The 60,948-nt window shown below is 34.4% G+C and overlaps 2 protein-coding genes and 1 long non-coding RNA gene across 8 annotated transcripts; 1 reads left to right on the forward strand and 2 right to left on the reverse strand.

Annotated features, from left to right (window-relative positions):
- The first annotated feature begins 348 nt into the window (after positions 1-348).
- On the forward strand, positions 349-5,231 carry LOC147499722 (cysteine synthase). Of its 2 annotated transcripts, none has more exons than XM_086561509.1 (11): positions 349-474; positions 777-833; positions 927-1,036; positions 1,105-1,162; positions 1,892-2,155; positions 2,239-2,376; positions 2,500-2,551; positions 3,527-3,606; positions 4,129-4,188; positions 4,524-4,604; positions 4,920-5,231. In XM_086561509.1, the coding sequence occupies exons 1-11, from the start codon at positions 349-351 to the stop codon at positions 5,010-5,012; spliced, it is 1,119 nt and encodes a 372-aa protein (XP_086417635.1). In that variant the 3' UTR covers positions 5,013-5,231. The 2 variants fall into 2 exon arrangements, with proteins under 2 accessions (XP_086417635.1, XP_086417636.1); XM_086561510.1 differs by lacking the exon at positions 349-474 and adding an exon at positions 495-675.
- Positions 5,232-14,603: 9,372 nt separating this feature from the next.
- LOC147499723 (uncharacterized) lies at positions 14,604-15,335 on the reverse strand. The gene is made up of 2 exons (XR_015194527.1): positions 15,105-15,335; positions 14,604-14,947 (listed from the first exon to the last, which is right to left on the reverse strand). It is a non-coding gene; the product is annotated as an uncharacterized LOC147499723 (long non-coding RNA).
- Positions 15,336-28,088: 12,753 nt separating this feature from the next.
- LOC147499724 (uncharacterized) lies at positions 28,089-59,619 on the reverse strand. Of its 5 annotated transcripts, XR_015196026.1 has the most exons (7): positions 59,252-59,619; positions 58,170-58,296; positions 57,856-57,912; positions 57,727-57,768; positions 33,012-33,124; positions 29,046-29,877; positions 28,089-28,400 (listed from the first exon to the last, which is right to left on the reverse strand). XR_015196026.1 is itself a non-coding variant. In XM_086561516.1 (6 exons), the coding sequence occupies exons 2-5, from the start codon at positions 58,179-58,181 to the stop codon at positions 57,143-57,145; spliced, it is 258 nt and encodes an 85-aa protein (XP_086417642.1). In that variant the 5' UTR covers positions 58,182-58,296; positions 59,252-59,619; the 3' UTR covers positions 52,311-53,087; position 57,142. The 5 variants fall into 5 exon arrangements, 3 of the variants coding, with proteins under 3 accessions (XP_086417642.1, XP_086417640.1, XP_086417641.1); XM_086561516.1 differs by lacking the exons at positions 28,089-28,400; positions 29,046-29,877; positions 33,012-33,124 and adding exons at positions 52,311-53,087; positions 57,142-57,289; XM_086561514.1 differs by lacking the exons at positions 28,089-28,400; positions 29,046-29,877; positions 33,012-33,124 and adding exons at positions 54,252-54,565; positions 57,142-57,289 and having other exon boundaries at positions 57,610-57,768.
- Between the last annotated feature and the right edge of the window lie 1,329 nt (positions 59,620-60,948).

Here is a 60,948-nt window from a genome sequence, read left to right on the forward strand (position 1 = left end):
AAAATCTTGGGGCATAGCTTAAATAAAGCAGAAGGATTCCTCGGCCACAAATTTCCAGATTTTCGTGACGTTAATGTGGTAAGAAAATATTCATAACACACCTCTTCCAGATCACAGATATGAAACGCAGTAGATACTCCTCAATTTAATTCTCTATGCCTGCTAGTGTCTATACTGGCATACTCTGACAATATTTCATCAGTCCCTTTCTAAGCAACAAGTTTAGTAAATGACAAGTAACGTGACTTGAAAGTAATTGACAATTTTTAAGTACAACAATAGAAAAATATGCATTTTTCAACTCTATATTGTGAATTGTCACCACCTTATCTCTCTACACCTTGTTCGATGATTCTCAAGAGTCATTTGACTTCAAACAAATATAAATGTCATCGAGTGTGGTCAATAATAACAAGGAATAATTTTGCAAAAGCATCAAACAAATGCTTATATGATAGTTGTGTAACAAAAAAAGTAAGCCATACCATTTCCTATTTCTGCCGATTTAATAATACTATCCATACACAAAAGATAAGGACTAAATATAAAAAGCCAAATTTGATTTTTCAACATAATTGATTGGCCGATATATATTTAAGACGGCACTTGTATTATTTCTATATTCTATATAAATAAATCGTTTTTTTCTTTCCTTCAACTTTCTCTCTGTCAAAGGTGAAGAAGAAAAAAGAAACCATTTTTTTCCCATACATTCATCTTATCATTCACATACTTGTTGTTTTATTGTTTTTCTTTTGTGTTCTCATTGGTTTCAGTTATTTAAGAACAAGATGGTGGAAGAGAAGTCATTTATTGCTAAAGATGTTACTGAAGTAAGTTTTTTTTTTTTTATATATATCATCATTTTGTTCTTTGATAGATTGTTTTGTTTGAGATTGATTGATTGTATGTTTGTGTTTGAACAGTTGATTGGTAACACCCCTTTGGTTTATTTGAACAATGTAACTGAAGGATGTGTTGGCCGAGTTGCGGCAAAGTTGGAGATGATGGAACCTTGCTCTAGTGTTAAGGATAGGTATTGGATTTACTTGTTTATTTGGGAATTGGAAATGATATTTTATCTTTACTTTGTTTTCATTGCAGGATTGGTTATAGTATGATTAAGGATGCAGAGGAGAAGGGGCTTATTACTCCTGGGGAGGTTAGTTAGCTTTTCATGTTAAGAATATTGGTATAGTGAATACGAAAATATGTTGTTTTTCTTCCTCTCCTCTCCTCTGTATGGGGTGTTAATATTAATGTTTCTTGAAACGTTTTTTCAGTTATGAATGACCCTTTTCGTAGTCGCTGGGGACCAGTTATTATGTCAAGCAGAAATAGTTGGGGTGTTATTTACTGCCCAAGGAAGACAAGTAGCAGTAAACACTGTTCACTGGAATTAGTTGTTCCGATTGAGTCTTATCCTTTTCAAACAAATGTGGTGTTTAAAGTTCCATATGTATAACTAGCAGATCACAGATTTGGCTGACTGGGCATTGACTTCATAAATTTTGGTTTGGTTGGATATGTTCAGAGATTGCAGGATTAGGTTTTCGAAAGTGGAATATAAGCAGATAATTTGGCAATATAGGCTCTAGTAAACCTCAAGTAACTGTAAATAATCTGTGTGGATGGAAATCGAATGATAAAATTGGTAATTCAAGAAGAATTTCAAGCTTGTATTATGTTTCAAAGAAAATAAGTGTTTACGCTGATCAATTTATAACTGATTGCAATATTGAGGCAGAGTATCTAGGCTTAACTAGTTTTTAAAACTCACAAATTATAATTTTGGGTACATTATGTTATTATATATGAAACATCACCTATCATTGAGCCAATGAGTGGTAATGCTGGAGGTAAACTGACTTATTTACTTACTTTGTTGTAGAGTGTCCTCATTGAGCCAACAAGTGGTAATACTGGAATAGGGTTGGCATTCATGGCTGCAGCTAAAAACTACAAACTCATCATTACCATGCCAGCTTCAATGAGTCTTGAAAGGAGAATCATTCTGCGAGCTTTTGGAGCTGAGTTGGTTCTCACTGATCCAGCCAGGGGAATGAAAGGAGCTGTTCAGAAAGCAGAGGAGATATTGGCAAAGACACCAAATGCTTACATTCTTCAGCAATTTGAGAATCCTGCAAACCCAAAGGTAAACTTTGAGTTTGATGTTTTATGCATGTGAGCTAGTTGGGTAATAATGTTTGGATATGAGAACTTTCTTTTCTTTTGTAGATTCATTATGAGACCACTGGACCAGAGATCTGGAAGGGCTCCGGTGGGAAAGTTGGTGGGTTTGTTTCGGGGATTGGAACTGGTGGTACAGTAACAGGTGCAGGGAAATACCTGAAAGAGCAAAACCCTGATTTGAAGGTGAGCTTGATATATTTAATGAAGATAGCATTGTATACTATTCTGGATGCACAGCCATGCTTTTCATGATAAGTTATGTTATCTATAGGACGTCTTACTAATTGGATGTTTGTCTTTTTTCAGATCTATGGAGTGGAACCTGTTGAAAGTGCAGTTTTATCTGGTGGAAAGCCTGGTGAGGAATTTTTTTTTACTTTTAGATTCTGTTTCTGTATGCCATTATTTTCGATTTTATATTTTGTAATGCAAGTATGACCATATCATATTTCATATTTGCATTTTTTGGGATGAATGTTGCAATTAAGAAGCATATGCATGTCAATCGGAATGCCTTCTTTCCTACTAGCAAATTGTTTGTTCGGTTAGTTTGAATAGGAGCAAATAAGTATCTTGGTTCTGGATTGATTTTTTTTATGATGTTGTATAGACATCAGGACATGAATTTTGGGAGGATAGAAGACTTGGAATTCTCTGAATCCTGGGACAGGACAATTGCGTACCACTGTTTTCTAAAACCAGAATTTAGGATAAGATCAACTGCCACCGCTCCAACTCCAAACTTTAAAAGTGGTCATTTTTTGGTTAGTTTTGTTGTTTATAGTATCAGTGATTCAAATATTGAAGTATACAAAAGTTGAACCAAGTTCAACCTATTTTAGGATTTGAAATGTGTATATGTATAGGAGTGTCTCCATATAGTCACTCAAGCTCGGGTGATTCGGATAAACTTTACAAATTTCTGGTGTCTTTGCTACTTTCTAGACGTTGTGATATTGTCTGGTGGGATGGACAGCAGATTTTTAATTGTGTATCTTACATATTTAACAGAGTAAACAATATGGTTCCTTTCATTTTTTATGTTGATCATCAAAAATAAAAATAAAAATGAAAATCCTGCTTATAAAGTCAAAGAACTCTTAATACATTTATGTCAATTTATCCAACAAAGAAAAGGGAAAATAAAATATAGGAAAAAGGTATGCACCTACACATCTGTATGCACGCATAAGAATGCAGTAAGTCTCAGTGTGCATGTAAAGTAACTTTGCAAATTTGGACGCACTATTTATTGATTGCAATTCAGTACGAGGTATTCTTTTCTTGTCACATCTGATTGATTTCTGACGCTAGGTATATTTAAATGTTATAGGTCCACACAAGATCCAGGGCATTGGTGCTGGATTTATTCCTGGTGTTCTGGAAGTCAATCTTATTGATGAAGTTATTCAAGTAAGTTTCTGATAGTCTAGATTAATAGAACAAATATAGATAAATGAAATGTATCGTAGTCTGTATGTTTTGTGAATGGACACAGTTACGTGTGTGATTTCAAAGTAGATCTACCAATTTCAGTGTATTCTCTTATGTGCCCAGTGAGTCCTAGCTTAGGTCTTCATTCATGAGCAGTTAGAATAGTTCATAATTTGTAGCAATTAATGACTCCTCCAAGTTACCAATGAAGAGGGTGTTACCGTGTTAGTGCAAGAACCTCCCATCCCCATCTTTTTGTTGAAGAGAACTGCAGTGTCAGTGTTATATTTGAAAGAAATAACAGGAAATGAAGCCAAAAACAGAAAAGAAATAACAAGTGGTGAAGCAATTGAAATACGTTGTAGTATAAAACCTTTAGTCTAGGCGGTTCTGTTTTGTGAAGATGTACTCCGTTTTGGGCCTTAATTATCTGTTGATGCTATTAGTTCTGAATCATTCCACTTTTTAATAATATCCTATTTTTGTTGTTATAATTCACAGATATCAAGTGATGAAGCAATTGAAACTGCAAAGCTCCTTGCCTTGAAAGAAGGGTTATTGGTAAGTCAACAAATTTACTGAAATTCCATTAATCAGCATGTCAGAGCACCCATAAATCCATAATTCTCCTTGGTAACCCACTTTTTAGTGGAAGAGCTTTTGGTGAAGAATTCTTCCATAAAGTTTCCCATAAAGATTGTTGTTGACGGTGGGAAAAAAATTCCTTGTTTGCTCGTACTCATGAAATTTTCTACTAAAAAGTGTTTTCCAAGGAAACATTACCTTGCGCAAGACACTGACAGCAATTTGCAGACAAACAGCATGTGTCATTTGTCCTTTTGTTTGTATGTTAATCCTATATCTATCAATTCTGATGGTGAGAATATGGATGACAGGTTGGAATTTCATCTGGGGCTGCCGCTGCTGCCGCAATAAAGGTTGCTAAGAAGCCTGAAAATGCAGGAAAACTCATAGTTGTAAGTTCAATAATCTTGGATTTGTTATGTACATCTTTGCACATTTGGGGCGTACTTCTTGTTATCTTCTAGAGTATCTGAAATTGGAGCATAAAGTTTCTAGGATTCCCGCATTAAAGATTCTCACCCAGTCAAATTTTGTTAAACTTCCAATTGGAAATTTTTGGGACCATTGTGTGGTACCATTGGTAGTGAATTCCACTCCCAAATCTCTTGCACTTTCCCGTGTAACTATTCTATTACATCCAGTTTTCGTCTTCTCGCCATTTGCTCTATTGATCGTCATTTCTCCATCTCTTATGTACGTATCTACAGGTTGTATTCCCTAGCTTTGGAGAGCGTTATCTATCTTCCGTGTTGTTCGAGTCTGTGAGGCGGGAGGCTGAAAACATGGTTTTTGAGCCCTAAGAATTTTCCACAAGTACATTGACCGAAGATTCTCCGTGCTGTTTGATACATTTGCGTAGAAATGGCTTTCTAGCAAAAGGTTTAGGTTGTTGTAGTCATTTTAATGTGCTTGTGTTACTGTGAACGGAATAATGTGCTCGTAAAACCTATCTGTTATTTCACCATAAAATTGCAGATATCTGTTTAGTATATAGTGATACAGGGAAATTTGTTCTAAAAGAGGGTTTACAGAAACCACTTTAATATGTGCCGGTGATCTCATAGGTCTAGGTACTGTATTTATGTTTCCAGAGAAAATAGCGCTCTCTGCGTTTCCTTGGCAGTGTTTACCATGAAGTTAGTTTGCATGGTAAAGAATGATATGCCATTTAGTTTGCAAAGAAAAAGCGTGCCGATTTGAAGGACATTCCCAAGCACAAAACCATGTAAATGTGTAAAACAAAAGATGGAATTTTAAAATAATTGGACAACCATCTTATGGTGCAGTTTGATTGTTTCTGGCAGATAGCAATGCTCGTTAATTTGCACAATTCTCGTGATTATCACTTTTGACACTCAGCACTACATTGCTCGAATTTTAGGAAGCAAGAACATCTGAAGTATGTTCCGAACTGGGGAAATGGTGTAGTGGTAGAAACTAGAAACAGATGGCTAGGACCAACTGTTTTTTTAAAGCTAGTTATGATCATTTAATCGCATGGGTAAACTGTTTTTAAAACTTCTTATTTCTCCTTTTTACCATTTTATTTGTAACTGCCAATTTCTTCTACAAATAAATAATGCATCTACAAATAAATAATGCAAAAATCTAATGTGCGTAGGCTGTACCTCATCAGGCAAGGGTGCGTGTGTATTGCTCCAAGATATACTGCAATCAAATAATACAATTGTCTTATAAAAAAAAACCATTTGTCTTTTCACAATTTCACAATTTGAATTACATCAAGCTTAAACATGTTATTCAAAATTATCAGAAATACATTTTAAATTGTTAAAGCTGTATTGAAATTAGTTGTAATCAACATACATTTTTTCCGTTTTTGAAGTAGATGTTTTCCACATTGTTTTGGTCTCTCCAAAAATTCATCTCACTTTTAATTAGAATTTTGTAGATTTCGGATGAATTTTAGTTATTTTAATTAACCCACTATTCTTTTGGTAACTAATTTAGTACTTATTTTTTTTTTTTGTTGATAGTTGGTTTTTTTAGTTGGGACTAATAAAAGAGATCAAAATTGTAAAAGTCAGTCTGAAATTTGAGACAGATGTCAAATTTTAATTTTTATAGAGGAAAAACCAAAAAAAAAGTTTGTTATTTCCTTTAAACTTAAATTTTTTGCATCTGTGTACCTATACCCAATTTTCTGCATCTAATATTGGAAGGGCGTACCAAATTACCAATTACTAAGGGCTGTTATTTTTCTGGAGACGGTCTTCGGCGTTAGAGAGATCGTCTTGATAGAAAGTCAAGTCAGGCATTTGAAAATGTCAAGCTTTGTAATAAGAAGCATTTCTGAATTTAAGTATGGTCGAAGAACTTGTTGGAATTGTAATAGATCTCCGCATCATCATAATATGAAGTTCAACTTGTCTAACAATTTTATGACACAGTGAAGGGGGTTAGGCATTTGCTGGTTCAGGAAACTCAAACTCCCCACCAACCTATTAGTAGAAATGGATGCAAAGGCTATCATCGATTTTTTGGAGGGAAAGAATGCAAGCTTGTCTTGGAAATCAGAAAACATCCTCAGTGATGTAGCCGCTATTATATCATCTTTCAAGTCTGTAAAGTTACATTTTGTATTAAGAAGTGCAAATACTATAGCACATAGGTTAGCCTCTAATGGTCTGAACTCCTGCAACACAGATTGGTTATCCACTCCTCCACCATGGCTTGCTAAGGCACTCGAGGAAGAAAATCTTTTGTAACCACCCTATGTTATATTAATATATTATATTGATTACCAAAAAAAAAGGGTTAACTAGTATTACCCCCCACTAGATGAGCCAATTAGGATTTTCCCCCCACTAGATGAGAAATTAGGGTCTCCCCCCTAAATACACACAAAAAAAAGTCAAAGTGGGTTGACCAAATTTTTTTTGTATGTATTTAGGGGGGAGACCTTAATTTCCCATCTAAGGGAAAAATCTCATCTAATTGGCTCATCAGGGGGACCCAAAAAAAAAAGGAGGGGGTTAGGCAAACCTTTGGCCTCAATTTGTAGAAATTCAAGTTCTTATATACTAGTATACTGTATGGCAGTGGGGAATGAGCGGAGCTGCGGGGAGAGAGAGAGTTGGGTGAAGGAAAAAGGGTATTGGGGGCAAAGAAAAAATGAGAGAGAAGTTGATGACAGACAGACAGAAACCAACCAACTTGATTTTTGTCCGCATACCCCCCCTTCTGCCAAGATCATTCGCTCCGCTCACTCGATTAACATTGGCATCCTCTTCCATAATAGTACCTATAAAACTTTACGTTAAGAGGGAGTTATGCTCTACAAATTCAGGTTTATTGAATAAGGATTTCGCCAACATATCTACAGCTCGATTTTCTTCTCTAAAGCAATGCATTGTGGAGATCTCTGCACTGTGTTGCCAGAAACAAAAGCCCTCATTGTTAAGTATGGAACCTGATCATCACGTGGTTAGTTTCCAAATTGGAATTGGAAACATGGACCCGCCATCACTTCTTCTCCTAAACGGTGATGAACAAATAAATTGGTTTTGGAAACCAATTACTACTTTGGTTCCTCACGTTCTCTATAAATACCTCACAGAATTTGAGAATTAATATGACACAACTAAGAGAGCTCATAGTGTACGGGGCGCGTAGTGAGTAAACTGAGTACATTATTAGAGCAATAATTAGTGTAAGGCAATAGCCAAATTTGTGAGTGCATTGTGATAGTGTAATAACATAAATTTGTGAGTGCCAAAAGTGTGTGCGTGTGAGAGAGAGATTGGTGTTTGTGTGAGGCTCATGACATTGTAAACAACTCTTTGATTATAGTGGATTTTGGTGCGTTTGTGGACGTAGGCAATTGCCAAACCACGTAGGTTCCTTATGTTCGTTTATTCTTTGTTCTTTCATTATTGCTTTGGTGGTTGTATTGGTGCTCTTGTTTTGTCATTGATTCCAAGATTTTGAGAATAATTGTCATTAGTCGGGATTACTGTGATCTCTAATTCATAACAATTGGTATCAGAGCGTGGTTTGTGAATCGAATTACTGAAGGTGTTTGAAGAAATTCTTAAGTGGTGAACTCCACCGTTGTTTGACACAAAGTGTTTGAAGAAATTTCTTGAGTGATCGAAGATTACTCCACCGTAGTTTGGTTTAAGTGGGAGCAATGACAACCGAGAAGACAACAACCATGGTTGAGAGGTTTGATGGTACAAATTTCGGCTTTTGGCAGATGCAAATAGAGGATTATCTTTATCAGAAAGATCTCTATGAACCGTTGGTAGGAAAGAAGTCTCCAACGATGCAACAAGGAGCATGGGATTTGCTTGATAGAAAAGCATTGGCGACAATCTGATTAAGTTTGTCTAAGTCCATAGCCTTCAACATCAAGAACAAGAATACGACAATGTCTCTCATGAAAGCTCTCTCAAGTATGTATGAACAACCATTTGCGGCGAATAAGGTACATCTTATAACGAAACTCTTTACATTGAGAATGTCTAAGGGAGATTCTTTCAGATAACATCTTAATTTGTTCAATGAGACCAAAGACCAACTTAAGTTAGTTGAGATCACTTTTAGTGATGAGGTGATGGCTTACGCAATTCTTAGGCAGATGCCACCGAGTTGGAAAGCCACAGTTTCTGCAATTAGTGGTTCTTCTGGTAAATCTAAGTTAAAATATGATGAAGTTGTTAGTATGATACTAACCAAGGAGATCCAAAGGCAGTCGGATAGTGCCTCCACTTCAGAGTCTGCATTGATCACAGAGAGTAGATGAATGAGTTCATACAAAGGCCGACATCAGTCAGAACATAGAAAGGGGAGATGGAAATCTTATAGCCTTGATGATGTTGAACAAGAACGTAAAGATACAAGTGATAATTTGTGTTATAATTGTGGCATGCCAGGCCATTACAATTATGAATGTAAAACTTCAAGAAATAATAACAAGAACAAGAATCAAGATGTTAATGTTGTTAAAGTGGATGATGACGCATTGATATGTTCTATGGAGAAGAACAATTGGGAGTCTTAGGTCATAGATTTCGGCGCATCGTTCCATGCTACTTCAAATCGGAAGTTATTTGAGAACTACACCAAAGGTGACCTAGGCAAGGTATTCCTTGGTGATGATCAACCTTGTAACATTGTTGGCAAGGGTGATGTGCAGATCAAGTTGAAAGGGTTTGCATAGAAATTGAGGGATATGAGACATGTCCCTGATTTGAGGAAGAACTTGATTTATGTAGGGCAGTTGGCGGATGAAGGTTATATGACAACCTTTACTAGTAATGCTTGGAAAGTCTCTAAGGGTTCTATGATGGTGGCAAAAGAAAAGAGGAGTGGTACTCTCTATAAGACCATTGATGCATGTGGTTCATTTGCTATTGCGTATAGCAAAGAATATCCGGATGTGTGGCACCGCAGACTTGGTCACGTGAGTGAGAAAAGAATGCAAATCCTTCACTCAATTGGAAAACTACCTATGTTACAGTCGACTAAGTTTGGCTTCTGTGAGAACTGCATTAAAGAACGGAAGCGGGTGAGTTTTCAGAATATAGGTAGAACTCTAAAAACAGAAAAGCTTGAGTTAGTCCATACAGATGTCTAGCGGCCAGCTACAGTCTCCTCCCATGGTAGAAAGTCATATGTTGTGACTTTTATTGATGACCACACGAGAAATGTGTGGGCATATTTCTTGAGACATAAATCTGAGGATTATGGAGTGTTCAGGAAGTGGAATTCCAAGGTTGAAAATGAGACAGACTTGAAAGTAAAAGAGTTGAGATCCGGTAATAGAGGAGAGTACATTGATGGAAGTTTGAGGAATGATTATGCAGATAATGGAATGGAGATGGAATATACTTTGCGAGGGACGCCTCAACTGAACGAGGTGGCAGAGTGTATGAACAGATCACTGACAAAAAGAGCTAAGTAGTGTATGTGTATACTAGCAAGGATGCTCAAGCAGTTCTGGGCAAAGGCCATTAGCATAACAACTTACTTGATCAATAGAGGCCGGACCGGAGTATCATTGCCACGTACTAATAACGGTGTGCCCTAATGCTATGATAAAGCATTAGAGGTTGATGATGCGAGCAAGTGGGAGCTTGCAATGAAGAATGAGATGAAGTCCCTGGTCTCTGATTACACAGTGATATTTTCTCCAGTTGTGAAACTAAATACTACAATGTCACTGTCGAGTATTATTGCAGCAAAATATTTACACCTTGAGCAGTTAGATGTGAAAACTGTCTTCCTCCATGATGTATATGCAGCAATGTGAGTGTTTCATTGAATTGGGTAGAGAGAATATGGTATGCAAGCTAAGAAAGAGCTTCTATAGTTTGACACAAGCCCCCAGGCAGTGGTATATGGTTTGCACGCATCCAGATATTTCTCGATGCGATTGGGAGCCGCGAAGCTTGTGTTGATGGCCAATTGCGGGCAAGCAAAAGATCTTGGGATATGAAGTGGATCTCGCAAGTATCTAAGTGGTACTATTGATGTGAGGGGTAATGTGTACTTGCAAGGTTATGTGGACACAAACTTTGCAGGTGAAGTTGATCGCAGGAAAGACACTACTGATTATGTCTTTATAGTGGGAGCTACTGCAGTGAGTTGGGACTCACAATGGACAAAGACAGTGACTATTGAGAAGCTAAAGTTATGTCTAGCTTCATCAGTTGGTCTTCTAGTTTGAAGATCGTGGATGAAGTGCACCATTATGCATTGGTAATGCATGGAGTTGATTTACTTTGGTTATCAGTCTCCAAGTGGGAGATTGTTAAGTATGGTGCCTAATCACCACGTGGTTAGTTTCCAAATTGGAATTGGAAATATGGACCCGCTAGCACTATTTCTCCTAAACGGTGATGAACAAGTAAATTGGTTTTGGAAACCAATTACTACTTTGGTTCCTCATGTTATCTATAAATACCCCACGGTATTTGAGAATTAATAAGACACAACTAAGAGAGCTCAAGTGTACGGGGTGCATAGTGAGTATGCTGAGTACATTATTGGAGTAATAATTAGTGTAAGGCAATAGCCAAATTTGTGAGTGCATTGTGATAGTGCAATAACATAAATTTGTGAGTGCCAAAAGTGTGCATGTGAGAGAGAGATTGGTGTTTGTGTGAGGCTCGTGACATTGTAAACAACTCTTTGATTATAGTGGATTTTGGTGTGTTTGTGGACATAGGCAATTGCCAAACCACGTAAGTTCCTTGTGTTCATTTATTCTTTGTTTTTTCATTATTGCTTTAGTGGTTGTATTGGTGCTCTTTATTTTGTCATTGATTCCAAGATCTTGAGGATAATTGTTGTTAGTCGGGATTACTGTGATCTCTAATTCCTAACACTCATCTTAACAGTAGACACAATTTTAAGACGGTACCATGGTGGAGGGGCAATAGTATTAAGAATGAGCACTATATTATCAGCGTCTAAGTTCAATAGCAGTTAATTCAAGTATGCTTGCTAGATGTACACATAACATCCTTGAAGCCATGCATAAAATGCCTTTACTTTATTACTCAATATCTGTTATTATTAGGTTTGATAGCGAATTTGTGAACATACGTCCACGGGACAAGTGAATCTGATTCGTCCACGTCAGCAGCCATACATTACATGGACCAGCCACATATGCTTTGATTTTTCCACTTATTCTTTTATCTTAACAAAATGAAAAGGTGAAAAAAAAAATTGAACAGATAAAAATCAAAATCAAAAGTAAATAAAAGCAGAAACAAAAAGAGTTTTCAGTTATGAATTTTCCTACTGTTCATCTTCTAATTAGTTTTGTGTCCGACCGAAACTTGCTCAACACAGACATCAATCTTTCCATGGCATCATAAATAAATCACTATAAGTTGAATTTTGTTCGAAGTGGAATTGATGTTTTTCATCAAAAAAATTCCAATCCCTTTAATTATAGCGTAAATCAAAGTTGTTGTGAGATTGTGGGAACAAATAACCTAATTTTTTTTTCTAGGAAAAATTATTTCTTGAAATTTGATAAAAACTTGAAAATTAGCAAAATTTCAAGATTCAACCTTTCAAAAAGATTTAGTAAATAGCAAGAAATCCCATTTTGAAATTTTGTTAAATGTTAAAAGTTTAAACAAGACGTCCATTTCGCGGCATATTTCGTTGTTCACAGCTTCATCGGGTCTTTTTTGTGTTTTTGGTAAAGCGTGATTAGAATTGGCCAAAGGGATTGTAAAGAAGATGAACAGTAGCTGGTTCAAAAAGTGTATGGCAGATGAGGTGGACGAATTAGGTTCCGTTGTCCCGTGGACAACATTTCCTTGTATGTCCACAAATTCGCTCTAATTAGGTTTTCTATGAAAACATAACGAAACAAAAGTAGGGAAAGGTGGTCGACAATGCGTCATAGAACTTTTCAGATGTAAGGTCGGTACCGGTGAACAAAATTTATTATGTGACCTCTTTTTAAGTCAACCCTAGTCATTATAATGTGTTTTGACTATGGGGACAAAGCTGAAAAGGACAAAATTCCAAAATAACGAACCAAAAAACCCACCCTTATTTCAAAAACACTCTCAAGGACAATAGTTGACGTTTGTCCAAAAAAGACAATAGTACCCTGGTATGCACAGGTGTCGGTGCATACCTTAGGTATGCACAGACTTAAGTGCATACCAAACATCACAAAGAAAATAGTATGCATAAGTGTCAGTGCATACCACCTCTTGGTATGTGAGGTATGCACAGACATCAGTACATACCAAGCATCAAAAAGAAAATGGTATGCACAAGTGTCAGTGCATACCACCTTTTGGTATGCGAGGTATGTACAGACGTTAGTGCATACCAAACATCACAAAGAAAATTGCATGCACAAGTGTCAGTGCATACCACCTCTTGGTATGTAAGGTATGCACAGACGTCAGTGCATACCAAACATCACAAAGAAAATAGTATGCACAAGTGTCAATGCATCCACCTCTTAGTATGCGAAGTATGCACAGATGTCAGTGCATACCAAACATAGAAGGGTAAAATTGGAAAGAGTAAAAAAAAGTCAAGTCTGTCCTTATTAATAATTAAAACGTGAAATCTGGTTTTTCTAGTAATTATAAGCCAAAAAATGTCCTTATCAATGGTTTCAAAACCCAGTTGTCCTAGACTATGATTAAAATTGGAAATTGGACCTTTTGGCTTATTTCCTTACTGCCAGACAATACATTTTCACACTTAATATTAATGAATTTCATATTTAGAGGAGTAGGGTATAATTTTTAGGACAGTCGTATACTGATAATGTATCCGATCCCGAACTCATAAATCGCGTATGCTGAGTAGAAAACAACGTACGTATCCTTAGTGTTGTGCAAGATACTGTTAGAGTGTTAGAGCATCTTTAATGGTGAGACCTCTTGAATACCAAACAAAAAAACACACAAAAAAAAAAACAAAAAAAAACAAAACAAAATTGGAGCCGATTTGGTGTTTAGTTTGGTGTTGTATCAAATGTACATCGCAGTGTTTCGAACACCGTGTGGGCAAAAACACCTTCTCATTTCTGGACAAAATAAAGCTTCTATTGTGGCTTTTTCTGTCGTGGTGTTCCGAAAGCAACGACTATGTTGGGCTTTATTTGGCGTGGTTTTGGAAACACCGCAACGTACATTTGGTGATCACTTTTTGATATTTCCACTGAAGTTGTTTGGTATTTATTTGGTTTGGTAAAAAAAAATTGGTATTTTTCAGGTCTCACTATTAGGATGAGTCCAATGGTTTTGGACTATTTATCCTTATTCTTCAATTTAACAGTGTTTTACAGATATAGATAACGAAAATGGGTCCAATGGTTTTACAGGTGTAGAATGAAAACCTCAACAAACCACTCTACTTCATCTGGCTCAGAATGCAAATAAAGAAAAAATTAATAAAGTAAGTCATACCACTCCACTTTAACTGGCATGGAATAGAAAAGTAAGTCATACCACTCCATTTGAATAGGCGCGGAATAGAAAATAAGTCATACCACTCCACTTGAAATGAGACGGAGTGTTCTCTGTATTTCAATAATATTCCCTATATATAGAGAGTAAATTTCAGATAGAGAGTGAGAACCTCTACTTTGGCTTCCACTTTTAGGGGTATAAAGAACCATTGGACTTAGCATTAAAAGATGCTCTTATTTAGTACTTAATAGCTGGCCTAGCTAGCAAGATTTTCTGATTTCATATACATACTGTATTGTATGGACTGTATAATAGATAGCCCAAGCATTTGTTCGAGATTTAAATCTTTGAAACGTTATTCTTGTGACCAGCTGCTCTGCAACATAATTTTCAACTGACCGGCCATTATATATAACAACAATTTAGTAGGATTTGGAATTTTGTAAAAGGCAGAATAAAAGACACTCCAAAGATATTATATAGCTGTCTAAAGCGGATTTTTAAATCCAACCCAGTTTCCATTGGGATTTTGAATTTTGTGAAAGGCAAATTAAAAATAAAATACAGATTCTGTAAAGATACTATTGCTGCCTAAAACGGATTTTTAATTTACATCCAACCCAGTTTCCCTTGTAAGACATACGCGCCTTCATTTATTCATTCATATGCACGCCTTTAATTCGAAATCACAACGGAAATGGATGGATGCAATCCTTTGTAATAGACTGATCTCCATTCAGTAGACTTGTTGAATATCATATCCTTCGTTAGGTTTTTCCTTTTCCCCGTTTTCTTTTTCTTTTTTCCTGCATATATGCAAAAGAAAGGAACATGAGAACACTTGAAACCAGCAGACATTTGTCACAATTATCAAACTCCTTCATTTTCCAAAAAGAAAAAGAAAAAAGATGGAAAAAAGAGCCATCACAATATCATACATGTACCATGTGCATGTCCACGTACCTTTGGATCACTTTCTGCAATTAGACATATAACAGCCGATTGCGCATTCAGGTATCCTCCACAATACTAGGTGATCACATCTCGAATAGCAATCTCTTTTGCATTTGTTAAAACCTACAGCTGCTGGAGAAGGGAGAAGGTTTGCTCCTTCAAGAGGTTGAAAAAATGTAATTAAAATAATACAGAAGACAAACAGCAGAGCGACTCTCTTCGTCATTATCTTTACCTTTAGTTTTCTCACTCTTTCAACGTAGAGGCTAGGGGAAAAAAGACGCATATATATATATTCAATTTAGTTGGAATAGATGGCTAATATTATCATTTAGATAATGTTTTATATTGGTATAATTAGTTTAATTTGTTGACAAGCGCCAACCTTGTATGTTTCTATGTTTGACACACTATTATTAAGAAAAAATAAAAATAAAAATACTGATAGTTGACAAAGAATGCGACTTGTAGTTGGCTGGTCTGACTTGGCATAAAAACAATATAAATAAGAGATTCAAAAAGAAGAAACCAGTATTATCCAACCAAAAGACTGCTATATATGGAATATGCATGGGTATTATGCTTGAGAAATGTGACTAAAAGAACCAAAAATCAGTGGTGCATTTGTACGAACACTGTAAATGAATCGAAATTTGGTTATGCTTATTGACTTTATTTGGATTGATTTAAGTGGAATGAGTTATCTTCATTTTGATGATTTAAAAAAGAGCATGTCTTCAGTGCGCAGGTCGTATGGTGCGCAGGTAGTTATGGGCCTTTGGATTAGTACTTTTGCCATTAAATACACACGCACCCCTGGTATGAGTGGCCGAGATGTAATGGCGCACCATACATCTCGCGCACCATAGATTTAGCCTTTAAAAAAGGGGATAGTTATATGAACTCTACTTAAAGTTACTTTGTGTCTTTGTGATGATCGATCCTTGAATTGTTTGTCCATCACAACACGTCTTCCGGTCTTCCCCCGAAAGATGACCAATTTAAAAGTAGCACCGCTCACGGCTAATGTCAATTATGGCATTATGGGTACGTGTTTTGGATGCGGAAAGACACTCATTGCCTCATTGGCATGTTTTGGCTAGGCTCCAAAGAACCACAGAACACACTCTTTAATTTATCATGTGAAATTTGATTCTATATTTGATTCACAAACATCTTATGAATCAAAGTCACGAGATTTTTTTTTTAAGAAATCACCCAAGAGGAGGGTGGGGGTTTGGCAAGACCTGCCCCCTACCAGTTTATTAAAATAATACAAACTAGTAATGGATTATAAGAGGAGACATCAACTTTTACCCCTGCTCAAAACTTACATTCGAAGAAGAAAAACAATTAACTACACCTATCTAGTGGCCAAATGCGTAGGTTCCCTAATCCACAATAATTATCCAACTATAACAAAGATCTGGTGTTGTTAGGCACTTCACTTAGTTCACTCAATGCTTAAAAATCACCAGACCCTCGATTCATACTAGCTAATTTTGCTAGAGCATCAGCAAGAACATTGGCTTCTCTATAAACATGAATAACAGTAGTCAGTAAGACATAAAGTCTCTAACAAAAGTCACAATGTTGCAAAAGTACCATGGCACATGTGTTTTACCACCGACCCAATTTGCCAAAAGCTTGGAATCAACTTCAATTTGTATCTTCATAAGCCCCCTTGTACTGCAAATCTTGATATCCTCAACCAAAGTCATACATTCTGCCAAATTATTACTCGCTACACCAAAGTGTTTATAGAAACACATTATAAAGCACCCATTTTCATCTCTAATAACACCACCAACACCTCCAGGTCTGGGATTTGAAATTAGAAATGTAAAACACAACAATCTCTTGCACATAAATTACTCCGTGTAACGCGTAGAGGGTTTTTTTTATGGCTTGTACATAAAAATAAAGCACTACATGCTCGGGCGGAAGTAGCTTGGGATTGGCCGATTGGGAGCTTAGCTCCGTACCCTCATGGCCATACCTGTCCAAGAAAAACTTGGCATAATTCTGCACAAGCAAGGCTCAAACTCAAATGGCGCGCGAACTCAACCTCGAATTGAGGTAGTACATATATATCGACTAGCTAGACAACTAATATAGCAAGTTGGGATATGTATACTGCTTAGACTTATCACACGCACACGAAAGTGCTTTCCTTTCGTAATCCCACATGTGTTGTACCTTTGCTTTGGGAGATTTATCATCATCTTATAGCATCATCAATGCACTGCTATTTCCCATTTCTAAAAACATCGTCAACGCAATTCTAAATTGATTTCGACACATCAACTTTTTTAGAACCCAAAAAGTGCAATTTCTATGTTAAGCTTCAATGCGATTTTGAAAAAAAATAATAATAATCTTTTTGGACGGGAGAAGTAGCGTCATCCTTTTTTTTTTTTTTTTTTTTCCTTTTCTAAAGTGATTTCTAAAATATTTTCTTACATATATACAATAATTTCATTTTTTGTATTATTCCCAAAAAGGAGACGGCTAAACTTGTCTCGTCTAAACCATTTCTATAATTCTCACAAAAATAGTTTCAATTTTAACATCAATTAGAGCATCATCAACCCATTTCTAAATTTGATTTCTAATGTGACAGTTGACAATTTATTTGACAATTTTTGTCCCCAACGCGTTGTTATAACAACGTTTTCATAATAACAATTGTCAAATCCGGAACCAAATTATCTAGAAATATAGAAATGACTTGCACGGGACAACTTGTCTCGTCCAAAAGTGAGACGGGACTACTTTTGCCATCCAGAATTTTTTTCGTTTTTTTTTAATAAAAAATTCCAAATGGCTCGATTTTATACCGTTGGGCTTTTGGAATTTGACATGGGACAACTATTTCCGTCCAAAATTAAAAAGCAAATTTTGCCCAAAATGCACTAGTTCTTCTCTTCGTTTTAGAAATTTTAAAGTACCAAAACTACTGAGGTGTCACAACGAAAAATGAAAATGCATTGATGATGCTCTTACTGCGATAGATATGAGTTTATTTTTATTTTTTGGTAGGTAAGTTGAAATGTATTAAAAAAGTGAAAAAATTACAAAGAATGGTTTGAGTTTGGGCAATCCAAACACAGTTTCTGACAAAAGTGCCAAGTGAACACCAACAAACTGGGTACTAAATCTTACAGTTTTCTAGCTTTACTCCCCCCCCCCCCCCACCACATCCAAATCAACTGTTATCTTTTTTGTCAATGCATGTAAAAAGACTTTATTGCCTTTTGCCCTTTGCTTTTTTAATAGTTTTCTAGCTTTTTAAGACCACAACACATCCAAGTCAACTGAGTTTGACCGTGATGTTTTTGGTCAAGACAAATGAAAAGACTCTAATGCCCTTTTCTAAGTATAATTACATAAATACCCTGTGACTTTGGCAAATACAAAATTGGAATTCAAATCATCTAGGACACGAGTCATGATTTTGTGAACTCTATCCGATGGCTACCACCAATCATTAGCAAATGACATCCACACCCTTAATATTATAAAATTACATAATTAATCTCACGGTTGTTAAAAGTTACACGTATATTAGGAGAAAACCAACCGTGAAAAGGCAATGGAGTCTTTTTATGTGGTAGTGGTGTATGACTTGGAGAAGATAATTCTACAGTGATGGTAGTTGTCACACCCCAAATTTTCAGAAAATCTAAAATAGGAAATTTTCCAGGATATAAATATCTCAATTGTCACTACCCTATTCAATCATCTGAAAACTCAGGATGAAACGAAACCCTAATAACCTATTTTTCCAAAATTAACTCACGGTATAAAAATCACTTACATTCCACTCATTAAATACACATATGATAACTTATTTAAATATGAGTTTTATACACTTTACCTTTAAGCCAGCACGTCCCTGTATACAAGATTAACGAATCCTACCCCTCTGCAAAAACAGAGTTAGACATCACAATAAAAGGATTTAGCTAAACCAGTCAAATTTTCATTCATAATCAAAACCTCATTTAAGACATTGAAGTCTAATTGATACCACATAGTTATCACTAAACTAATATATAATATGTAATATGGTGGCTGCACTTTTGCTCAAAACTGCCCACGTATCCAAATCTTTCAAGATTGGAATCAAGCCTTCGTAGTTCTTAGTCTTATTTGTCTCGCATAAATATCATATATCCCTCTTGTAAACTCGTACTTGTGAGTCACAGCCATCTATAGACTTTTAATGCTCATAAAACCAAGCCTCTTAGGGCATCTCCAATGGGGGGTGTAAAATTACACCTCCACCTAGGCTCCACGTAGGTACCATTAGGATTTTACACCTCTAATTGTATAGTATTGTATAGCTTATAAATATCCACACTCTATACTCTCCAATGGAAGAGTGTAAAAAAAAAAGATTTTAAACTCGGACGTCACTTGGAGTGACGTCCCTCTTTAATTTAAACTGGGACGTCACTTGTAGTGACGTCCGAGTTAAAAAATTACTTTAGAATTAGAAAGGGACGTTACTCCAAGTGACGTCCGAAAATTATTTTACTCAGACGTCAGTTTGAGTGTCGCCCGGGTTTTTTATTAACTAATAGCGAGAGGGGGAATTCCCCACCCTCTCTATTAGCTAATACACTATTACCCACGGTATAGCACCCCCATTGGAGAGAATTTTTGTCACACCCCGAATTTCGACAGAATTCGGAAAAACATTATTTGTTCCCGACTCTTCGATCTCCGAGGTGTGACGCACTCTCAACTCCCAAAAACCCATAAACAGTTTAAATATGTGGATAATAAAAACCAATAAAAATTTTAACTTAAACAAAAGTCTTCTTCATGACAAAGATTCACAAATAAGATTAGGTTACAACTCTCCTTTCAATAACTCTTTAATAAAATTTACAAATGAAATACAAAAACATTGTCTAGATGAAATTCTATATCACCTCAAGGAAAACAAAACAAACTCGAGATCAACGCTATTTATAAATCACAAACAAAGAACCACTCTTCTTCAACACTAAACCTCGCTAAAACTTATCAACTATGTTCATTGAATGAACACACCCGATAAGCAAACATGCAAATCGGGTCAAGATTATAAAATTTACAAATGAAATACAAAAACATTGTCTAGACTGAAATTCTATATCACCTCAAGAGGAAAACAAAAAAAATCTCGAGATCAACGCTTAACGCAAAACCACAAGCAAAGAACCACTCTTCTTCAACACTAAACCCATCAAAACTTATCAACTATGTTCATTGAATGAACACACCCGATAAGCAAACATGCAAATCGGGTCAAGATTATAAAAATCTTTGGTGTGAGTAGCTAAAAACAACATATACTTATACAAATATATACATAATCCATACGGCAGTTAGTTCCTCCACCGGAAGCCTTTAACTTTCAATCGACTAATATAACATACTTAAGTACAATAATCTAGGCGGGTAGTTCCTCCAATCGAGGCCTTTAACTTCCAACAACTAATACAACATACCATACGATAATAAAAGGCATTTAGTTCCTCCACGACAGGCCATAGGTTCTAACTAAAATACTAACCACCAAATCATATACAATCATCTATCTAAAGATATATCATTTACCAACATATTACCATAATTATATTAATTTAGACTTTCTTTGTGTGTCTCTAAAATCACGTCAGATCTATGTCTTACCTAGTTTCCGGCTACTAACAATCGCTACCCAACGCCTTAACATGTACATCCACATGCCTCCCCTTACATAATGAACCACTCCGTGCGTAACCACCCCGAAGCGGGATGCCGCGACACCGGTAAATCCTCACACGGAAGCAATTATGTAAGTAATGCCACTATTCGGCATAAAATATCGTGGCATCGTTCTATTTTGCGAAAACGAATAATCAAGCCACTATTCGGGCTACGCCGGAGGGCCATTCAAATTTTCATCAAACGCCGGGAGGGTCAATCACATTACTTTTACGCCGAAGGCCATTCAGATTAACTGAAACGCCGGAAGGGCTAATCACATTATTTACACCGAAGGCCATTCAGATTAACTGAAACGCCAGAAGGGCCAATCACATGAGTTGTCGTAGCTAGGTTCTAAGATTTTCGTTACGTAATTTATTCAAGTGTCATACATTAATGACTCATAATAAAATTCCACTATATCACGTCAAGTGTGTCAATTACCTTATTGCACTAAGCCACAATATTTAGACATATCTCAATTATTTCACATAACCACTTTCATTATTTCACGTGTCAATATATTATTGCGCTTCACCACACTCCCGTGGGCAAATATTCATCAATATTATACTACCTCATAGTAGCATCTCACATATATAATAATGGAGCGTTTATATACATTTCTCAAAGATATTGCATTAATATATATACTCCAACATATTATATCATGTCACAATTACTTCAACGTATCGCATACATTTTTAGTATAGCGTATTAGGAATATAACGTCTCCTAACATCTCAATATCGTCACGAGTCAAAAATACACAACATCAATGTCCAAACTTTCTTAGATACTAACAACCAAATTTATACAAGCTTCCACAGCATTTTATTACTACATGTGTCCATATAATATACAACATAAAACGTAGCACAATTAGACAGTCCACAGTCCACAATCAAAGCCCAATATATATATGTTTTACACACTACTCACGTCAAATCTAAATTAGATAATGACCAACCAAGTTATATAATATCAACAATATTTTATTACTATATTTGTCCATACAAATCAAATAGGTGAAAAACTGGAAAAGTCAACATTTCATAGTCAACGGTCAAAGGTCAAAGTCAACATGTCATAGTCAAAGTCAACCATCAATAGTCAAAGGTCAACATGTCTCGGGGTCAAAGTCAAACTGTCGTTTCCATGTTCGACAAGGTTGAGGTGGTCATAGCCATGGTTCATGGCTAAGGGCAAAGGTGCATAGCTTCATGGCTAAGGTAATGGTTAGGACCTAACCTGGCCAAACCCAAACCTTAGAACCCAAAAGTCTAAAAGTTGAAAGACCCATGTAGATCTATTTTAAGTCCAATGGATGGCCCCAATCAATATTAGAACTCGCCCAAAATAGTTAAGTGGTTCGGTCCAAAAATTGAACCAAAACCTAACTAAAACTAAAACTGAAATTTCGCCCAACCACCATTGAAATTTCGGTCTAGCCACTAAAAGAAATCGCCCAAGACAAAACACTTAAACATTTCGCCCAACAACTTAAAATAGAATCAGGCCCAAACAAAACCAAAAGGTTTTGGCCCAAGGCCCAAAGCCCAAATCGGCTTGGCAATCGTTTCATCTTCTTCCCTAGCTACCACCACCAAAGCCAGCCACCAAAATTTTCCGCCACCCACTCCCCCATTTCGACAAGTCGGTTGGACTCAAACAAACAAAACCTCTAACATTAATTAACGCCAAAGCCTCAATTCTTGAATTTACATCTCGACCAAAACTAGATCGAGACCAAATTCGGCGGCCACCATTAATGGTGCCTCAAGCTTTAACGGTGCCCCCTCACTCTACTACACTACCCCACTACCACCATTCAAAATCCAACTACAACCACAACCAAAACAAGCTCACAACACCGAAAATTACAAATAAAATTCCAAACCCTCAGTATCACCGTATCAACCTCGCGCCCCCCCTTATCGCACCGCAAGCTTCAACAACACACTACACAACCAACAATCAATCCCCCAACAACAAGTTCCAACCAAAACCCAAACACCAAGTTTAATTTAAACTGGCGATTTCCGGCCGCCATTGACGCCATTTGGGAGCTTCGACAGCACCATTAGCACCCTTCAAAAGCAGGTTAGGTTTTGATCCCCAACCAAAACCCACACTATACTATACTACCCATCTCGATTCCAACATAGGTCACCACCGAAAAGAAACAACTCGACCTCCATTGACTTTCTTCAAAGCTATCCACACAACAACAACAAGATAACAGAAAAATGAAATACAAACACTTCCAAAACATATGGGACCATCGTTTTTGTTTTGGTGAGGGCTTCATGGGCCATTAACGACCTCGGTCCCAACGGTTTAATTACAAACCAAATTTAACAAAATTTAATAAAACAAATGGCACGAAGTCCAATACAACAGGATAATGAGCGATTATATAAAACCAAAACAAGATATCTGAGATATATGTAAACTACAAATCCGGTGAAATAGCAAAATAGCTACTCACCTGTACGAACAGCTCGACGAATCCTCCTAGCCCGATTCGTCGCGCTCCACCCTCCAGCAAACGAGCTTCAAGCTCTGCCTCCATTTTCATTATTTTATTATTCTCTGAACCCTATTTTCCAGAACAATGTGTTTATATACTTGGGTCCGAAACCCAAGCCCAACACCGACTCGGGCCCAGAAACCAGGCCCACGTGTCTCAAATCCGATCCAGCGAATTTTGAAAATAAATAATTAAATTAATTAATTAAATAGATAAAAACGTATTTTTAAAATACGGGCGTTACAATTTTTTGATATTTGGAGTGTAAAATTTCCACTCTATACGGTTTACACCCCCCATTGGAGATGCCCTTATGGCATAAAACTCAAGTCATTCATGGCACATTCAATGAATACCTTAGGTCATTCCCGCCATATTCAAGGAATACACAAATCTACATTCTTGTACAATCAAGGAATACAACTAACCCGCAAGGCGAATACCTTAGTTCATCTCTAGGGCAGTCCAAACAAACTGGTCATTCATGGTACATTCAATAAATACCCGGGTCATTCATGACACATTCAATGAATACCCCTTTATAACGCTAACGGGTCATTTATGACACATTCAATAAATGCCCACCTAACATATGACATCATCAGTCATAAAATCTCATTTCCAAAACTTAAGGCGTGGAGAGTTCTAAAAGGGTGTGGTAAATTTGTGTATGCATTATTAAACTTTATTGCATATATTATTTCAGAGAACGGAAGAGTATCTTCTTTCGTGTATTATTGTTTACGCGTTATTAATGATATTGATGTCTAATTGTCATAGCGTCGTATATTATAAAATACTGAAATATCACATAGTAGTTAATACACGTACACGTATATATATAAAGGTCTTATCCTAAAGCCAAGCACGCTAATAGCCCTAGATCGATACTAATAGACCAAATCATAATTCGAGTTAAAAGTCAAATTTGGTCAACTAGTCAAAGACAACTCGGGTCAACTAGTCAAAGTCAACCCTGGTCAATAGCAGTCAACCAGTCCTAAACTCATCTAACCCAAAACCCCAAAGACTAATGCCCAAATGTATATAGCCTTTCCCAAGCCCAACTAAACTTAAGCCCATAAGTGAAATCTAAAAAAGAATAAAACACTCAAGCCCACATAACTGATTTCGGCCCAAGCCCACAAAATAAAAATAAACAGATCACTACCTTCTTCTTCTTCTTCCTCACATCTCGCCACCTCCACCGATTAGCCACCACAAACCACTAACCCTCCTCCACTCTAACCCCATCGGTTTCACTCCTCACAAAAAACCCAATAGTTTGACACCACTAAAACCCAATTCCATCACTGCCGAAATCGTGTTTGAAGCCATTAACGCCTCGTCAAAGCTTCACAAAGACTCAAACAACAATCAAACCACACCGAAAACCACTTTCGGTTTCAATCCCCAACCAAAAGCCCAACACTATTGTATAATCAAACTTGATTTTCCCCAAATCTTAAATCGCGAAGTTAACGCCATTTATCGCTTCTTCGGAACTTCAACAATACCCAACAACAACCAACATCTACTAATACAACATACTCATCATCATCCCAAAGATAACAATTAGGAAAAATAAGAATTTGGCGTAGATGATTTCAAAAAATTATAAAAGCGCCACCATTGGTGACTATAGAGAACATCGAGGAATCCTATTTATGCCTACTCAAAGTGAGGCTTGAGTTCGCATGAATGGCCATACATCTTTTTATCAAATCAACATTTTATCACAATGTTCCAAAATATCGATAAGAAAAATCATTAACTGATATGATCAGTAAAAATTTAAAAGAACATGTTCATACTACTCACTATTTGTAAACCGAACAGCTAGATTTCCGAAAGTGGAAAAACCCCGAAAGACCGAAGTCGAACTGTAGCACGAAGAAGATGGTCTTCATCGTTCGAAATCTTTTCTTTTTTTCTCTTACACAGCAACCCCTCACTGATGTTACTCTCCTTTTCGGGGGGGAGGGGGGGGGGTTTATTTTTTTTTATTTTTTATTTTTTTATTGGTAAAAACCTCTACGTGTGAATTCCTTTTTGTTTTTAAAACCCCCCACCAAAAAATAAGGATGAAAGTTATCTATTTATCTACGGGGCTTTTATCCTTAACTAATAGTTATCATATATTTTTGGTTTTTATCTATTATTATTATTATTATTATTATTATTATTATTATTATTATTATTGTACTAGGAAAATTTAAAAAAAAAAACGGGATGTTATAGTAGTGATGGTGTATGGTTGTCGGAAAGAGTTCACAAGATCATGACATGTGTCCTAGATGATTTGAATTCTAATTTTGTCTTTGCCAAAGTCACATGGTATTTATATAATTATACCTAGAAAAGGGCATTAGAGTCTTTTCATTTATCTTGACCAAAAATATTACGGTCAAACTCGGTTGACTTGGATGTGTTGTGGGTCTTGGGGGTAAATCTCTAGATGAAATAACCGAGGGGTAAAGCTAATTGGCCTAAGTTTTGGGGTAAACCTCCAGATGAAAGAACTATGAGGATAAATTACGGTCAAACTTCGGTTGACTTGGATGTGTTGTGGTCTTGGGGGTAAATCTCTAAATGAAATAAGCGAGGGGGTAAAAGCTAATTGGCCTAAGTTAAGGGGGTAAAACTCACAGATGAAAGAACTATGGGGATAAAGCTAATTGGCCTAAGTTTTGAGGGGGTAAAACTAGAAAACTTTTAAAAGGGCAAAAGCCAAAGGACAATGAAGTCTTTTTATATACATTGAGCAAAAAGATAACAGTTGACTTGGATGTGATGTGATTTTGGAAGGTGATTTTGGAAGGGAGTAAACTTTTAGATGAAAGAACTGTAGGGGGGATAAAACTAGAAAACTGTTAATCTTATAGAACTAATAGAAGTGCATTGGAGACTGAAATTGTAAAAAAAAAAAATTGCAATTGTCACATTAGAAACTGGAAATAGCCGTGCCTTGATGGTATTCTCAGTTTTTAATTTATTTGTACTGTTAGAGGCTTAGTGGAAAAGAAATGACACACATATATATAGATGTATTGGGGATCGGAATAAATTACTTATAACAGTTAAAATTTGTTTGCCTAACCTAATTGTACGTTTATCATAAACTGGAAAAATTGTGATTGGTTAGTTTTTTTCAAAACAAAAGGGCAAAAAAACTCAATAAACTGAAGTATTATTGAGACAGAGAAAAGACTATGTTCTCCATTTCAGAAAATAAATGATTTTGTTGATATTATTCAAAAATTAAAACTTAATTGCATTAAGAGAATTACGAATTAAATGTGACCTAAAAGGAACAAAATAATTAAAATGATTTAACAGTTAAGACGAAATTAAGCTATTATGTACTTATGTGAAGCAAAATATCTCAAGCAACGTACAAGTTGAAGTAGTGTTGCACCGAACCATATCAAAGATGAACCATGGCAATCAGTAGTTCACATGCTTTCCTCTCTTTTTTGGTTTTTAATATTCACTTTTACGGGTTTTTTAATACAGCAACAAACAAGTTGATCCTCCGAAAATAGCGAACTTAATTATCACATGCGAGAAATGATATGGTTGATCGAGAAATGGATAATTTATTTTTATTCATTTTTTTCGAGAAGGATAATTGGGTTTGTAACCATTTCATATTCATCGCTGATTTTATTTCACAATCGTTATCTCATTGGTATCATATATAAATGTATTACACAATAAGTTGGTATCAAAATGAAATTACCAAAAGAAAGTTGGTATCAAATGATATCCAGCACGTGGTAAGGCCTGCGACGCAGTTGGTTTCGGTAAAATTTTATGTTGCTGTAGAAACCGGTTTAAAATCCTATAATAAGGTTTTAGTTGATCAATCATACGTATAAATGGCAAATAATAACATCCAATTCATAATTGTATTCCATAATTTGAATATTTTTTGAAAGTAAACATTATTTAGCACTTCGATCAGTCAATCACAAACTCACAAATTATACAAATCATTACTAAGGTGAATTTTGAAGCATGTCAAAGAGTAATGTGTTGTCGATGCTCTATCTACAATAACTTTGGACAAAACTATCAGTTAAGCCTATTTGGCAGCATGAATGGGCCAACCTGTACATGGGTTAGGGTGCACTATCTGGTTTTTTTGTTTGATTCATATATTTTTTGGATTATATACTATGGACCTTAGGCTACTAGTTGGTTGGCCCAATTCAAAAAATCTGTATATCGGTATCTATTGATTCCGTTATTCAGTAGTAAAACTAAAATAAAAATCATCGATTAAAACTCAAAAATAAGGAATAAGAAAACAGAAAATACTGTGGCTTCTTCATTTATTCTTCTTCTCCAGCCATTAAGCTCTGAACCCCACGAAAATTTAAACAGTCACAATCTCTCTAAACCCATCTCTCTCTATCCATCACCTTTCCTTTTTCTCCCAATATCTTTTGGTCAAGAACTCTTGAGGATGAGGTTCTTGAAGCCATGTTATATCTTAATTTGTTTAGCTGATTTGGATGAATTGGAGGGTGGGTATTCATATAGAAACTCTCACTTGTATAAACATACTCGTTTGAGTAGTAAAAGTTGGCTTTTTTTTTTTTTTTTTTTTGAATTTTAGTTAGAATTCTAAAATGTAAAATTATCAATGTGATGGATAGAATGCTTTAGTATATGCAATTTCAAATGGTGAATTTTTTTGATAAATTTATATTATTTCTTGATCCTACCGTGATTCAATTTCAATGGTTGTTTTTTTAGTGGATTTACAACAAAAATGATACCAAACACCTTCCACACTGGTTTTGAGTTCTTCATATATCTACAAACTTGTTTATACATTGTATATGAACAACCTAATGCAGGGTAAACAACTCCTGCCAAGGATTAATCTTCCTTGAATAAGGTCTAGATGGGGGTTTTGATGGTGCAAGCTTTGAGAGATCCGTGGCCATTGGTGCGGGTGCCTTAGCCTCTTCATGCCTGTTACCCAATTGGGCACCTTCGTAACGTCCTCGGCCACCCTGCACAGGAAAATGTCATTTTTCAGTTCACCAACAAAGTATGATGTACAATAAGACGGTGATGACGTAGTGTTTGAATTTAGTTGAATAATTTTGGCGCCAAGAAAATGAAACGTAGGTGAAATTGCACCACTGTTTTGCAGGTATTTAGTTGAAGTTTCAACACCATTGTGCATGTCATCTTAACTCCTTCGGGTCAGAAATGGATGAACCCTATGACGAATATGAATTGAAGTGCCAAAATGTATGTGTAGTTGAAATTTTACCACAATGTGGATATCTACTTCATACCTTGGTCTTCAACGCCCCAACCTTGTAACCAATATTGATCTTTCTAAAGTGATTCAAGAGTTGCGTTTAAATTTATATTTATATAAAAAAAAAAAAAAAAAAAAAAAAAAAGGAAATCTATTTCAGACTAACAATACAATGAGGAGACGATCCAATGGAATGATTGGAATCTACCGTGTGCAGCCTGCCATGTCAACTTAATAAGTTATTTTTTATGTTGGGCTGACCGCACTCTTTAGATGGCGTGGTGAGAGAGGTTCCAATATTTCATTTGCTCCTTCAATCGACTAAAAGTTTGCTTCAAGGAGTTCTCTCTCTCTCTATTTAAATCAATCAAGCATAAAGATTTCTTACCCAATTGATTATCCGGAAACAAGAACCAAAGCACGTAAAACGGCAACGAGTGTTTTCCCATAAGTCTATGGCCGAGGCGGAACACTGGCTTTGACAACCTGAGCATTGATTAAGTGATAATGCTTCGAGCTGAACTACACTAGCAAAGAGAACAATGCCTAGAACAAACACCATCCTATCTCTGGTATTTGCCATCGGAATTACTGATGAATGAAGAGATGGAGAAACATAATGACTCAATGAATTCAACATTTCCTAGAAAACGTATTTATATGTTCTTTCTTCAACTGTCTCTCCCCCGGAAGGACAGTTTGGTTGGTAACAAATGGTTAAAAATAGTTGACTTAGGTCTATATACATCTTTCTCAACAAGACAGCTCCACTTTTTATTGTTTAATTTGACTCTCTTAAAATTAGAAAATCTTAAAAATGGAAAAATAATTAAATATCAATCATCCAACAAATTACAATTTTGAAGATGAGTTTGTCCAGCATTATGTTACCCTAAACAATTATCAAATGAAATAGATATATGCTAGATTTATGGATTCATATGTACAATAACAAAAATATTTCAGTATTAACAATATATTGTTACAATAATTGGAAGATCGGCCCAACTGGCCAAGCACATTATCCATCTGTTTATAATGCCTCTACCAAATTCTCTAAATCCATTCAACTCGCCATATTCAACAACAATCTTGTCAACAAAAACCAATTACACGACATAGCCATTGAAACTCGAATGGCTGTACATGGGCCTAGTAATCAATAGTGGTGCTCGCTCAGCATTTCTTAAATTCTCATTCCCCAAGCCTGCTAGCATTATCTAATAAAGAAGATGAAAAAATATTAATGGGCCGGGCCATTTCACATATGCCTGGTGGTGGTTTCATAGGATTTTCTTTATAGTCTACATGCATAATAATCTCACAAACAAACAAAGTTATCGAGTTAATTAATTCGTAAGAGAAAATGTTATTGATGCTGATAGGACATTCCTTAAGCTCCTTAAGTGCTCAATCCAAAAGGACGCGTTCTCTAAGGAAAGAAGTGGCGTAGCCACGTGTAAAGTTATATATGATATATATGAGGGTAGGGATGTGCATGGTATCCTATTACCGAAACCGGAATCGTTTATAGCAGTTGTGTTAAGGCATTTCCAATGAGAGTGTAAAATTACACCTCCACCTAGACTCCACGTAAGTCCCATTAAGATTTTACACCACTAATTGTATAGTATTGTATAAACTTATAAATATCCACACTCTATTTCTCCAAATGGAAGAGTAAAAAAAAATAGATTGTATAGCTTAATTTAAAATTTAAGGTGACGTCCGAAAGTTAAAAATTACTTTAGAATTAGAAAGAGGCGTTACTCCAAGTGGCGTCCGAAAATTATTTCACTTTCGGACGTCGGAAAGTGTCGCCCGATTTTTTTATTAACTAATAGCGAGAGGGAAAATTCCCCACCCTCTCTATTAGCTAATACACTATTATTACCTACGGTATAGCACCCCCATTGGAGAGAGTTTTTTTATATTTGGAGTGTAAAATTTCCACTCTATGCGATTTACACCCTCCATTGGAGATGCCCTTATAAAATATTATACCCATTAATAGTGGGTCTTCAAGAACCGAACTGAGAAAGAACTGAATGGTAAAAGAACCAGTGGGTACCCGAACCGAAACCAAAATCGATTATTATGATTTGGATATATAAAGTTTATAGATTATATTACACTAAATAAATATAAACCCAAATATTATAATATATAGTATTTTTTTTAAGTATAAAAGTCTACTAACTATACAGGGGTATGTAGCACAATAGTGAATGTATATTATTAAATACATATTTTGTACCATTACATTACATTGAACATGCATGTGTACTATAAATATTAATAATAATGTTAACGACTACACGCCCATGTATACTATAAATTAGTTAATACACTGTATATATTAACTAATAAATGTGTACATGATAATTTATATAAGTGCACGTGCTTTATATAGTACATTGCACGTATGTATATATATAATCGCAATTTTAATAATAATAATAATAATATATAATCTGAGAAGGAACCAAAACCCAAATCGGAATCGACTTAATTAATAGGTATGGTTCTGAAGTTTAAAAAAAAAAAAAAAAAAACAAACAAACAACTAAATAACCGAACCCGATAGGAACTATTAAAAATAAAATTGAACTCGGAACTAGTAATAACCAAACCATAACCAACCTATGAACACCCCTACATATGATGTCAAATATCAATATAACGCAAACAAGTCCAATTTAGATGACAAAAAAAAAACAAGAGAAACTCTGCCAATCGCGAATTTTTACAAAAAAATTCATATTTGCAAAAAAGATTGGTGGTGTAATATGATAATTTTAGACATATTATTTATTGGCTAAATCTTACGATATGAGATGTAGGCTATGCCCTCACAGCCACTCATCACAAGGGGGTGTGTATTGTATCAAGAGGTGATACCCTTGCACACGATACATCTCACAAGACGAGAAGTAGTGCTCTTATTTATTTCACTAAATTGACTCATAATGACAATCGAGTGACATCGCCACGGGTTAAAGTCTAGTAATCTAATAAAAAAGAATAAAAAATATTAATGGCCTGACTCATTTCACATATGCCTGGTGGTGGTTTCATAGGATGTTTCTTTATATATATAGTCTATATATCCACTACAAGAAAAAAAAAAAAAAAAAAGGTTTTATATCATTGTTAAAAACAGTGATAAAAAGTCTTTTGTCACTTTTTTTTTTTTTTCCAAAAACATGACGGAGTGAGTCATTTTTTTTTTCTCAAAACCGTCACAAATATTTGTTCCAAACTAGTCTATCTCTACCATAAAAAATGGTAACAATTGCTCAAAAACCGTCACAACAAATCATATCATTTGTGACGGTTTTAAATAAACTGTTATGCATTCATCCTTTTGAAGGGTCATAAAAAATACCATTAGTCATGACAGTTTGGATAAAACCGTGATATGTATATTTTTTTTATTTAAAAAAAACGTAAATATATATATATATATATATATATATATATGAAAACTCATAAAATTGGGGACGTACAATAAACTACACACCTAAAAAAACTACATACCGGAATATGATCCATTAAATTTCAAGTACCACTCATATATATTGCTAATTTCATTGAAACAATCTCTTTAGATAATCAATATACATTTGTACTTAATCATAAAATGTAATTAAATAAATAACACATTTTCAATCTAATTCATATAAATATAATCAGCCTAATTCAAATCCAAATGAAAAACTAACCTAATCTCGTCAAAATCAATCAACTACATATATGTCTTCAGTCTTATGGTTAATCTTCGTCTTAAGGATAGTTCATAATACATTCTTGGATAACATTACAAATTTCAACTTATCGCCAACTAGTACAGGAAGAAGAGCTTGATCTTTACCTTACAAAATTTTCCCAACTGCTACATGTGTGTTGTATTGTCCTAAGGGAACATTATACAACTCAGTTTCCGGTCCTAGCTCCTCGTAGACTATACCCTTTAGCAACAACATTGGATTTGAAATCCACAACCAAATCAAACGACTCGGCCCTAAGATGAATTGTAAAGTCATATAATGGGTTTAATTGCAAATACAACATAAAATAAGAATTCGAGCATTACTATTCACATTTCCAAGATCCAATGTATGATTTCGTACTACTGCACAACTTGTAGTTACTTCAGCATTTTCCTTTTTTAGAATTTTTTGCTGGTATCGGAGAATTAGCCTTTTTGGTCTTTAACTATTTTTAGGTGAGAATATTTAAAACTCAAAAAAAAAAAAAAAAAAAAAAACAAAAAAAAAAAAAAAAAAACTAGACACACATGAAAAAAATATTTTAAAGTACTTCAAAATAAATTAAAACTTAATGAAATTACCTCAATGCCTTTCAATACTGAGTGTTTTGGCCAAGCAACTTGTGATCCAAGAGCATCTTTCAAAATTACCAGCTCATCGCGAAATGGTATAGGAAGAGCAACACGATCTTTACCTTCCAAAATCTTATCAAGCGATAGACGGCGTGCGTTGTTTGGCCCTAAGAGAACATTGTGCAAGTTTCAAACTATAGACAAAACAACAAATAATTTCAATGGACTAAAAAAAGGTTAAAGAAAATATATACCTTTAGCAAGTCACCACAAGCACATGCCCTTCTTCTTCCTATACCTTGTTCATTAACCTAAAAGATAGAATCAATTCAAAGGCATCTATAGTGGCCCAACACTAGACTACAAAGATGGACCAACTCGTATTATGCAAAAATCAAAAGCCAATATCATCATAATTATTGCTAGAGTTTATAAATTAATAGTTGGAACACAACAGATCCACTAATAAAGGTGCACATTGCTCCTACGAATTATGTTCTCAAGCGAATCAAAATTTGCTTTGTACCACAAATTATATTCTAAGGGTAAAATAAAAAACAATAAGCACCTCAAGCCACATGAATATTTGGTTCTTCTAAATTGACAAAGGCTTCTGCCCGAGCCATTCACATTGTTGCCACATGCCATGAGACCAGGCTCTTCATAAACACATTCCGCATTACTTCCCTTTCTCATTCTGTTCAGCGTTCCAAAAAAATATATATATTAGTGGATGAACTCAATATAGTCTAAACATATATTCTCATTTTTCATTTATAGAAATATTTGAATTTTAAACAAGCAACAAAGACTTGTTGTTTACTGAAATAAACAACAACTTCATGTTGTCAATCCTAGCCATCTAGGGCTTAAGACCCATGATCTAACACGCCTAAATTTCATAGTTGCTAATTAACTGACCAATTGAAAACCAAGGCCACCATATTCGATTAAACTAAGATTTCATCTTTGCAGGAGAAATCAAATCATGAACTTAACCAGTTGGTTCAAGAAAACAAAAAGATGAAAACAAGTCACTAGCAAAAATCTTTTACTACGTGAGGATAGTCGCCTGTCATTACTCATGGTTTCTTCACTTCATGCCAATTACCAACAACAAAACAACAACAATAACCAAAAGGAAACAAAAGAAAATCAAGAATTAAGATATGAAATATGTCAAGCAAATACTCATTGTATTACTTGCAATTAGAGTGTGATATACCAGTAAATTCAGAGACAACCAAAATTCACGAATAATACCAACACCCCATTTCTGCCATAAAATTTATGTTCTAGAGCACATGTTAATCCACCTTAAAAGAGCACATAAATAGATAGATGCTAGCTGTGGATTGAAATGGGCAGGCTCATAATTATTATTGTATCATTTTCTTATGAATGACTATGGTGTGAAATATACTTCACACCTGACTCCTCGCAAAGACGACTGCAGTGTTAAGCACTAAAGAATCAGATGGTTTGTTAATGTCAATAAATAAATGGAAGAAAATAACTTACTGGAGTTTATCAGCATTGAAAAAAAATACTGTACAAGAAAGATGTTAAGGCCAAGAAGAATTTATGTGTCACAAAAAAAATTGTCTATAAATAAAATTAGGAAAGAAAGAGTTTACAAAATGTAATAGGAATAATTACTTACAAGTCCTGCCTCCACCAACTATCGAGTTCGTAATCCTTGAAAGCCTGGTGCTGGTGAAGATTGAATAGAAGAGTTTCACAAACGAAAGAGAAAAGGGAGGGACAATTAAAATTCAAGGCAGTCGAGGTCAATTACCACTGAAATTCGAAGACCCACCCAAACTAGAGTTCGATCAAAGTTGATTATCCACATTGTAATTGACTTAAAATGCACCTGGATTTTGGAAACCCCAACTAATCTTGAAAGCCCTAAGGGAATAATTGATTTGATATTTTGATATGTGTTACCGAAGTGGAGTCTTTTGTTTCAACTTTTGTTTTTGCTAACTGTGTAGTGGAGTCGGGAGAGTCGGGGACTTATGGTGCGGGACAGAGTAAATTTCGGTAGTTATCTTTTTAGTTTTTTTTTTTTTTTTAATGTGGGTAGTTATCTACTGAATCCTATTGTAACTGTTTATCTAAAAACAGTGACTTATATGTATATTGTAAAAATCATTTGTCACTGTTTACATTACCCCGTGATAAATACTCGATAAAACAGTCACAAAACCCATTTTGTACTAGTGATGCATAATAATCTCATAAACAAACAAAGTGATCGAGTTTAGTTTGAAATGAACAATCAAATGTATGAGATTGCTTAACAAGTTTCGATAAGTAATTGTTGAATTATATGTTAGTGGTGATCTTGGAGAGTTGTGAGCATTGATATATTGTATAAAACCAATAAGAATAACAGAGAGAAGACTGGAGATTGATTAGGGTTAGAGAGTTTTGTATTTGAGTTTCTACCCGTGAGTTACATCTACTATCTATATACTAAAGCGAGACCGCAGAGGATTTTCTCTCCCATGTATGGCACTCTAATATGAGAGTTAGCCTTTTTCATCATATGTGATACTCTAATATGAAAGATAGTATTTTTTAATAGCTACAATCCCACAGACATGGAACCTCTTTGGAGAGTTTAGTGTATTTTTAATTCCTATATTTGGAGAGTTTGGGTGTATTTCCAATTCTTTATATATTTGATCAAATAAAAAAAAATTACTAAAAAATAGGTAATTTGTATAAGGTAATTTTCTATTACTCTGAATCAAACACTTTTAGTGTTCCAATTCTTATATATTTGATCAAATAAAAAATTCTAAAAATAGGTGATTTGTAGAAATTAATTTATATTTGATCAAATAAAAAAAAAAATAGGTGATTTGTATAAACTAATTTTCTATTACAAATCATACAATTTTAGTATCTATGATAAAACACCTAATTTATTTGAATATATCCTTAACATGGCCTCAAAACATAGTTAAAACAATTATACAAAATATATAATATAAAATGAAAAAAAATAACAAACAAAGCAATAATGACAAATATTTTAAAATATATATAATCTTGAATGAAACTAACGACAAAAAAAATAATTAATGGGGAACGGAAAACTTGATGCAAATACATCGAATTAACCTCAAATAATATTTAACGGAAAATCGAAATCGAATGCAAATGCAAGCATTAAACTAATCTTAAAAGTAATTAATAAAAAAAATCGGAATACGGATCTGGTATTAAAAAACTAACTCCGAAAAGAATAATTAATGGAAAATCAAAACTTGGATACAAATACATCAAAAATTATTGTCGTAAAAATCGAACCTGGATGCAAATGCATTGAAACTCACCCTCAAAGATTAAATTAACGGAAAATCGAAACTGGACATAAAACTGCATTGAACTAACCTCAAAAAAAATTAATTATAAATTGGGAACATAATGCAAATCGTGGAACTAATCTTAAAACTAATTAATGGGAAATCGGAAACCCTGATGCAAACCCAGATTGAACTAATCTCAAAAAATATATTTGATGCAAAACCTCAAGAAATAATTAATGAAAAATGGAGGCGGATGCAAACTCATTCAACTAACCTCAAACAATAATTAACGGAAATCGGAAACTAGATGCAAATGCAACTTTATCAAATAATAAATACGAGAAATCCGAAACTAGATGCAAATGTATTAAACTAATCTAACATAATAATTAACGGAAATCAGAACCTGGATGCAAATGCATTGAACTTACCTCAAAAGAACAATTAATAGAAAATTGGGAATTTGATGCAAATGTATGAACTAACCGAAAAGAATAATTAACGATAAATCAGAATTTGGATGAACTGCGATTGAATCGATCTCAAAAATAAATAACGGGAATTGAAAATTGGATGCAGAATCATTGAATTTAACCGAAAAACATAAATAACAAAAATCAAAACTAGATGCAAATGCATTAAACTAACCTCAAAACATAGTTGGGTTATATGTTGTGGGAATGTCTCGATAAGTATAGTTTTGCATTTAAAATGATGTTTATTTTATCTCTCAAGTAACCTTCAATATATATGAACTTCGCCTTATTAGGCAATCTCACAAAACTTTAATCAAACTTCTATTATTAAACAAAAAAATGAAGTTGAAAGATTTTATCAAAGGTGAGTTATTTTTTTTTAATGAAGAGTGAGGTTTTCATGTTATAAGAAATTTGGTTGAGTGATCAATATAATATTAATATATAATAGTTATGCATATTTGCAAATATTTTTTAGAATAGTTAATATAACAACACTCATTCGTAGATAATCTTTGAAGATTCCACATAGTGAGTCATGCATAATTTAAAGAATAATTAACGAGAAATCGGAAACTGGATAATTTTCGATGATCCCACATAATAAAAATTAAGCATAATTTACTTTTTATGTCATGTTTACAAAGGACACTACAAATGGATCGAGTAGATGTTGGTATTACACACCACATTGGATAATTATAAGGAAATCGAAACTGGATTCAAATACATAAGCCGAGCTCAAAGAGTAATTAACGGAAATCATAAACTTTTATGCAAATTGCATTAAACTAAGACGGAAGTAACTAACGGAAAATTAGAAATTGAATGCAAATCCTTGAAAAATATTTAACGGAAAATCGGGAAGCGGTATGCAAATACATCAAACAAACTTCAAATAATACTAAAATGGAAAACCGAAAGCTGGATACAAATGCATTGACTTAACTCAAAAAATAATTAACATAAAATCAAAACAGAATGAATCGCATTGAACTAACCTCATAGAATAAGTGGTGGAAATCAAAAATTAATTGCAAATGCATTGAAATAACATCAAAGAATAGTTAACGGAAATCAGAAACCAAATATAATTATATCGAACTAACCTCAAAGTATAAATAATCAGAAACTAGATGCAGATGTATTAAACTAACCTTAAAGAGTTATTAACGGGAAATCGAAAACTGGATCCAAATGCAATGAACTAATCTCAAAGACTAATTAATGAAACATTAAAATGGGATGAAACTACACTGAACTAACCTAAATGAATAATTAACGGAAAATTATAAATTTGATGTAACTGCATTGAACTAACCTCAAAAAATAATTAACAAGAAATCATAAACTTGATGCAAATGCATTGAACTAACCTCAAAGAACAATTAACATAAAATCGAAAATTATATGCAACGGCATTGAACTAATCTTAAAGAATAATTAGCGGGAAAACCAAAAACTGGATCACAATTGCATTAAACTAAAATCGAGAGATTAACTAACGGAAATCAAAAATGGATGCAAATGCATTGAAATAACATCAAAAATGGTTAACTAGAAGGAGGAAGTCGGATGTAAGCGTGATCATGCCTGACCTCAAAGCATAAATATCCACTTTTTAGCCTTTCTATATGAGTAATTACAAGTAATTAGGAACCTAAAAGCTAAAAGTGAGTTTATACAAACAGGACTTTACATGTATAAAAGCGTATAGAAATTGTAAACTATCAAACTAACCTAGAAAAACAATTAACGGAAAATAAAAAACTGGATGCAAATATATTGAACTAACCTCAAAGTAATTAACGGAGATTGGAACCCGGATGAAAATGCAATGAACTAATCTCAAAGACTAATTAACGAAACATCGAAAACTGGATGCAACTGTACGTACTGAATTAACCTTAATGAATAACTAATGGGAAATCATAAAGTGGATGTAATTGCACTGAACTAACCTCAAATAATAATTAATGGGAAATCGAAAACTTGATGAAAACTGCATTGTACTAACCTCGAAAGAATAATTAATGAGAAATTAGGAATGGGATGCAAGCGCACTACATTAAACTAACCTCAAAGAATAATTAATGGAAAATCAGAAACTTGATGCAAATGCATTGAACTAATAACTTCGAAAACATATTTGTATTTTATGTATGGGGAATAAATGTCTCGACAAATATAGTTTTGCATTTTAAGTAGTGTTTATTATAATTATTTTTATTGTGATTGGGAATACCTTACTATTCAAGTAGTTTCAATATTATCTTCGCACATTAGGCATTCTCACAAAACTTCAATCAAACTTCTATTATTAAACCTAACAATAAAAAAAAAAAAAAAATAGTTTTATCAAGGTTTGGTGCTTCCTTTTATAGAGAGTGGTGCAAGAAATTTAAATGAGTAATTAATATAATTTTCATATCTCATAACTATGCATAGTTGCTAATATTTTTAGAATAATTTAATATAACGACATCCCGTTTGTAGGACAAGATGCATATGATAAATTTTTCAAGTGGGAGTAGTGTATTCTTTCGAGGATATGGAAACAATCAATCTGTTTTAGTGATTTGTACACATTAGACTAAGAAGCCGAGCGGTGATGATCACCGCTAAAATCACCATAAATCTAATAAAACTATTATACAAGCTAGATCGAAGTTTAAAAAATAATTCCATTTGAAAATTACGATTAATATTCTAAACCACAAAGTGAATAGGCTATCTCAATTTGATCCCTTAGTTTCCAAGTACTTATGCACCATAATCGCTAGCTCATTAACGTATTTCGGTTTATTTTCAATAAAATATATTCCGATTCAAAAATTTGCCGCTAAATCTTTATAAATCTAAGAAAACTATTATACAAGCTAGATGTGAGTTTAATATAATTCTATTTGAAAATTATGGATTAATATCCTAAACCACAAAGTGAATAAAGCTATCCTAATTTGATCAATTAGTTTCAAGTACTTATCTGTATAATCGCCAAGGTGCTCATTAACGTATTTCGGTTTATTTTAATAAAAATATATTACGATTCGAAATTTCTGCTAATCACCATAAATATAATAAAACTATTATATAAGCTAGATCGAGTTTAAGATAATTCTATTTGAAAATTACTTGATTAATATCCTAAACCACAAAAGAAGAGGCTATCTCAATTTGATTCTTAATTAGTTTCCAAATACTTATGCACCATAATCATTGGTTATTAACATATTTCTAGTTTATTTTCAATAAAATATATTTTGCCAAAAATTTGTGTGAGACATTTTGTAAAGCATTTTCAGCACACAAAATATTTAATAGATCCCAAGCGATGTCAGGGTCCAAAATCTAGTACTTTATACTAAAACTAAAACATGATAATAAAACTACTAGATATAGATGTCACACTATAGAAATATGGGACTTTCCATGTTGGACATATTCTAATCCTTCCTCAAGCTGTAATTATGCAAACTATGCAAATTACTTTGAATTAAAACAAAATATAAGAATAATGCTCCTTTGCATTAAGCTGTCTTTAGTGAAGAACTCGAACAAATAATGTTTTATATTGGTATAATTAGTTTAATTTGTTGACAAGCGCCAACCTTGTATGTTTCTATGTTTGACACACTATTATTAAGAAAAATAAAAATAAAAATACTGATAGTTGACAAAGAATGCGACTTGTAGTTGGCTGGTCTGACTTGGCATAAAACAATATAAATAAGAGATTCAAAAAGAAGAAACCAGTATTATCCAACCAAAAGACTGCTATATATGGAATATGCATGGGTATTATGCTTGGAGAAATGTGACTAAAAGAACCAAAATCAGTGGTGCATTTGTAACGAACACTGTAAATGAATCGAAATTTGGTTCTGCTTATTGACTTTATTTGGATTGATTTAAGTGGAATGAGTTATCTTCATTTTGATGATTTAAAAAGGGATGGTTATATGAACTCTACTTAAAGCCATTACTTTGTGTCTTTGTGATGATCGATCCTTGAATTGTTTTGTCCATCACAAACACGTCTTCCGGTCTTCCCCGAAAGATGACCAATTTAAAAGTAGCACCGCTCACGGCTAATGTCAATTATGGCATTATGGGTACGTGTTTGGATGCGGAAAGACACTCTCATTGGCATGTTTTGCTAGGCTCCAAAGAACCACAGAACACACTCTTTTAATTTATCATGAAATTTGATTCTATATTTGATTCACAAACATCTTATGAATCAAAGTCACGAGATTTTTTTTAAGAAATCACCCAAGAGGAGGGTGGGGTTTGGTAAGACCTGCCCCCTACCAGTTTATTAAAATAATACAAACTAGTAATGGATTATAAGAGGAGACATCAACTTTTACCCCTGCTCAAAACTTACATTCGAAGAAGAAAAACAATTAACTACACCTATCTAGTGGGCCAAATGCGTAGGTTCCTAATCCACAATAATTATCCAACTATAACAAAGATCTGTGTTGTTAGGCACTTCCACTCAATGCTTAAAATCACCAGACCCTCGATTCATACTAGCTAATTTTGCTAGAGCATCAGCAAAAGAACATTGGCTTCTCTATAAACATGAATAACAGTAGTCAGTAAAGACATAAAGTCTCTAACAAAAGTCACAATGTTGCAAAAGTACCATGGCACATGTGTTTTACCACTGACCCAATTTGCCAAAAGCTTGGGAATCAACTTCAATTTGTATCTTCATAAGCCCTTTGTACTGCAAATCTTGATATCCTCAACCAAAAGTCATACATTCTGCCAAATTACTTCACACCAAAGTGTTTATAGAAACACATTATAAAGCACCCATTTTCATCTCTAATAACACCACCAACACCTCCAGGTCTGGGATTTGAAATTAGAAATGTAAAAACACAACAATCTCTTGCACATAAATTACTCCGTGTAACGCGTAGAGGGTTTTTTTTTATGGTTTGTACATAAAAATAAAGCACTACATGCTCGGGCGGAAGTAGCTTGGGATTGGCCGATTGGGGAGCTTAGCCCGCACCCTCATGGCCATACCTGTCCAAGAAAAACTTGGCATAATTCTGCACAAGCAAGGCTCAAACTCAAATGGCGCGCGAACTCAACCTCGAATTGAGGTAGTACATATATATCGACTAGCTAGACAACTAATATAGCAAGTTGGGATATGTATACTGCTTAGACTTATCACACGCACACGAAAGTGCTTTCCTTTCGTAATCCCACATGTGTTGTACCTTTGCTTTGGGAGATTTATCATCATCTTATAGCATCATCAATGCACTGCTATTTCCCATTTCTAAAAACATCGTCAACGCAATTCTAAATTGATTTCGACACATCAACTTTTAGAACCCAAAAGTGCAATTTCTATGTTAAGCTTCAATGCGATTTTGAAAAAAAATAATAAATCTTTTTTGGACGGGAGAAGTAAGGTCATCCTATTTTATTTTATATTTTTCCTTTTCTAAAGTGATTTCTAAAATATTTTCTTACATATATACAATAATTTCATTTTTTGTATTATTCCCAAAAAGGAGACGGCTAAACTTGTCCTCGTCTAAAACCATTTCTATAATTCTCACAAAATAGTTTCAATTTTAACATCAATTAGAGCATCATCAACCCATTTCTAAATTTGATTTCTAATGTGACAGTTGACGAATTTATTTGACAATTTTTGTCCCCAACGCTACTGTTATAATAACGCTTTCATAATAACAATTGTCAAATTCGGAACCAAATTATCTAGAAATATAGAAATGACTTGCACGGGACAACTTGTCTCGGTCCAAAAGTGAGACGGGACTACTTTTGCCATCCGTACTTTTTTTTTCGCTTTTTTAATAAAAATCTAAATGGCTCGATTTTATACCATTGGCTTTTAATGGTGATGGATTAACTATTTCATTCAAAATTAAAAAACAAATTTTGCCCAAAATGCACTAGTTCTCTTCGCTTTTAGAAATTTTAAAAGTACCAAAACTATTGAGGTGTCACAACGAAAAAAAATGAAAAATGCATTGATGATGCTCTTTCAAGGATAGATATATGAGTTTATTTTTTTTTTTTGGTAAGTTGAAATGTATTAAAAAGTGAAAAATTACAAAGAATGGTTTGAGTTTGGGCAATCCAAACACAGCCCGACAAAAGTGCCAAGTGAACACCAACAAACCGGGTACTAAATCTTCGATTTTTTAACTTAAATCACACCACATCCAAAATCAACCCATTATCTTTCGCATTAACGCATGTAAAAGACTTTATTGCCTTTTGCTTTGCTTTTTAAATGGTTTTCAAGCTTTACCCCCAATACCACAACACATCCAAGTCAACCGAGTTTGTAGTGATGTTTTAGTCAAGACAAATGAAAGACTCTAATGCCCTTTTCTAAGTATAATTACATAAATACCCGTGACTTTGGCAAATACAAAATTGAATTCAAATCATCTAGGACCACGAGTCATGATTTTGTGAACTCTATCCGATGGCTACCACCAATCATTATCAAATGACATCCACACCTTAATATTATAAAATTACATAATTAATCTCCACGATTTGTTAAAAGTTACACGATATTAGGAGAAACCAACCGCGTGAAAGGGCAATGGAGTCTTTTTATGTGGTAGTGGTATGACTTGGAGAAGATAATTCTACAAGTGATGGTAGTTGTCACACCCCCAAATTTTCAGAAAATCTAAAATAGGAAATTTTCCGGGATATAAATATCTCAATTGTCACCCTATTCAATCATCCAAAAACGGGATGAAACTAAACCCTAATAACCTATTTTTCCAAAATTAACTCACGGTGATAAAAAATCACTTACATTCCACTCATTAAATACACATATGATAACTTATTTAAATACGAAGTTTTATACACTTTACCTTTTAAGCCAAAGACGCCCCCTCAGATACAAGATTAACGAATCCTACCCCTCTCCAAAAACAGAGTTAGACATCACAATAAAAGGATTTAGCTAAACCAACCAAATTTTCATTCATAATCAAAACCTTATTTAAGACATTGAAGTCTAATTGATATTCACATAGTTATCACTAAACTAATATATAATATGTAATATGGTGGTGACTTTTGCTCAAACCGCCTCACGATCCAAATCTTTCAAGATTGGAATCAAGCCTTCGTAGTTCTTAGTCTTATTTGTCTTAGATAAATATCATATATCCCTCTTGTAAACTCGTGACTTGTGAGTCACAGCCATCTATAGACTTTTAATGCTCATAAAACCAAGCCTCTTAGGGCATCTCCATGGGGGGTGTAAAATTACACCTCCACCTAGGCTCCACGTAGGTACCATTAGGATTTTACACCTCTAATTGTATAGTATTGTATAGCTTATAAATATCCACACTCTATGCTCCAATGGAATAGTGTAAAAAAGATTTTAAACCCCGGACGCCACCCAAGTGACGCCCCTCTTTAATTAAAACGGGGCGTCACTTGTAGTGGACGTCCGAAGTTAAAAATTATTTTTTTAGAATTAGAAAGGACGTTACTCCAAGTGACGTCCAAAATTATTTTACTCGTGACGTCAGTTCGAAGTGTCGCCGGGTTTTTATTAACTAATGGCGAGGGAATTCCCCACCCTCTCTATTAGCTAATACACTATTACCTACTTGATATAGCACCCCATCGAGAGAATTTTTGTCACACCTTTAATTTCGTGCATCTGGAAAACATTATTTGTTCCCGACTCTTCGATTCGAGGGTGTGACGCACTCTCAACTCCCAAAAACCCATAAACAGTTTAAATATGTGGATAATAAAAACCAATAAAAATTTTAACTTAAACAAAAGTCTTCTTCATGACAAAGATTCACAAATAAGATTAGGTTGTACTCTCCTTTCAATAACTCTTTAATAAAATTTACAAATGAAATACAAAAACATTGTCTAGACTGAAATTCTATATCACCTCAAGGAAAAACAAAACAAATCCTGAGATGCAACGCTAACGCAAATCACAAACAGCAACCACTCTTCTTCAACACTAAACTTGTAAAACTTATCAACTATGTTCATTGATCGAACACACAGATAAACAAACATGCAAATCGGGTCAAAAGATTATAAAATTTACAAATGAAATACAAAAACATTGTCTAGATCGGAAATTCTATATCACCTCAAGAGAAAACAAAACAAATCCTAAGATAACGCTTAACGCGAAACCACTGGGGCAAAGAACCACTCTTCTTCAACACTAAACTCATCAAAACTTATTAACTATGTTCATGGACGAATACACGATAAGCAAACATGCAAATGAGATTGAAGATTATAAAAATCTTTGGTGTGAGTAGCTCTAAAACAACATATACTTATACAAATATATACATAATCCATATGGGCAAGTTAGTTCCTCCACCGAGGCTTTAACTTTCAACGACTAATATAACATACTTAAGTACAATAATCTAGGCAGGTAGTTCCTCCTAATCGGTACTTTTAACTTCCAACAACTAATACAACATACCATAGCGATAATAAAAGGCATTTAGTTCCTCCAATGGTTTTTTAGGTTCTAACTAAAAATACTAACCGTACCAAATCATATACAATCATCTATCTAAAGATATATCATTTACCAACATATTACCATAATTATATTAATTTAGACTTTCTTTGTGTCTCTAAAATCACGTCAGATCTATGTCTTACCTAGTTTCCGGGGCTACCACAATCGCTGGCCGCCTAACATGTACATCCACATGCCTCCTTACATAATGAACCACTCCGGCGTAACCACCACGGGATGTCGCGACACCGTAAATCCTCACACGGAAGCAATTATGTAAGTAATGCTACTATTCGGCATAAAATATCGCTGGCGATCATCGTTCTATTTTATTTAACGGAATAATCTTTAACTATTCGCTCGCTTTGTGGAGGGCCATTGACTTTTATCAAACGCGGGGAAGGTCAATCACATTACTTTTACCAAGGCCATTCGATTAACTCGAAGCGCCCGGAAAGGGCCAATCACATTACTTTTACCAAGGCCATTCGGGATTAAGCAAACGCTTTTAATGGCCAATCACATGAGTTGTGGTAATTAGGTTCTAAGATTTTCGTTACGTAATTTATTCAAGTGTCATACATTAATGACTCATAATAAAATTCCACTATATCACGCGGTGTCAATTACCTTATTGCACTAAGCCACAATATTTAGACATATCTCAATTATTTCACATAACCACTTTCATTATTTCACGTGTCAATATATTATTGCAGACTTCACCACACTCTCGTGGGCAAATATTCATCAATATTATACTACCTCATAAGAAGATCTCACATATATAATAATGGAGCGTTTATATACATTTCTCAAAGATATTGCATTAATATATATACTCCAACATATTATATCATGTCACAATTGCTTCAACGTGATCGCATACATTTTAGTATAGCGATTAGGAATATAACGCTCCTAACATCTCAATATCGTCACGAGTCAAAAATACACAACATCAATGTCCAAACTTTCTTAGATAATCGACAACCAAATTTATACAAGCTTCCACAAAGATTTTATTACTACATGTGTCCATATAATATACAACATAAAACGAAAGCACAATTAAGGATACCACGGTCCCACAATCAAAGCCCAATATATATATGCTTTTACACACTACTCACGCCAAATCTAAATTAGATAATGACCAACCAAGTTATATAATATCGACAATATTTTATTACTATATTTGTCCATACAAAATCAAATGGGTGAAAACTGGAAAAGTCAACATTTCATAGTCAAAGGTCAAAGTCAACATGTCATAGTCAAAGTCAAAGTCAACCATCAATAGTCAAAGGTCAACATGTCCACGGTCAAAGTCAAACTGCCGTTTCCATGTTCGGGACGGGGTTAGGTCATAGCCATGGTTCATGGCTAAGGGCAAAGTCATAGCTTCATGGCTAAGGTAATGGTTCGGACCAATTGGCCAAACCCAAACCTTAGAACCCGAAAGTCTAAAAGTTGAAAGACCCATGTAGATCTATTTTAAGTCCAATGGGGCCCTAATCAATATTAGAACGGCCCAAAAGCGGTTAAGTGGTTGGTCCAAAATTTGGTCGAAACCGACCCTAAAACTAAAACTGAAATTTCCGCCCAACCACCATTGAATTTTCGCCTAGCCACTAAAAAGAAATTGGCCCAAGACAAAACACTTAAACATTTCGCCCAACAACTTAAAATAGAATCCGGGCCCAAACAAAACCAAAGGTTTTGGCCCAAGGCCCAAAGCCCAAATCGGCTTGGTAATCGTTTCATCTTCTTCCCCTAGCTACCACCACGGCTGACCACCAAAATTTTCCTACCACCCACTCCCATTTCGACAAGTCGGTTGGACTCACAAACAAAACCCTCTAACATTAATTAATGCCAAAGCCTCAATTCTTGAATTTACATCTCGACCAAAAACTAGATCGAGACCAAATTTCCCGCCACCATTAATGGTGCCTCAAGCTTTAACAGCTGCCCCCCGCTCTACTACACTACCCCACTACCACCATTCAAAATCCAACTACAACCACAACCAAAACAGCTCACAACACCGAAAATTACAAATAAAATTCCAAACCCTCGATTATCCCCAGATCAACCTGGCGCCCCCTTATCGCTTTTGCAAGCCAACAACACACTACACAACCAAAGAATCAATCCCCAACAACGGGTTCCAACCAAAACCCAAACACCAAGTTTAATTTAAATGGCGATTTAAAGCGCCATTGGCGCCATTTGGGAGCTTCGTCATCACCATTAGCACCCTTCAAAACAATTAGGTTTTGATCCCCAACCAAAACCCACACTATACTATACTACCCATCTCGATTCCAACATCACCACTGCCGAAGAAACAACTTCGACCTCCATTGATATTTATTCAAAGCTATCCACACAACAACAACGATTATAACCGAAAAATGAAATACAAACACTTCCAAAACATATCACAGGGACCCTTTGTTTGTTTTGTTTTGGTAGGAACTTCATGGCGCCATTAACGACCTCACCCCCAACGGTTTAATTACAAATCCGAAATTTAACAAAATTTAATAAAACAAATGGCACGAAGTCCAATCTGGCGGGATAATGAGCGATTATATAAAAACCGAAACAATTATACCGATATATGTAAACTACAAATCCGGTGAAATAGCAAAATAGCTACTTTCGCTGTCAATAAATGCTAATTTGAATCCTCCTAGCCCGATTCGTGGCTCCCCTTCTCCAACAAACGAGCTTCAAAGCCTCCATTTTCATTATTTTATTATTCTCTCAACCCTATTTTCCGAACAATGTGTTTATATGCTTGGGTCCCAAACCCAAGCCCAACACCGACTTCGGGCCCGAAACCAAGCCCGCGTGTCACCGAATCCGATCCAGTGAATTTTGAAAATAAATAATTAAATTAATTAATTAAATAGATAAAAGCGTATTTTTTTAAAATACGAGGCGTTACAATTTTGATATTTGGAGTGTAAAATTTCCACTCTATCACGGTTTACACCCTATTGGAGATGCCCTTATGGCATAAAACTCAAGTCATTCATGGCACATTCAATGAATACCTTAGGTCATTCCGCCCATATTCAAGGAATACACAAACCTACATTCTTGTACAATCAAGGAATACAACTAACCCGCAAGGCCGAATACCTTGGTTCATCTCAGGCGATCCAAACAAACCGGTCATTCATGGTACATTCAATAAATACCGGGTCATTCATGACACACATTCAATGAATACCCTTTATAAGCTTAACGGGTCATTTATGACACATTCAATAAATGCCTTACCTAACATATGACATCATCGGTCATAAAATCTCATTTCCAAAACTTAAAGTGGAGAGTTCTAAAAGGGTGTGGTAAATTTATTGTATGCATTATTAAACTTTATTGCATATATTATTTTAGAGAACGGAAGAGTATCTTCTTTTCGTGTATTATTGTTCTGGCGTTATTAATGATATTGATGTCTAATTGTCATAGCGTTAGAGTATATTATAAAAATCTTGAAATATCACATAGTAGTTAATACACGCATACATTATATATATAAAGGTCTTATCCTAAAGCCAAGCACGCTTAATAGCCCTAGATCGATACTAATAGACCAAATCATAATTCGAAGTTAAAAGTCAAATTTGGTCAACTAGTCAAAGTCAACTCCCCGGTCAATAGCGGTCAACCGGGTCCCTAAACTCATCTAACCCAAAACCCCAAAGACTAATGCCCAAATGTATATAGCCTTTCCCAAGCCCAACTAAACTTAAGCCCATAAGTGAAATCTAAAAGAATAAAACACTCAAGCCCACATAATTGATTTCGCCCAAGCCCACAAAATAAAATAAACAGGATCACTACCTTCTTCTTCTTCTTCCTCACATCTCGCCACCTCCACCGATTAGCCACCACAAACCACTAACCCTCCTCCACTCTAACCCCATCGGTTTCACTCCTCACAAAAAACCCAATAGTTTGACACCACTAAAACCCAATTCCATCACTCGTCAGAAATCGTGTTTCGAAGCCATTAACGCTCCTGTCAAAGCTTCACAGCACTCAAACAACAATCAAACCACACCGAAACCACTCGGTTTCAATCCCCAACCAAAAGCCCAACACTATTGTATAATCAAACTTGATTTTCCCCAAATCTTAAATCGCGAGTTAACGCCATTACTGCTCTTTCAGAACTTCAACAATACCCAACAACAACCAACATCTACTAATACAACATACTCATCATCATCCCAGCATAACAATTAGGAAAAAATAAGAATTTGGCGTAGATGCAGTATTTCAAAAAAATTATAAAAGCGGCCACCATTGACTGACTATAGAGAACATGCGAGGAATCCTATTTATGCCTACTCAAAGTGAGGCTTGAGTTCGCATGAATGGCCATACATCTTTTTTTATCAAATCAACATTTTTATCACAATGTTCCAAAATATCAGATAAGAAAAATCATTAACAGATATGATCAGTAAAAATTTAAAAGAACATGTTCATACTACTCACTATTTGTAAACCGAACAGCTAGATTTCCGAAAGTGGAAAAACCCCGAAAGACCGAAGTCAACTGTAGCACGAAGAAGATGGTCTTCATCGTTCGAAATCTTTTCTTTTTTTCTCTTACCAAAGAACCCCTCAGCGATGTTACTCTCCTTTTTAGGGGGGTTTATTTTATTTTTATTTTTTATTGGTAAAACCTCTGCGTGTGAATTCCTTTTGTTTTTAAAACCCCCACCAAAAAATAAGGATGAAAGTTATCTATTTATCTACGGGGCTTTTATCCTTAACTAATAGTTATCATATATTTTTGGTTTTTATCTATTATTATTATTATTATTATTATTATTATTATTATTATTATTATTATGGTACTAGGAAAATTTTTAAAAAAAAACGGGATGTTATAGTAGTGATGGTGTATGGTTGTCGGAAAGAGTTCACAAGATCATGACATGTGTCCTAGATGATTTGAATTCTAATTTTGTCTTTGCCAAAGTCACATGGTATTTATATAATTATACCTAGAAAAGGGCATTAGAGTCTTTTCATTTATCTTGACCAAAAATATTACGGTCAAACTCAGTTGACTTGGATGTGTTGTGGTCTTGGGGGGTAAATCTCTAGATGAAATAACTGAGGGGGTAAAGCTAATTGGCCTAAGTTTTGGGGGTAAACCTCTAGATGAAAGAACTATGAGGATAAATTACGGTCAAACTCAGTTGACTTGGATGTGTTGTGGTCTTGGGGGGTAAATCTCTAAATGAAATAACTGAAGGGGTAAAGCTAATTGGCCTAAGTTCTGGGGGTAAACCTCAGATGAAAAACTATGGGGATAAAAGCTAATTGGCCTAAGTTCTGAGGGGGTAAAACTAGAAAACTTTTAAAAGGGCAAAAAGCAAAAGGCAATGAAGTCTTTTTATATACATTGAGCAAAAAGATAACAGTTGACTTGGATGTGATGTGATTTTGGAAGGGAGTAAACTTTTAGATGAAAGAACTGTAGGGAGGATAAAACTAGAAAACTGTTAATCTTATAGAACTAATAGAAGTGCATTGGAGACTGAAATTGCAAAAAAAAAATTGCAATTGTCACATTAGAAACTGGAAATAGCCGTGCCTTGATGGTATTCTCAGTTTTTAATTTATTTGTACTGTTAGAGGCTTAGTGGAAAAGAAATGACACACATATATATAGATGTATTGGGGATCGGAATAAATTACTAATAACAGTTAAAATTTGTTTGCCTAACCTAATTGTACGTTTATCATAAACTGGAAAAATTGTGATTGGTTAGTTTTTTTCAAAACAAAAGGGCAAAAAAACTCAATAAACTGAAGTATTACTGAGACAGAGAAAAGACTATGTTCTCCATTTCAGAAAATAAATGATTTTGTTGATATTATTCAAAAATTAAAACTTAATTGCATTAAGAGAATTACGAATTAAATGTGACCTAAAAGGAACAAAATAATTAAAATGATTTAACAGTTAAGACGAAATTAAGCTATTATGTACTTATGTGAAGCAAAATATCTCAAGCAACGTACAAGTTGAAGTAGTGTTGCACCGAACCATATCAAAGATGAACCATGGCAATCAGTAGTTCACATGCTTTCCTCACTCTTTTTGGTTTTTTAATATTCACTTTTACGGGTTTTTTTAATACAGCAACAAACAAGTTGATCCTCCGAAAATAGCAACCTTAATTATCACATGCGAGAAATGATATGGTTGATCGAGAAATGGATAATTTATTTTTATTCATTTTTTTTCGAGAAGGATAATTGGGTTTGTAACCATTTCATATTCATCGCTGATTTTATTTCACAATCGTTATCTCATTGGTATCATATATAAATGTATTACACAATAAGTTGGTATCAAATGAAATTACCAAAAGAAAGTTGGTATCAAATGATATCCAGCACGTGGTAAGGCCTGCGACGCAGTTGGTTTCGGTAAAATTTTATGTTGCTGTAGAAACCGGTTTAAAATCCTATAATAAGGTTTTAGTTGATCAATCATACGTATAAATGGCAAATAATAACATCCAATTCATAATTGTATTCCATAATTTGAATATTTTTTTTGAAAGTAAACATTATTTAGCACTTCGATCAGTCAATCACAAACTCACAAATTATACAAATCATTACTAAGGTGAATTTTGAAGCATGTCAAAGAGTAATATGTTGTCAATGCTCTATCTACAATAACTTTGGACAAAACTATCAGTTAAGCCTATTTGGCAGCATGAATGGGGCCAACCTGTACATGGGTTAGGGTGCACTATCTGGGTTTTTGTTTGATTCATATATTTTTTGGATTATATACTATGGACCTTAGGCTACTAGTTGATTGGCCCAATTCCAAAAATCTGTATATCGGTATCTATTGATTCCGTTATTCAGTAGTAAAACTAAAATAAAAATCATCGATTAAAACTCAAAAATAAGGAATAAGAAAACAGAAAATACTGTGGCTTCTTCATTTATTCTTCTTCTCCAGCCATTAAGCTCTGAACCCCACGAAAATTTAAACAGTCACAATCTCTCTAAACCCATCTCTCTCTATCCATCACCTTTCCTTTTTCTCGCAATATCTTTTGGTCAAGAACTCTTGAGGATGAGCTATGTAGAAAGTGGGGTTTCTTGAAGCCATGTTATATCTTAATTTGTTTAGCTGATTTGGATGAATTGGAGGGTGGGTTATTCATATAGAAACTCTCACTTGTATAAACATACTCGTTTGAGTAGTAAAAGTTGGCTAGTTTTTTTTTTTTTTTTTTTTTTTTTGAATTTTAGTTAGAATTCTAAAATGTAAAATTATCAATGTGATGGATAGAATGCTTTAGTATATGCAATTTCAAATGGTGAATTTTTTGATAAATTTATATTATTTCTTGATCCTACCGTGATTCAATTTCAATGGTTGTTTTTTTAGTGGATTTACAACAAAAATGATACCAAACACCTTCCACACTGGTTTTGAGTTCTTCATATATCTACAAACTTTGTTTATACATTGTATATGAACAACCTAATGCAGGGTAAACAACTCCTGCCAAGGATTAATCTTCCTTGAATAAGGTCTAGATGGGGGTTTTGATGGTGCAAGCTTTGAGAGATCCGTGGCCATTGGTGCGGGTGCCTTAGCCTCTTCATGCCTGTTACCCAATTGGGCACCTTCGTAACGTCCTCGGCCACCCTGCACAGGAAAATGTCATTTTTCAGTTCACCAACAAAGTATGATGTACAATAAGACGGTGATGACGTAGTGTTTGAATTTAGTTGAATAATTTTGGCGCCAAGAAAATGAAACGTAGGTGAAATTGCACCACTGTTTTGCAGGTATTTAGTTGAAGTTTCAACACCATTGTGCATGTCATCTTAACTCCTTCGGGTCAGAAATGGATGAACCCTATGACGAATATGAATTGAAGTGCCAAAATGTATGTGTAGTTGAAATTTTACCACAATGTGGATATCTACTTCATACCTTGGTCTTCAACGCCCCAACCTTGTAACCAATATTGATCTTTCTAAAAGTGATTCAAGAGTTGCGTTTAAATTTATATTTATAAAAAAAAAAAAAAAAAAAAAAAAAAAGGAAATCTATTTCAGACTAACAATACAATGAGGAGACGATCCAATGGAATGATTGGAATCTACCGTGTGCAGCCTGCCATGTCAACTTAATAAGTTCTTTTTTATGTTGGGCTGACCGCACTCTTTAGATGGCGTGGTGAGAGAGGTTCCAATATTTCATTTGCTCCTTCAATCGACTAAAAGTTTGCTTCAAGGAGTTCTCTCTCTCTCTCTATTTAAATCAATCAAGCATAAAGATTTCTTACCCAATTGATTATCCGGAAACAAGAACCAAAGCACGTAAAACGGCAACGAGTGTTTTCCCATAAGTCTATGGCCGAGGCGGAACACTGGCTTTGACAACCTGAGCATTGATTAAGTGATAATGCTTCGAGCTGAACTACACTAGCAAAGAGAACAATGCCTAGAACAAACACCATCCTATCTCTGGTATTTGCCATCGGAATTACTGATGAATGAAGAGATGGAGAAACATAATGACTCAATGAATTCAACATTTCCTAGAAAACGTATTTATATGTTCTTTCTTCAACTGTCTCTCCCCCGGAAGGACAGTTTGGTTGGTAACAAATGGTTAAAAATAGTTGACTTAGGTCTATATACATCTTTCTCAACAAGACAGCTCCACTTTTTATTGTTTAATTTGACTCTCTTAAAATTAGAAAATCTTAAAAATGGAAAAATAATTAAATATCAATCATCCAACAAATTACAATTTTGAAGATGAGTTTGTCCAGCATCATGTTACCCTAAACAATTATCAAATGAAATAGATATATGCTAGATTTATGGATTCATATGTACAATAACAAAAATATTTCAGTATTAACAATATATTGTTACAATAATTGGAAGATCGGCCCAACTGGCCAAGCACATTATCCATCTGTTTATAATGCCTCTACCAAATTCTCTAAATCCATTCAACTCGCCATATTCAACAACAATCTTGTCAACAAAAACCAATTACACGACATAGCCATTGAAACTCGAATGGCTGTACATGGGCCTAGTAATCAATAGTGGTGCTCGCTCAGCATTTCTTAAATTCTCATTCCCCAAGCCTGCTAGCATTATCTAATAAAGAAGATGAAAAAATATTAATGGGCCGGGCCATTTCACATATGCCTGGTGGTGGTTTCATAGGATTTTCTTTATAGTCTACATGCATAATAATCTCAAACAAACAAAGTTATCGAGTTAATTAATTCATAAGAGAAAATGTTATTGATGCTGCTAGGACATTCCTTAAGCTCCTTAAGTGCTCAATCCAAAAGGACGCGTTCTCTAAGGAAAGAAGTGGCGTAGCCACGTGTAAAGTTATATATGATATATATGAGGGTAGGGATGTGCATGGTATCCTATTACCTAAACCGGAATCGTTTATAGCAGTTGTGTTAAGGCATTTCCAATGAGAGTGTAAAATTACACCTCCACCTAGACTCCACGTAAGTGCCATTAGGATTTTACACCACTAATTGTATAGTATTGTATAGCTTATAAATATCCACACTCTATACTCTCCAATGGAAGAGTGTAAAAAAAAATAGATTGTATAGCTTAATTTAAACTGGGAGTCCGAGTTAAAAAATTACTTTAGAATTAGAAAGGGACGTTACTCCAAGTGACGTCCGAAAATTATTTCACTCGGACGTCAGTTCGAGTGTCACCCGGGTTTTTTATTAACTAATAGCGAGAGGGAAAATTCCTCACCCTCTCTATTAGCTAATACACTATTATTACCTACGGTATAGCACCCCCATTGGAGAGAGTTTTTTAATATTTGGAGTGTAAAATTTCCACTCTATACGGTTTACACCCTCCATTGGAGATGCCCTTATAAAATATTATACCCATTAATAGTGGGTCTTCAAGAACCGAACTGAGAAAGAACTGAATGGTAAAAGAACGATTGGGTACCGAACCCGAAACCAAAATCGATTATTATGATTTTGATATATAAAGTTTATAGATTATATTACACTAAATAAATATAAACCCAAATATATAATAATATATAGTATTTTTTTAAGTATAAAAGTCTACTAACTATCTGAGGGGTATGTAGCACAATAGTGAATGTATATTATTAAATACATATTTTGTACCATTACATTACATTGAACATGCATGTGTACTATAAATATTAATAATAATGTTAACGACTACGCCCATGTATACTATAAATTAGTTAATACACTGTATATATTAACTAATAAATGTGTACATGATAATTTATATAAGTGCACGTGCTTTATATAGTACATTGCACGTATGTATATATATAATCGCAATTTTAATAATAATAATAATAATATATAATCTGAGAAGGAACCAAAACCCAAATCGGAATCGACTTAATTAATGGGTATGGTTTCGAAGTTTTAAAAAAAAAAAAAAAAACAAACAAACAAACAAACAACTAAATAACCGAACCCGATAGGAACTATTAAAAATAAAATTGAACTCGGAACAGTAATAACCAAACCATAACCAACCTATGAACACCCCTACATATGATGTCAAATATCAATATAACGCAAACAAGTCCAATTTAGATGACAAAAAAAAACAAGAGAAACTCTGCCAATCGCGAATTTTACAAAAAAATTCATATTTGCAAAAAAGATTGGTGGTGTAATATGATAATTTTAGACATTATTTATTTCACTAAATTGACTCATAATGACAATCGAGTGACATCGCCACGGGTTAAAGTCTAGTAATCTAATAAAAAAGAAGAAAAAATATTAATGGCCCGACTCATTTCACATATGGCTGGTGGTGGTTTCATAGGATGTTTCTTTATATATATAGTCTATATATCCACTACAAGAAAAAAAAGGTTTTATATCATTGTTAAAAACAGTGATAAAAAGTCTTTTGTCACTGTTTTTTTTTTTTTCCAAAAACATGACGGAGTGAGTCATTTTTTTTTTCTCAAAACCGTCACAAATATTTGTTCCAAACTAGCCTATCTCTACCATAAAAAATGGTAACAACTGCTCAAAAACCGTCACAACAAATCATATCATTTGTGACGGTTTTAAATAAACTGTTATGCATTCATCCTTTTGAAGGGTCATAAAAAATACCATTAGTCATGACAGTTTGGATAAAACCGTAATATGTATATTTTTTTTTTTTAAAAAAAAAAACGAAATATATATATATATATATATATATATATATATATATATATATATATATATATATATATATATATATATGATCCATAAAACGTAAATATATATATATATATGAAAACTCATAAAACTGGGGACGTACAATAAACTACACACCTTAATAAACTACATACCGGAATATGATCCATTAAATTTCAAGTACCACTCATATATATTGCTAATTTCATTGAAACAATCTCTTTAGATAATCAATATACATTTGTACTTAATCATAAAATGTAATTAAATAAATAACACATTTTCAATCTAATTCATATAAATATAATCAGCCTAATCCAAATCCAAATGAAAAACTAACCTAATCTCGTCAAAATCAATCAACTACATATATGTCTTCAGTCTTATGGTTAATCTTCGTCTTAAGGATAGTTCATAATACATTCTTGGATAACATTACAAATTTCAACTTATCGCCAACTAGTACAGGAAGAAGAGCTTGATCTTTACCTTACAAAATTTTCCCAACTGCTACATGTGTGTTGTATTGTCCTAAGGGAACATTATACAACTCAGTTTCCGGTCCTAGCTCCTCGTAGACTATACCCTTAGCAACAACATTGGATTTGAAATCCACAGCCAAACTGCGACTCTGGCCCTAAGATGAATTGTAAAGTCATAATGGGTTTAATTGCAAATACAACATAAAATAAGAATTCGAGCATTACTATTCACATTTCCAAGATCCAATGTATGATTTCGTACTACTGCACAACTTGTAGTTACTTCAGCATTTTCCTTTTTTAGAATTTTTTGCTGGTATCGGAGAATTAGCCTTTTGGTCTTTAACTATTTTTAGGTGAGAATATTTAGAAACTCAAAAAAAAAAAAAAAAAAAAAAAAAAAAAAAAAACTAAAAACACATGAAAAAAAATATTTTAAAGTACTTCAAAATAAATTAAAACTTAATGAAATTACCTCAATGCCTTTCAATCTCGAAAGTGTTTTGGCCAAGCAACTTGTGATCCAAGAGCATCTTTCAAAATTACCCATTTCATCAGCGAAATGGTATAGGAAGAGCAACATGATCTTTACCTTCCAAAATCTTATCAACTGATACGCGTGCGTTGTTTGGCCCTAAGTGAACATTGTGCAAGTTTCAAACTATAGACAAAACAACAAATAATTTCAATGGACTAAAAAAAGGTTAAAGAAAATATATACCTTTAGCAAGTCACCACAAGCACATGCCCTTCTTCTTCCTATACCTTGTTCATTAACCTAAAAGATAGAATCAATTCAAAGGCATCTATAGTGGCCCAACACTAGACTACAAAGATGGACCAACTCGTATTATGCAAAAATCAAAAGCCAATATCATCATAATTATTGCTAGAGTTTATAAATTAATAGTTGGAACACAACAGATCCACTAATAAAGGTGCACATTGCTCCTACGAATTATGTTCTCAAGCGAATCAAAATTTGCTTTGTACCACAACTTATATTCTAAGGGTAAAATAAAAAACAATAAGCACCTCAAGCCACATGAATATTTGGTTCTTCTAAATTGACAAAGGCTTCTGCCCGAGCCATTCACATTGTTGCCACATGCCATGAGACCAGGCTCTTCATAAACACATTCACGTACTTCCCTTTCTCATTCTGTTCAGCGTTCCAAAAAATATATATATTAGTGGATGAACTCAATATAGTCTAAACATATATTCTCATTTTTCATTTATAGAAATATTTGAATTTTAAACAAGCAACAAAGACTTGTTGTTTACTGAAATAAACAACAACTTCATGTTGTCAATCCTAGCCATCTAGGGCTTAAGACCCATGATCTAATACGTCTAAATTTCATAGTTGCTAATTAACTGACCAATTGAAAACCAAGGCCACCATATTCGATTAAACTAAGATTTCATCTTTGCAGGAGAAATCAAATCATGAACTTAACCAGTTGGTTCAAGAGTACGAAAGATGAAAACAAGTCACTAGCAAAATCTTTTACTACGTAGGATAGTCGTCTGTCATTACTCATGGTTTCTTCACTTCATGCCAATTACCAACAACAAAACAACAACAATAACCAAAAGGAAACAAAAGAAAATCGCAATTAAGATATGAAATATGTCAAGCAAATACTCATTGTATTACTTGCAATTAGAGTGATATGCCAGTAAATTCGAGACAACCAAAATTCACGAATAATACCAACACCCCATTTCTTCCATAAAATTTATGTTCTAGAGCACATGTTAATCCACCTTAAAAGAGCACATAAATAGATAGATGCTAGCTGTGGATTGAAATGGGCAGGCTCATAATTATTATTGTATCATTTTCTTATGAATGACTATGGTGTGAAATATACTTCACACCTGACTCCTCGCAAAGACGACTGCAGTGTTAAGCACTAAAGAATCAGATGGTTTGTTAATGTCAATAAATAAATGGAAGAAAATAACTTACTGGAGTTTATCAGCATTGAAAAATACTGTACAAGAAAGATGTTAAGGCCAAGAAGAATTTATGTGTCACAAAAAAAATTGTCTATAAATAAAATTAGGAAAGAAAGAGTTTACAAAATGTAATAGGAATAATTACTTACAAGTCCTGCCTCCACCAACTATCGAGTTCGTAATCCTTGAAAGCCTGGTGCTGGTGAAGATTGAATAGAAGAGTTTCACAAACGAAGAGAAAAGGGAGGGACAATTAAAATTCAAGGCAGTCGAGGTCAATTACCACTGAAATTCGAAGACCCACCCAAACTAGAGTTCGATCAAAGTTGATTATCCACATTGTAATTGACTTAAAATGCACCTGGATTTTGGAAACCCCAACTAATCTTGAAAGCCCTAAGGGAATAATTGATTTGATATTTTGATATGTGTTACCGAAGTGGAGTCTTTTGTTTCAACTTTTGTTTTTGCTAACTGTGTAGTGGAGTCGGGAGAGTCGGGGACTTATGGTGCGGGACAGAGTAAATTTCGGTAGTTATCTTTTTAGTTTTTTTTTAATGTGGGTAGTTATCTACTTAATCCTATTGTAACTGTTTATCTAAAAACAGTGACTTATATGTATATTGTAAAAAATCATTTGTCACTGTTTACATTACCCCCGTGATAAATACTCGATAAAACAGTCACAAAAACCCTTTTTTGTACTAGTGATGCATAATAATCTCATAAACAAACAAAGTGATCGAGTTTAGTTTGAAATGAACAATCAAATGTATGAGATTGCTAGCAAGTTCTGATAAGTAATTGTTGAATTATATGTTAGTGGTGATACTAGGAGAGTTGTGACATTGATATATTAGATAAACCAATAAGAATAACAGAGAAGACTGGAGATTGATTAGGGTTAGAGAGTTTTTGTATTTGAGTTCTCTACCCAGAGTTACATACTTATACTAAAACTAAAACATGATAATAAAAACTACTAGATATAGATGTCCACACTTATAGAAATATGGGACTTTCCATATTGGACATATTCCAACACTCCCCCTCAAGCTGTAATTATGCAAACTATGCAAATTACAGCTTGAATTACAAAAAACAAAATATAAGAATAATGTTCCTCCTTTTGCATAGAACTGTCTTTAGTTGAAGAACTCGAACAACTGTTGAGACGTTCTAGAGGTGAAACTGTCAGTGTAGGCAATGACCTAACCTGAATACTGAAGGTACACCACAGTCACAAACTGAAATCATAACACCAGTTTAGTAGCGCGCTATTTGCTTGGCTAATACTCACTCCATTCGCTGTTATGGATGTCATAATATAAATTGAAAACAATAACACTGACTTGATGTGCGCTTCTTGGCTGCTACTATCAATATCACTGTTAATGTTAACAAAATACTATTATGGGTACTCCTGAATACTGAATACTGATGCAGTTATAACTTGACTGCTACTTGAATCCTGATAAGTGCAGTTTAGGTTTGACTGCTACTTGAAACATACTTGCAGTTTAGGCTTGAATGTTACCTGAAACATACTTGCAGTTAAGGCTTAACTGCTACCTAAAACATACTTGCAGTTTAGGTGTGACTGCTACCTAAAACATATTTGCAATTTAGGCTTGATTGCTACCTGAATATTGAAGACTGAGTAGTGGATATACCTTGTCATGAAGAGTTCGTCAAGGCATGCCGAAATATGGAGACACGAGTACTCTTTCTCATATGTCTCCATATTCTCCTTCCCTCATATACTACTGAATGTCTTCATATCTCCCTATTACCCCTCTCAAGTTGGAATATATAAGGCTGAGTAGGAACATACAAAGACTTGTCT

The sequence above is a fragment of the Coptis chinensis genome, chromosome 5, assembly GCF_015680905.1.
Source record: "Coptis chinensis isolate HL-2020 chromosome 5, ASM1568090v1, whole genome shotgun sequence".
Lineage (NCBI taxonomy): Eukaryota > Viridiplantae > Streptophyta > Magnoliopsida > Ranunculales > Ranunculaceae > Coptis > Coptis chinensis.

Bases quoted from the DNA above. Each gene is read 5' to 3' on its own strand.
- LOC147499722 (XM_086561509.1), top strand. From the start codon at position 349: ATGATTCTCAAGAGTCATTTGACTTCAAACAAATATAAATGTCATCGA. The intron at 2,552-3,526 runs GTGAGGAATTTT...TAAATGTTATAG, and splicing joins TTTATCTGGTGGAAAGCCTG to GTCCACACAAGATCCAGGGC. The intron at 4,189-4,523 runs GTAAGTCAACAA...TATGGATGACAG, and splicing joins CCTTGAAAGAAGGGTTATTG to GTTGGAATTTCATCTGGGGC.
- LOC147499724 (XM_086561514.1), bottom strand. The intron at 57,769-57,855 runs GTATATATTTTC...ATGTTCACTTAG, and splicing joins CTTGTGGTGACTTGCTAAAG to GGCCAAACAACGCACGCGTA. The intron at 57,290-57,609 runs GTAATTTCATTA...AATTCATCTTAG, and splicing joins CGAGATTGAAAGGCATTGAG to GGCCAGAGTCGCAGTTTGGC.